This window comes from Aulonocara stuartgranti, assembly GCF_965226115.1.
Source record: "Aulonocara stuartgranti genome assembly, chromosome: 2".
NCBI lineage: Eukaryota > Metazoa > Chordata > Actinopteri > Cichliformes > Cichlidae > Aulonocara > Aulonocara stuartgranti.
The window spans coordinates 27,789,854-27,861,942 of NC_138940.1; the positions used below are offsets into that span (position 1 = coordinate 27,789,854).

At 40.7% G+C, this 72,089-nt stretch overlaps 2 protein-coding genes and 2 long non-coding RNA genes across 7 annotated transcripts in view; 3 read left to right on the top strand and 1 right to left on the bottom strand.

Moving 5' to 3' along the window:
- Positions 1-1,065: 1,065 nt before the first annotated feature.
- Positions 1,066-3,019, top strand: LOC309691487. Its single transcript, XR_014272024.1, has 3 exons — positions 1,066-1,366; positions 2,166-2,245; positions 2,459-3,019. It is a non-coding gene; the product is annotated as an uncharacterized lncRNA (long non-coding RNA).
- Positions 3,020-9,249: 6,230 nt separating this feature from the next.
- On the bottom strand, positions 9,250-58,611 carry frmpd3 (FERM and PDZ domain containing 3). Of its 2 annotated transcripts, none has more exons than XM_082549938.1 (15): positions 58,553-58,611; positions 27,332-27,441; positions 27,067-27,221; positions 26,877-26,979; positions 26,533-26,578; positions 25,798-25,902; positions 20,354-20,461; positions 18,531-18,662; positions 17,409-17,528; positions 17,057-17,193; positions 16,406-16,532; positions 15,964-16,053; positions 15,708-15,887; positions 15,408-15,543; positions 9,250-13,291 (listed from the first exon to the last, which is right to left on the bottom strand). In XM_082549938.1, exons 2-15 carry the CDS (start codon positions 27,367-27,369, stop codon positions 10,491-10,493), a joined length of 4,278 nt encoding a protein of 1,425 aa, XP_082406064.1. In that variant the 5' UTR covers positions 27,370-27,441; positions 58,553-58,611; the 3' UTR covers positions 9,250-10,490. The 2 variants fall into 2 exon arrangements, with proteins under 2 accessions (XP_082406064.1, XP_082406065.1); XM_082549939.1 differs by lacking the exon at positions 58,553-58,611 and adding an exon at positions 13,811-14,704 and having other exon boundaries at positions 27,332-27,435.
- LOC309716272 (uncharacterized protein) lies at positions 23,612-24,570 on the top strand. Its single transcript, XM_082549988.1, has 2 exons — positions 23,612-23,651; positions 23,807-24,570. The coding sequence occupies exon 2, from the start codon at positions 23,879-23,881 to the stop codon at positions 24,527-24,529; it is 651 nt and encodes a 216-aa protein (XP_082406114.1). The 5' UTR covers positions 23,612-23,651; positions 23,807-23,878; the 3' UTR covers positions 24,530-24,570.
- An 8,589-nt stretch (positions 58,612-67,200) lies between the features above and the next one.
- LOC309713705 overlaps positions 67,201-72,089 on the top strand; it is a 6,132-nt gene continuing 1,243 nt past the window's right edge. Inside the window, exons 1-5 of one of the 3 annotated variants that reach the window (XR_014278647.1) lie at positions 67,201-67,348; positions 68,033-68,090; positions 68,449-68,604; positions 69,058-69,150; positions 69,412-69,673. This is a non-coding gene — a long non-coding RNA (uncharacterized lncRNA). Of the gene's footprint in view, positions 67,349-67,657; positions 68,091-68,448; positions 68,605-69,057; positions 69,151-69,411; positions 70,809-72,089 lie in introns of those variants that run through there. The other 2 variants (XR_014278648.1, XR_014278649.1) reach the window with 2 other exon arrangements.

Consider the following 72,089-nt stretch of genomic DNA (forward strand, 5'->3'; position numbering starts at 1 on the left):
CAATTGGTGGTGCCTTCCCCCAGAATAGAAAGGCACCACTTGAAGAAAGCCTATTAAAGGACAATGCTAGAGTGTCTCTCTGATTCCTAAGTGTCAATAGAAATTCTCCAATCTAGTTTAAAGCATACCACAACCTCCTTAAATTTGCATTACTCTCACACTGTTTTCATCTGCTGTAACATGAAAGTCTTGTGATCTTATACAAGAACACGGAGCATTGTGTAACCAGGCCAGGTATTTGAGGCCATTCCAGCCTTACATGGTCCTGAGGGTCTGAAAATGTTACCCGGCAAACCAGCCATCCATACTTGAATATACTTTTAAAAGCCATGACTCTAAACTGTTGGTTGTCTCACCCTTAATCATCAAATCACTCTTTTACATTCAGCCCTGGAAATAGTAAAGTAAGCATCAAATATGTATAAAAATTGATTGCATTTCATTGTGCTTGCTATCCTGGCTGGATTAGATATATATTTGGTAAGGGTTAATATAAGCTTTGATTAGGTAGAGTATGATAGGTAGAGTTAGGTAGGGTTAGATGTGGTGAAGCTTTATTAAGCTGCAGCTGTTTGTTTTTTTATTTAGAAGAGATGCACATTTTGCAGCATTTTCAGATTAGCATCTCTGAGAAATAACTTGGCTGACCAAATGTAGTTTAAGGAGCTGTTTTGCCGACACTACACTGTAATTTTTAATATTTTTCATCCACCTATAGATTTTGACAGTCAACCGTGTCACAGAGTGCTCAAACCCTTTAAGTTAGCTGCGATGAAAAAAAAAATCATTTTCTTTGTATTAATATATTGTTTAAATCCAAGTTTTGTCCTGATTTTTCCTAGCACATTAAAAGCTGTAGTCCAAACAGGACAGCTGCTAAAAACATGTTAATTCATAGAATATGTTGTGTTACTGGAGATTAAACAGAAAATAAAATAAAGTGAACTCAAGCTTGAACATGTGCAGCAGCGCTGATGGGGAACATTTTCTGCTGAATCATTACTTTTAGTTCTGTTACAAACTGTGTACTAGTGTTAGGGCTTTGGGGGTTCAGGCCCACTCAATATAGTAATTATGCCCACTCAGCTGAATTCTGCTTATACACTTGAACTATAAGTTACACTAATTTATACAATTTTGTAATGAAAAACATAAACACCCATATCTCCAAAAAGTGTAATGTAGTGTGAGCTTAGTTTAATTATTTGGTTCACTGTAGTTTAGTGCTTTAGTGGGAAGTACTTCATGTGTCTTTGAAGCTAAAATGAGGTCATTCATCAGCTTGTGCAGCTAGTTTTAAAGCATGGTCCTACTGGAAAAATGCAAAACAAATGGAAATGCGGTGCTCACGGTAAACTGCTCAATGGTGAGTTCACTGATCCACTTTCTACATCCAGTGAGAATGTTTCTGCTGTCTCCTGTTTGTCTCTGCAATCCAAGATAGACATTTGTGCGCATTTCTAACTGTGGCTACATTTCTCTATGTGTGTACTATGTGTGTTTATGATTTTAATTATTCACCGAATGCCCCTCTGTCCAACTGATATGATCTGGTCCCAACCCTGATGTGTAGTGAGGTGTTTTCATTGCGTATTTTTGCTTTTTGTAAATGAACGGTTCTATAATCCTCACTCTAAGCTAATCGTGTGTATGCTGTTAGCATTAGCCATGTTGCTAACCAACGGCAGCTACATGTAGCACAAATCAAACAGCGACAGAAAAACACTGACCAGTAAATCCTGTTTTTGAAGAGGAAAATAAAAAACTTAATTGTTAGCATTGGGCATGCTGACTACTGTGCCATAAGGTTAGCATACAGTAGAACAACTGGGATCCATTTAGGGATTGCTATTATAAATGGATGTCATGGATACTCTTATCCACACTCCTTATTGTAAACTAAACAGCATCAAAACGTAGTATGTAAAAAGGAATAGATAAGACTTAATGGATGTTGAATTTTTAATTATGCTTCCAGGCTGTGAAAATGGCTATTTCTATGTTCCTCATTCCATGTGGAAGATAGTCAAAAGATATCGATTGTATTGTATTGCAGAGTAGTCTGTGACTAATACATGGTTTGTTAATCCTCAAGCTGGATGTGGAACAAAATTGCACAATTTTGCACTGTCATCAAAACTAATAACTTTTTGTTCTGTTGGCAGAGGTCTTAGCACATGACTGGTTGTTCCTTCTTTCTGTTTGACAAAACTGCTGACCTGAAGAAAAATACAAACAGGAAAAGGTATTAATTTTCCACTATATTCATTTTCAAAGATGTGTTGTCATAGAGGAATAAGCAGATATTAATAGTAAAATAATTTGACAGTGAGAGTGATCGCAGAAGTAATTATTTTCTTAGGAATGTTCAAAAGTGTCTTGATAATCAATGGTCAAACTTTAAATGCCAAGCAAAGGCTTCACTGCTTAATTTTGTCTACTACCTTATTTACTTTAGGCTACCCTGGACCAATCCTTTATGAGAGAATATCATCACACAATATGTGGCAGGATATGTAAAAAAAAATTAATAAAAAAATGTTAATTCAGATTCTTGCTGGTTAAAAAAGCAGCCTTGTGAGATTTTTGTGTGACTTTGAATCCAGTTTCGGTACTGTAGTAATATTTTTTCTGACTGATTGAAAGTCTGCACAGGTGGAATTAACAATGGCTCAGTCCATTAAGCGTCCAAGTAAATAGCGTTTGAGAAAATCAGAACCTCACACAAAGGGGACTGTAGTCATGCGCTTTATCTGCTGTGAACAGTTTTATTGTGAGTACAAAACTGTGTTTTTATGTCGGGCTTGACTGGTGTGTGAAGTCATTGTTGTTTCAGAAAGGAGGCTCATCAAACTCTTAGTTTCAGTCTAATTTAGTCTAGCAGGTCGCGGCAGATGGCTGTCCCCTGTGAGCCTGGTTCTGTCGTAGGTTTCTTCCTGTTAAATGGGAGTTTCTCATTCACACTATCACCAAGTGCTTTTATTAGGGTCAACTTATTGTTGGGTTCTTCTCTGTATCATTGTGGGGTGTTTATCTTACAATGTAAAGTGCCTTGAGTTTACTGTTGTTTTACTCACTTTAAACTAGATGAATTTTTGTTTTAAAATCTTAAAGTTATTTCAGCCTCATGTTCACTTAAATAATATTAAAGATAGTTTGACACATATGTCTGTGAAGGTTCTCAGTCATCCAGGTCATCGTAGTCAAAGGAGCTTGCAAAGAAAAGCGTCTGGACTTCTTTAAGTTGCTTGAAGACGTTTCACCTCTCATCCGAGAAGCTTCTTCAGTTCTAAGGTCAAATGGTGGAGAGTCCCAGATATAAACCTAGTGGGAGTGACCCCCCACAGAGGGACAAAAGGACCCCCTGATGATCCTCTAATCGCCTGAGCCAAGGTGTGAAACTGGGTGTGGGTCCCAATCAGCCAGAGTTTCGGGTGTGTTCATTGTGAAACCTGGCCCCACCTTATCATGCGAATTCCTGAGATCAGATGGCCCAGGATGTGAGTGGGCGTTAAGGCGTCTGGGAAGGGATCTCAAAACTGGATTATAGATGGCAGAGAGTTGGTGTCGTAAACCCCCGCCTCTGTTCAAAGATGGTCGCTCACAGTGGACATAGATGGCTTCTTTCACTCCTCTTTCAAACCATCTGTCCTCTCTGTCCAAAATGTGAACATTGGCATCCTCGAAAGAGTGTCCTTTATCCTTAAGATGCAGATGGACTGCTGAGTCTTGTCCTGTGGAGGTGGCTCTTCTGTGTTGTGCCATGCGCTTGTGAAGTGGCTGTTTGGTCTCTCCAATGTAGAGGTCTGAGCATTCCTCGCTGCACTGTACAGCATACACCACATTGTTAAGTTTGTGTTTTGGCGTTTTGTCTTTCGGGTGAACCAGTTTTTGTCTGAGCGTGTTGCTGGGTCTGAAATGCACCGGGATGTCATGCTTGGAGAAAACTCTCCTGAGTTTCTCTGATACACCGGCTACATAGGGGATGACAATGTTGTTGCGTCTGTCCTTCTTATCCTCCCTCGCTGGTGTCTGGTCTTCTTTTCTGTGCCTCTTTGCTGACTTTGCTGACTTGGAGAGACCAAACAGCCACTTCACAAGCGCATGGCACAACACAGAAGAGCCACCTCCACAGGACAAGACTCAGCAGTCCATCTGCATCTTAAGGACAAAGGACACTCTTTCGAGGATGCCAATGTTCACATTTTGGACATAGAGGACAGATGGTTTGAAAGAGGAGTGAAAGAAGCCATCTATGTCCACTGTGAGCGACCATCTTTGAACAGAGGCGGGGGTTTACGACACCAATCCAGTTTTGAGATCCCTTCCCAGACGCCTTAACGCCCACTCACATCCTGGGCCATCTGATCTCAGGAATTCGCATGATAAGGTGGGGCCAGGTTTCACAATGAACACACCCGAAACTCTGGCTGATTGGGACCCACACCCAGTTTCACACCTTGGCTCAGGCGATTAGAGGATCATCAGGGGGTCCCTTTGTCCCTCTGAAGGGGGATACTCCCACTAGGTTTATATCTGGGACTCTCTACCATTTGACCTTAGAACTGAAGAAGCTTCTCGGATGAGAGGTGAAACGTCTTCAAGCAACTTAAAGAAGTCCAGACACTTTTCTTTGCAAAATAGTTTGACACACATTTCTCCATCAGTGTGACCGCTTAGAACAAAACAAATAATTCTATCAACGATCGGTATATTTATGTGTTTAGATTTAACAGCCATATAAATGTAATTGCTATATATGTGGCTTAAGATGACTTAGAAAAAACACATTTTCAACACACTAAATAAATTTTACCCATGGCTTGATTAGATCACTGGAGTCTAATACCATACTGTAATTTTATTTAAACAGAGTAACAGAAGGCAAACCTATCAGAGAAACTGTCTAACAGCTGCCTTATTGTCCACAGAGACACAGTATTAGAAAGATGTAGAATATATATGTTATTCTGAGCTGAAAATAAACCCACGGTGTCCACTGATGACCATCCATGTCCTTTCATCAATGCCTGATTATAAAAGTGCTCATCTCAAACATAATAAGACACAATAACAAACTGCTATTTCATGTTTTCAGACACATGAGTCTGTACATATGTTCTGTTATGTGCTTTACACTGACCGTATAAATAAGGAAATGAAACTCTGGATTTTGTAAAGCTGTGTTTTCATGGAACCAGATGAATAAATGCGTACTCTGTGAATAGCATGCAAAGCAAATCAAGCACTCCCCAAATCAGTGTTCGCCCACGTGCCTGCATGTGTGCTGAAGTTTCCTGGACAAGTCTGGCAGAAAGTAAAAGGCTTGTTCTTCAAAGTGGATCATCATCAACTCTGATTTAATGCAAGTGACGATAACCAAGAAGAGTGCCTCAAAACACACCACAAACTGCAGTATGCTGAATGCATGAAGACCAAGAACAACAAGGCAATGGTCGCTAATGAAAATTGTCCAACATTACCCTGATGTCCATGAAAGTGAAACTGTACACCACGTGAACTTATCGTTCCAGCTTGCAAACATACTACAATCACCCACACAATCACATTTCATCTGGCCAAAGGTATGTGTCCACTAAACATGCTGGGTAACAGAAGCTTCAGGAAAATGGCTGACATTCTGGATAAATGATATGTTATCTACTCATGCATTTATTTTTCCAAAGGGGCAATACTTGTGCTGCACAAAAAATGTTGGAGGGGAAGAGTGGAGCGATCTCAGTAATGGAGAGGATTAAACACCTAATTTGGCTGCAAATATCTTTTAACAGGAACGTAGCACAATGTAAAGGTGGAAGTAGTGTCTCTTGATTTAATATTGCATTAGCTTTTTGGTACAATTCATCTCAGGGGTAACAAACTACACCTCTTTCCTGGAACTCTGCTCTGTTACTTCCACTGAAAGTTATTGTTGCTGTTGTTTTTATCTTTAACTATTGACACTTTTGTAACTTCCACAATCTTACTGCAGTGTTTTGGCTAATCTGGTTGTGGCCTGATGTGATTTGGAATATTTAACATTAAGCACAGCACACGAAAATATATGCAATATCATAGCCATGTCAGTAGTTGGTATTGTGCCAAGTCAGTGCCGTTTGCACTGCTAAGTCAACATCAGTTTTTAGCAAAAGGCAGTAAGACAGCAGCAAGAACCTTTCCTGGTAGTCTTTCACATGACTTACTCGTTCAAAGTCATTTTAATGGACAGCCTGGCATTAGCTCGACTTTAGTGCGTGCAATGTCATTGTCAAATTCTCTGAAGAAGTTTATATAATATGCTTTATTGCTCTTAAAACATGGGTTAACTTGTACACAGACAGAAGACCACACTGACGACAAGATCATTGACAGTAAATAAAGACAGGAATGAATAGGTGCACATAAAGAAACAATGGATCAATCAGGGTGAGCTCTTCGTATGAATGAAGCACAGACTACTCCACACAGTTTCAGCAAAGCAACTGGAACAATGACAACCACAAAGAATGTTTATTATAATGTGGAAATATGCTGATGAGGGAACATTGTCTGCTATTTTTGATTATAAAAATAAACATGTCCCATGCTTTATAATCATAATATAGTCTTTAAAATATATGTTTTGCTATTAGTCACTATGTTACATTACTACTATAAATAATTACCATACAGATATGTATTGCTTTGTCCTATTTACAAAATAGCATAGTGTTGGATAAATCTGAATACAAGTGATGCTTTAAAAGTGTTTCTTTCTTCTTTTTTTAATGAATCATCTTATTATGTACATTTTCACTGTAAAATTATACATCTCCATACTGAATATCATTTTCAAAACATTAATATGTTGCCATCATACCATTTCAGTTTTGCCTCTTTTTTCTACTTTAGAAGTGGAAAATGATCTATACAAATAGTATCTTTACCTTCAATGGTCAAAGTGTCTGCCCCTGAAAGTGTAATACGTAAAGGGAAACATGCAGTACAGTGAAGAAGAAAACACTGCTTATGGTTATGGAAATGACACATCAACAGGAAAAAAACTTTTAGAAGAAAGTGCTCAATAAAACCAAGACACCAGTGCCAATGGCCTTCATACTGAAGGTGAAACTCTCATACAAAATGCATATCACAGTATAGGTGTAATAAGTGCCACATTTGCTGTTACTGATGATTATTTATGTTATGAGGATAATGTAGAACCACTCAGAGGTATATTTCTGTAATCAAAGATTTAATCTATTTTAAAAAAGAATTGAATAAAAGAGATTATGTTTAAAGAAACACTTTGATATAATTTAAGTTTGTTTTTTTTAGGTGTGCTTAAATTAAATGTAAATGCTAAAATATTGAACATTTGCAAGTTAGCTTTATGCAGCATGTTTACCGCTTGACATTCAGCATCCTTACAAGCAGTGTTGTCACAGATGTTTTCATAATTTACATTTATGTAAAAAAAGAGCACACCCTCTTTCAGTTCTAAGATTTACTTATTAGTACATGATAAAAACAATCATCGGGTCCTTACCAGGTGATAAAATTAAGTAAATAAAACTCGGTGGTACTAAACCAAAAAATTTTAAGTTCAGTGTCGAGTTCCTGGGGGAATAAGTTAGCACTAGCACAAAACTTAAGGTAAATAGTTAACAACTCTTAATTTCGCAATGTATTTTGCCTTGCCAACAAACATGTTAATGTTTTGGCCTCGGTATCTTCATAAGGGTACTTGACACATGAAATATTAAAGTTTCTTTATTTATTCAAAAAATTAAAAAAAATTAAGCCAAATGCAGAAGCATCATGTGAAAAATTATGTACACCCTTCCTGCTTCTATAGAAACCACAAATGTAAGCAGCAGCTATGGGCTGCTAATTAGATGTACTTGGTAAACTGATCATCTCTTAAGCAAGTGTGAGCACCTCTGTAAAAGCAGATGTTCTGACAGTGCTCATCTGCAAGATTCAGGTTTGTGATCAAAGGAATCAGCATCAATTTTACAGAAGCAATTAGTGCTACCCATCACTCTGGGAAAGGTTAAACGGCCATTTCCAAAGAATTTGAAGGCTATCATTCAACTATTCAAAAGTGGAAATCATTCAAGAAAGTTGCCAATCTGCCAAGTACTGGACATCCCAACAAATTCCCAGGTCACACTGTGCAATGCTCAGAGAAACTGCAAAAAAACCCAAGAGCTACATCTCAGTTTTTACTGGGCTCAGTTAGCATGTTAAATTTTAAACTTTATGACAGTTCAATTATAAAAAAACTAAACAAGTAAGTCTTGTTTGAAAGGTTACCAGGAGACTCTTCTCCCTAAAAAAACATGACAGCATTTGAACAGACCACAAGACCTCAGAAGTCTGTCTCTCCATAATTCACAGTGGTGAAAGCCCAAAACAACATATCAGCATAAACAGGACAGGTTTTGAAGCCACAGGAACTGGGAGTCATTGAGTCAACCATGAACTCATTTATCAAAATATTCTAGAGTCACATGTAAGGCCATCTGTCTGATGGCTAAATTGAGCTGTGCAACATGACACTGATCTCAAATACAGCAGCAAATCTACAGAATGTTTGAAAATGAAAAGAATCAAGGTGTTGCAATGGCCCAGTCAAAGTCCAAACCTCAATCGGATTCAAATGCAGTGCTGTGCATAAACAAATGTAAACTCCACTTTAAATAAGCAACTTTGCAAAGAAGTGTGGGCCAAAATTTCTCCACAACAATGGGATTGATGAATAAGTCAAAACAGAAAAAAATCACTTCAAGTTATTCCTGTTAAAAGTGGTTCTGCAAGCTACTGATTCACAGGGTGTCACTGGTTTTTTTTTTTCAGACACTGCTTCTACAGTTTGGCTTAGTTTTTGTAAAAAGAAATTTAAAAAAAATAAAATAATGACATGGTGCACCGGATCATGTGTTGTTATTCATCTGAGGTTGTTTGCAGTTTATTTTAAGACCTTTTGTGGACCAGATGATTTCTTAAATCATGCAAACCATTAGATTTAAAACTGACTGATCAATCTTATTTTTATTCAAAACAGTAAGTTGCATTTCCTGTGTATTTTTGTTATTTAGCCCAATTGCCTCTGATAATTGGTAAAAGGTTTCACAGCACTTTCTTTTAATAGCACATCCACTACACACGTTAGGCTGGCATAAATTCTAAAGGTTCTTGCTGTAATTTCCAGGAATAACAAGAGGATGAGACACAAAGAAGATTTCAGACAGGAAATGATGTGTTAGTTTTATTAAAATACATAGAAAACTACTTTATGTGTTCTTAAATATTTGCTAGATTGCACAATGTGTAACAGCACATAGAAAGCAAATTTGTTTATATTGTTTCTGAAAACTTAAATAAAAACAGGGGAATCTTTTAAAATTGATCAGCATTCACTTTTAGGAGATGAATTGTGAAAAAAAAAATAGCGGCATTAACTCTCTTGGAAACAGCGAATCAAACATTAAAAGATACAGTTCAACTTCAGAACTAGTTTCAGAGGTTGTGCAAAGTCCTAAGGATAAGCCTACTCACTTGCAGGTGGGTGTGTATAAACTATTGTTAACAATTGGTGAGGTGCAAGTGAGCTATGGATTAGTGGTGGCATAAAATACAGTCTGTGTTACTAAGTACATTGTGGGTATGCCTTCTCTGCAGCAGAATGAGGTAACAACACTCATTACTGTACCGTGAATAAGATTGTGACTTGAATCTATGCTACATTTTCTGCCCTGAGCAGGTCTGTTTCATACCTGCACCTTTATAGTGAGAGAAAGGGCATGTGTTTATCAGTATAGTTAAATATTTATACTTGTCTTTGAGTGCTTTTCATTTTCCAACACTGTCACTTACATTTTGACTCTTGTATCAGTATTTCACACTGTCAACATAGCTAGCAGAGACCAGTTTGCATTACAACAGAAAATTCAATAAACACAAACACCATCTAACACCATCTAACCAACCAGCCAACCCTTTGGACTACGTACTTTACAGAAGTTGCTATACTTGACGAGACTTCTGAAATATTTTTGTCCAAAGCATACATTTATTTCTGATGTGTTATAATTTTAATAGTTCTCTTGTTTCAATACATTTCAAATATATTCTTCACCTTTTTTCTTCACAAAACTTTATATTATTTGCTAGGTAGACACAACTCAAATATACATTACATATAAAATATTATACTATAATCATTTATGTATATTGTGAATATTGATATGAGGTGATTAGCCCTGTATCATCCAGTCTGTGTAGGGTTCATATCCCATTGTGCATTAGTTTGGTGTATCTTTCTACTTCATAATAAGATCCACGAGGCTACCTCAGGGCCTGTAAACATGTGATGGAACAGTTGCATTGCAATTTTTACTGAAGATGATTCATTGCACATCTCGTAAAAAATGTAAATAATAAATAAATAAACAATGAATTTGGATAGAGTTGCCACCCACATTCGGGACTGTTCTGATTTCATCTTACTGCAAAGGCAAAGTTTTGATGGGTCGAGTGAGGGAGCTCATGTTATTGGCGTTGGAGGAAACTTGGGGGCTCACTGTTTTTGTCGGTAAGCTGCTTGAGTGCCCCATTGACTCTTCTGCTGCACGCAACAGCAAAGTGTAATTGATGGCAACTTCCTCAACTTTTCTCAACAGCTGCAGCCTTTGGGCTTCTGAACGAACCCCTCTGACCAGTTTGATGAAAGTCTGAGTTAGTTCACACAACACTTGAAAGCTAGCCGTGACAACAGCAAGCATGCGTGTTGGACTTTTTTCAACACTCGCCACTCTCCGACAAGATGCTCTGAATTCTTTGAAGCGCACAGCCAGCTCCTGTTTGTACTCTGTAATCCGTGAAGGTTGAAGGCGAGCCTCACCCTCAGCTTGTGGGGTGTTAGCACAGTGACGCAGGATAGCCAACAACTCATTAGCATCCAATTGAGCATTTAGAAAACCATCGGGCAAGCTAAACGTTTTCCCTTGTAAAGCCTGCACCCGAGCTAGGCTCCCCTCCAGTGTACCGCAGGCTCTCAGGTCAATCTCCTGCATCTGAGGTTCCTCCTCTTCCACCTCCTCTTCGTCCCCGCTGCAGTCCTCGGCATTAAGAACCTGGAGGGTTTTGCTTACGACAGGAAAGGTATGTGAGTCCAGCTCCATGCCTGGAAGGACCTGAAGGGGTATTGAGTATGAAAGTTCATCTTTCTCGCTGCTTTCGTCTGCAGCCTCACACTTCCGGTAGCAAAAACAGAATGAGCAGCATTTGTCTTTGTCATCACTGTCTTCGCTAGGTATGGTCAGCAACACCTCTCCAGTCCCTTCTTTGTTTTCACGCAGTAGTTCCTCTCCCTGAATGAAAAACACACCCTTTTTCCCTTTCCCCTCCTGGTGGGACTGAGTGTGGACTGGCTCTACTGGGGTGGGGAGCCTCAGCCCTGTGGCTCTCACTCTCTCCATCTCCTTCTCGAGACTTTTGGCTTTGGGTTTTACCTCAGCATACACAGGTGTGCTAGTGCTGTTGTCCAGTTCTCCAATGCTGTATCGCCTCTGAAGCTTCTTATATTGTGGCGCTCCCATGCAATCTGTTTGAGAAGTACAGGTGGGCAAGCAGGAGCCATGTTCTCCTCTTGGCTCTCTTGACTCAAGACTTGTAGATCGTATTCGTGTGGTTTTGATCTCCAAAGTCTGAGGTCTCCTCGTAGCACCTTGGGTTTGAGGGGCTTTGGAGACTGCAGGAGGGGTCTTCGAGACAGTTCTCTCTCTACCTCTGTTTTGAGTCTCCGTTGTAGAGCCAACCGGTGTGTCAGGTAGTCGCATCCCCCTACACATTCGCTTGCAGTCACAACTGCGTCGCTGCTCCCTGGAGATCCCTGGTGCCTTAAGGACTGGACTGGAACGGAGCTGGCAGGAACAAGGAGTTCCTGAAGGTACGGGTGAGGAACCTTGGGGCATAAATTCTCCCTGCGATGACTTTGGTTTCAGCAGCTCCTCTAAAAACTCTAGCTCATACTGGCGAACTTTCTGCAGCTGAGCCCTGCGCTCATCTGTTTCTCTTCGCATTCTCGCTGGAAATGTGGCTGAAAGAAGATTTCTAAAGCTCAGGAAGGGAGCACTGCGCTGGGACTTCCCCTTACCACTGCTCTGTTTCTTCAAATCTCTGGCAGGGAGAGTGGAGACTTTATCTACAGAGTGACTAGGGGTTGTTGGATCATCTAAAATAGGTAAGGATTTCACTGGGCATTTCTGCGACTCAGGTTGTGATTTGTCCAGGGCACCCTCAGTTTTGCTTTCAGCTGTTTCTTTTCTCTCCGCTTTTGGAGGCAAACGAGGGGAGTACTTGGTTTGTATTTGTGGGCTGGGTTTTGCCAAATTAGGTTCTGGTCCTATTTTCGCCGCATTTTCTTTGTTGTTAGCCAGCTGGAGACCTTTGGCTCGAAGGCGCTCATCATCTGTGGGAGATGAGGATTGAAACACGACTATTTTCTGAACCTGTGGGTCTTTTAGTCTCAGTTGAGATGTAGACTCCTGTTGTACTGGACAAGTACAGAAAAGGTCATCAACTGGCAGAAGTTCTGTAGAGGCTGAAGGCTTCATGGTCTCACTAGAGGCAGTCTCGGCATCTTGGCACATGTTAGAGGGGGAAATCTTGGCAGTGGCAGTTCTATCCACAGACAAGAGACTAGGTAAGGCTTTGTTTGCAGGGTCTGTATTGAGAGGTACTGCTGTCTTCCCCTTTATACCATCAGAGATATTTTCTCTCACTGTCTCCCCAGAAGAATTTACTAACTTTTGATCTTTGCTGACTTGCTCTGTGTGTGAAGCACCAGAAGCCTTAAGTTCCACAGGTGGTTTAGACGGGGGCTCTGGGGTGTTTGCTTTGGTGGGTGCTTTTAATTCCCCTTTCGATTCAATCTGAGTAGTTTCATGATTGCCCGCCTGTTCTGTCACAACACTGAGAACCGCAGAGTCCTGGCTTGGGCTGACTTTAAAGGGAACAGTCTTGCTCAGGATTACTTGCTTGGGTGGACAGCCAGCACGGATCTGACCCACGGAGAAGGCCCCAGTCCCTATGGTCTTTGCAGTGCAGCCAGGGATTGCCAGGGGAAAGTCACGGCGGCAGAGGATCCGATCCTTGTTGATATGGTGAGCCAGCAGGTAGGCCTGGTTCTGGTTCTGTTTCATAGCCGACACCATCTCAGAAACGTCTGTCAATTCAGAAGAGTTGGTCTCATGGCCTGAGTCCAGTGATGACTCAGGTGTAATAGCAGCTAAGACAATCAGGCCTGAAGAGGAGAGCAACACAGTATAATGTTAGAATAACACACGAAATTAAAAAAAGAGAACATTTTCATAGTGTTCTGTGGAAACTGATATTTCCAGCTGACTGATAAAATTGTGATAATGAAACTGAAAATCAGTCGGGATCAAATCTCTTCAGATAATTTTATGCATCAATGGGTTTTCCACACAAGACACAAGAGTACTGTGGGTTGCGTGTGCACAGCTCTATGAGTGTAAGTGCCTCTATTTTAGGCAGATATAAAAATTTGGTTGGCTTGTTTTTTTAAGCACACGACTTAAATAGGCAGCTACTGATTCCTTATTCATGCAAAATCTGCTATTTTTTAGATGACTGACAACATTATTTTAAGCTTAATTAAAATATCTTTCTAGTTGGATATTAATGAACTAAAATGATGTATTGCAAATGTATGGTAATACTGTTTACTGGCAGTACATAATCCATGGCCTGTTTTGTACATGTGTATTTTGAGAACAGTGGCATGACTGAGGTTGTTGACCTGCAGTCTGTGTTGGCTGTTGAGGGTGATGGGGGTAATCCTCAGAGGCAGCCAAAGCTTCAAGTGCCTGTAAGGTGGACACCAGAGCGTCATCAAGCTCCTGGGCATGATCTCGGACCGTTCTTGTGGCCACATTATCAATAAGTGTCACAGGCACATCTTCCTTTGCCTGGGACAGCTTTCCAGAGGCGACCGCGGTGCTGGCACTGGTACGAGCCTTCCTCCCTCTCTTTGGGTCATCCTCATCAGAACTGTTGTCCCTGAAGCCAGGTGGTGGGGCAGCAATGGCAGGTGGTGGTGGTTGCAGCTTCTCTCCACCGCCAACTGCCTCTTCCTCGTCCTCTTCTTCATTCCCAGGTGGTGGTGGTAGAGCTGTCAGGTCAACAGCTCCTCCATCTCGGGAGGCACAAGTACTGGAGCAGTGTTTCCCAGAGCTTCCACTGCTGTTCATTGCAGGTGAGAGACCCTCTGCCCTAAGCCTGGCTTTGCAGGAGTCACAGAAGTATCGTGACGTTTTCTGGGATTGACCCATTGTTTGTGCTCGGATTCTAAATCCAGCATTCTCCACTGCTGGGTTTTCTAAAACTCCGGCTATTTCCTCTGTACTTTGCTGGGTGGGATCTGACTTTGTGCGGGGCCGTCCGGGTGGCTCCTGTGAAATAAAGTTCTCATTGATGTCGAGTTCTGCTTCGGCATGCGTTTGGAGATCCTGAAATTGTTGTTGTTCTCGAAGGTGGACATGACACAGGCCTAGATGCTGAGGTTCTGCGGGAACCACGGCCCTTGAAGACCCTGACTCCCTGTGCGAGCTTTCCCTCTCGTCTCCTCGTCGCCCTCCACTTGGCAAGCTGGCTGCCCCAGAGCGTGGGTGTGCATGGTAGGAACTTCTGTAATCTGAGGATAGAATTGTCAGAGGAGTGGAGAGTTTGAGGAGTTAAAAACTAATGGGGACAGAGAAGATCCAGATGGAAAAGCAGGCGGCAGCTGGTGGTCACATGGGGATTATTTATTTAAAAAATGAAAATTGAACGTTGAAGTTTGTTTGAAGTTAGAAGGTTAGATTCAGTGGGATGTGATGATAGAATGGTACTGTTCTTCTTTGATGTAGACTAAAGGTTGATACAGCAGATGGAAGCAGATCTGTTCATGTCTGGACAGCAAATGTTTATGATTACAGCAAAAATACATTTCAGTTAATCAGTTTCAGTTGATATTTTGTGTAAAAGTGAAATATGGACTACTTTTTTTCCAAATGAGTCAAGATGGAGATGGGAAGAGAGACAGCAGAGGGCGCCATGGGATGGGATTTCCAGGATACTCTGGATAATCAGGTAATGATTTCAAGCAGTGTCCATCAATGTCCATGAAGACTGAACATAATGAAGACTGCCAATTTCCCGACATGCAGTGTCTAATACGAAACCGGAAGAAAGACACTTATACGACTCTGAATGTGTGATGTTGTTCAACTTAAACTATTAAGGAAACAATGTTGTATTCTGTAGTTTTAAATTAAATCTTTACTTGGGCGTGGGCATGTAGTTCAGCATCAACATGGCATTTTGCAAATGAACAACAGAGGTTAAAAGTGACATACCTGCCTTGGTCAGCTGCGACTGACCCGGGGTTCTAAAGTAGATTGTACGTTTAGGATCTACAAAAAGCTTGAAGTAACCAGAGATGAGGCACGCAAAGTTACTGGCATCAGGCCATTCCATGAGGAGAACCAGTGGCTGTAAGGGAATGTCACGAAAGAGAATTAGGAGACTTAATAGGGGACAAGCATAGACCTTATCAAATTTAACTGTTGACCAGTGTATACTAAACAATTGTAGTATTTCCAAAGTTAAGTTTTAAACTATTGTAATATGAAACTTTTGGCACTTTGTAATGATACCTTGGCCTCATGGATTGTCACCTCCACACGAGCCACTCCCTGGCTCTCACGGTAGAGCTGGATCTTAGACACCCGACTGAACTCGGCCAAAACCGTTGTGAGGTTATTTTTCAGATCAATAACGTGACTGATGCCATGTCGAGGACCCACCAACAGGGTTGTAGCTGATTGTTTCTCCTCCTACAGAAGAACACAGCAACTTTACCATGATGGATGGATGGACATTTTACAGACGAATGATCCAAAAATATATTACCAGTCCAACAGTATGGAACAGTATTCCACCAAAAGGTGGAAGGTCATTGAGCACACGCATGTACTGCAGCTTTCCTTGCAGTGGAGGGACCTGTCAACAGAATGATAAAGAAGAATCTTTTAATAAAGACCAGTCCACCTTTAGTGCTCCATACAGCCTCTTAGGGGCACTCTTGAGCCACAGTTCTTTCTAATAAACTCTTATGCAACAGTTACATCTGTAAGGATGAAGAGCTTGTCGAAAGGAATGATTATCAAGCAGACATAAAGATTCTATACAATAAACTAAGATCCAGCAGAGGTTTTGGGTTTGCATTAATAGTAATCAAGAATATGGAGCATTTGCATGCATATACATATAAAATCATCCAGCAAGATACAAGCTATTGCAGTCATTAAAATGGTTTAGATTTTTACTGATAAAATGTTTTATATGAAGAAACCTTGTTCCCCGATGGTGGTGGATGCTGGTATGTCTTCAGCAACTGAGACAGGGATTTGCACACGTTTTTCTCCTTTACTGTTGGAAGTAGAGTAAGTGGAAGGAAAGGCTCTAGACCCCACTCTTTTCTGTGAAAACACAGAGAAGGATAGCAGAAGTGTACGCAAAAGACAAACAGAGTGGCGTGCAAGAGTACAAGGAGGATGTCATAACTGCAGGACCAAAGAAGTTTTCTTTCATCCTATCGGAAGATGTAGTGAGCCTGGCTGACATCTTCTACCAGCGCTGGTTTGACATGGCTATCCTAAGTCTATTACAAGCACATTGAACCTGTTCTGCTTCTGTGGTTGTGATAGTCGAAGCTAATTACTTGCTAGGTCGAGGTTTCGAAGAGTAAGTGGGCAAGTTGAGGGAGAGATGTAATTTCACAAAGCAATGGCTTTCTTTTTTTCATAATGACCTGCAGAAAATGATCCTTAAGTATTTGAGTTTTTAATACTGCTGGGATTAATTATTAATCATTTAGATATTGTTGAATGAACAAACGTCACTAAGGGACTCAGAATGGTTAATGAGGTTAAGAATGCAATAGATCAGGGGTTTTTTTTCCCCCTCTATAATTTCTGAAAACGTCACTTTTTTGTGGACTTACTCGACATGCTTGAGGGAGATCTTCTGATTGGGCCTTGCAGAGGACACAGTGATGTAAATATGAAGTGCGGCCAATCGTAACGTGACGTCTGATTTCCAGTCCATGCCAAAACGCTCCTTGATGACATCGTTGCGACTCTGTGAGGACATGATGACACATTCTCTGTATAGTGCTCTTTCCAAATTGTTTTTAAAATGTATTATTGATTTGTTTCGATTTCCTCATATTCCCAAAGAACAACTGCAAGAAAACTGTTTGCTCTGGCTCAAACAGCACTTTGAGGAGATGGCAACTTCAAAAGTATCATGACTGTTGACATCTGTTTTAATCTTCCTTTAATCCAATGCTTTACCTGTATATAAAGGTACTCAAATGCAGCGGGGTCCCTTCTTAGCAGATCTGCAGGGTCCTTGGGAAAGAAGCAAATGCGGAACAGACACTTCATCCCTTGGAAATAGGTTCTATGCACCACCTGTGGGAATACAATTATATCAACCACATACCAAATAACTTTGATTTTATTCACATATTGCAGTATCATTTTCATTTATTTCATATTTCATTTAGTCATTTCAGTATCATTTAAGTGAAGAGAGAAGACTGATGCATCATGAATCAATCTGCACTATCTTGGCATTTCACGGTGAGTTCTGTTTATGTGTCATTTTAGTCAAGGTGTAGTACGGCAAAAATGTTTAATGATCAAAATCACCTGCTGAAGTTCAATACGGGGATCAAAATGGAAAAATAGTTATTTAAGTGACCTTAAATGTGGAATGGTTGTTGGTGCCAGATGGGTGATTTGAGTATTTCAGAAACTGATGATCTACTGCAGGGGTCTCAAACTCCAGTCCTTGAGGGCCGGTTCCCTGAAACTTTTTTATGTGTCCCTTTTGCAACACAGAGAATAATCCAAAAAAAGAGAAAATATTCAGGAGGTCTGTGAGAAAAAGTGGTTTTTGATTGTTGGTTGTTGATGCCAGTGGTCAGGAGAGAATGGCCAGACTGCTTCCAGCTAATAGGAAGGCAACATCACTTAACCAAGGTGTGCAGAAGAGCATCTCTGAATGAACAACATGTCAAACTTGTGTGGTCAAGAACAGGGAACTGCAACCAGAATTGATGAGAAGACAACTGGAAAAAGGCTACCAGGTCTGATGAATTTCAATTTTTGCTCAAACAATCGTGGGAACCTCTGGTATAGCAGTAGGCAATACTGCTTCTCAATAACAAGGGCTGTGTTTTAATCTGCTGGTTATCTGAAGATACTGGATTTATTGGTAGGGGAACATGTCCTATCAGTTTCATGTAAATGTAGTTATAAAAAAACTTTTCAGTGACAACAACTTTTGGTGGGTAGGCTTTTGTTCTGTTATTATTTTTTAACACAGAAAATCACTTTTAACATAGCATGTATAAAATTTGAAGTGTTTTTAGACAAGTCTTCTTCTTTTTTTCATTCTAGGTTTCTTACATGTGTCAGTGGCTGGTTCTCCTGCAACAGATGCAACTTCTGATTCTGGTCCAGACCACCTGCCTCCAACACCAACGCAAAGTGCTCGATGTAGCGCAGTGAAAGGCGGTCCTGCAGGGAAGAGATCACATCCTGGAGGAAATGAGATGGAAGCAGATGAGTGACTGGGATACACTGCCTCAGTAAGAATACATTAAGCTACAAGAAATATGAACATTCATTCTACTGAAGCTACTTTTCACCTTGAACCCTTGAACCCCCCTCCCTCCATGTTTATGTGGTGCATTTTATCATTGATATCATTGTAGTGAGTATTTTCACTCAAATCTCTGTGCTTTGATATTATGTTTTGCCATTTTGTGCAGTAGAGAGCTTTTATAGATATTCTATATTGTGCACAGTGACTGCAACCGATTTAGGAAAATAATTCCAGCACGTTGGAGTGTGCAGGGAAAACATTTTACCTCAGTGCAGATCAGTATCTATGAATGATGTAGAGCTTCTTGTATCATCTTTCTAAAATGCAGAGAGTACCATCTAAGGGGACATTTATGACTTATCATTCCTCACTGCTGGCAATGCCTCAGGATAAGGTTTCATAATTTCTTCGGACTCTAAGTTGCACGGACATGAAAAAAGGAGTCTAATGTAGTGATGTTACTGCATTTTGGTAATGAATTTTTATATGGACTCTTATTAACAACTGCAAAAGAAAGCAAGTACACTAAATGCTTTGCTGCCCATCAAGAAGTTAGTTGACTTGTGCTGATGTATTCCAATAGCTGTCCCTAAAAGATAAGCAGTTTTAATGCTATTGATCTGTGTGCTTTGCATTAAATGACGCTTGGGGGAAGCCACACTATCAAGTGAAGGAGCCACAGAATGCAGCCGAAAACACCGCAGGGAAGCTTCTTTAGTTGACAGATACTCTAATAGCCATACAAGTAGGCATCCTCTTGTACCATTGATTAAATCTGCGGTATTGTATTATTGATCTGAGCTTTCTTATTATGCTGAAATTCCATTTAATTAGGCTGACAGGAGAGAGCTTCTGCTATCTCTCCTTTAAAGTGCTTCTGAGTTTTCTTTTTTCTTTTCTCCCTCACCCTCCATGAGCAGAAGAGAGATTTGTAAAATCTAATAGAGTCCATTTAATGAGTCTGCTCGGAGATGTCACACTCATCTTAGAGGCTGACATAGAGACAGAAATGACCTCTGTCTGACTGAATTCATTTGTTGCTTTATGACCTTAATCACTTTAATGAGATTTTACATTCCAGAAACTGCCAGGAAAAAAGTTTCATAGAATTAAAGCTATTTTTTTTTCTCTGTGTTTTCTGAAACCTGTGATTAATTAGATAAACTTTGAGGGCTCTTAGCTTGACAGATTTGTGGTTAAACTGTTTATTTACTTATGGCAATTTGATTGTGTTGATAGTCTTTCTGTATTCTGATCCAAAATGTACTTTAACGATTTATTTGCTACAAAATGGATTTATGTCGACACCAAAAAAAAAGAAAAGATGCAAAAACCAAAACACAAGATGGGTATGTATGATGAATGTACATCCATCATACATTTCCCTTTTAGTCTGACTTCAACTATATTCTCCAGCTTTTTTATAGCAAAACAATAAAGAGGGATGAGGGAACTGCAGTTTATCACCACGAATTATCACTTCACATCTTCATCTACTTCACGAGGAGCCATTTCAACCATAGTCAAATAAAATTAATGATTATAGGGGCACTAAGTCATTGCTGTAATCATGTGGTGATTCCTGTTGCCCTTTCCCCTGTGCTCAGCTGTAGGCTGTACGTACCCGAACAGTGGTACGGCTATCGAACGTAAATGACTTGATCTGTCCATTCTCCAAGAACACCTTCAACACATTTGGTATGAGTAGCAAAGAGTCGTCCTTGAGCATTGTCTGAAAGAGAAAAAAGTCCTGTGTTTAGCCCAGGAAAGGCATGTGTGAGCTAGTTTTGCTGTAAAAAAAATCAACACAATCAGCTTTACTCGTTGGCGAAAGGCAATAATAAAAAGCACTGCAAAGGGAGGATCTAAGAAACAAAGGGGCCTTACGAGAACAATAGAGTGATTCTTAACTGAACTCCGGACAGCCTCAAAAGGAACCTCCAGAGCCTGCCTTACGATGCCGAACCCATGCGTTGTATCATGATCAAAGAAAGGCCTATTCACTTTTTCTGATCTACCCATTCAATATGTATGCCATGCAAAGAAAATTGGATGGTGGGAGTGGAAGCACTCACTGCAGAGTAGGGTGAGGGAAAGCATAAGAGGACAAGCACTATTCAAGGTTACTGCTTTGGACTTAAAGCACACATTAATAGAAAAGTTGCGATATGTAGTTCGCGTCTTCTCCCGTTTCCCCCCTTTTTTTGCTAAAATGTGATGTGATACCACTCTTCCCTCAATATCATCTTTTTCAAAAAAAAGTCTTGCTCAGAAAAAAATGTTCAAGTTGTCATTGTGTAATTTCAAAGAGCTGCACTTGTGATCAAGAAAAAAAAGGTAGTGTAATGAGATGAAGTTTGAGTTGGTTTTACTGTGATAAGCCATAATGATTCTGCAGGAAATGGCCTCACAGCCCAAATAAAATCCTCCATAAACCTCCCTCCCAAAATCCAGCTCTGTTTTTCTTGTCTTGTTTCTCTCTCTCTCTCTCTCTCTCTCTCTCTGCCTGGGGCGTCTGTATCCAGTAAGGGTCCTAAGGCTAGACCCCCTATGCTAAGCAAGCCTACCGCAGACATGAGCGAGACAGATAAATATGAAGGCATGCCGGCTCGGACGTCGCCCGGATCAACAAGGTCCGCGTCAGGTGTTGAGGAACCAGGGCACCCTGACGAAAAGTGGGCTACTGGAACAAGAAGGCATCGGTGGGCAAGAGACGAAAACAGGGCGTTGTTGGAATGCTACTATGCAAGTAACCCCGGCGGAAGGGGCTACATGAATGGATTCTTCGATACCCAACATCCACAATGACGGCGAAACAACTAGTAGCTCAGTGTTCCAACATTCGAAAGAAGGGACTGCTCTCACAGCTAGAGATTGATGAGGTACAACACAAATGCTACGGCAAGGAGGAGTCAGGACGCCAGGTCAGGGGGGAGATATCATCACCCCCACCCGAGATTGGGTACATAGCCCCAAGTGCGATAGGAGAAGGATCGTTGAGTGCGAGAGGAACTGACCTGAAAAATAGGATCATGGCCAAGCTTGAAACCTGGATCCCGCGTAGCCGGTTACCAAGATTACGTGAAGTTCCCTCAGAAGGTCTGCTAGATGATGTTAATGCAGCACTACGGGCAATACCTACAACCACGATTACTGACACTAACAAGCTGATCTACAATACGGCAACAGTGATCAGTGAGATGCTTGGCTACAAGTTGAACAGCGACAAGGGGCAGTACCCTCCATGGAGAAGGAGGCTAGAGGGCAAGATCAAAGTAGCACGGAGGGAGGTTAGCCAACTAACGGAGTTGCAGAAAGGTGCGACAAATAAGGTGCCTAAGAAATACAGCAAGCTGTCCATACCTGAGGCCTTGGAAACTGCCAAGCAAAGACTCACAGCCTTGGCCAGCCGCTTGAGGAGGTACACCAGAGAGATAGAAGGCAGGAGAATAAACCAGCTGTTCTCCACAGAACCAGCAAAGGTGTACTCTCAGTGGCAAGGGAACAATAAGAGAACAGCACCACCAAGGCTGGAGACGGAGCAATACTGGAAGAGCATATGGGAGAAGGATGCAACCCATAACGGCAATGCTCAGTGGCTAGAGGATCTGAGGGCTGACCACAGCGACCTCCCTGAACAGGGTCCAGTAACCATCACAGTGGCAGATATCCAAGAAAGGGTCTCCAGTATGAAGAGTTGGACAGCACCAGGGCCCGACATGGTTCACGCCTACTGGCTGAAGAAGCTGACTGCACTCCACGAGCGTCTGGCAGCACAAATGAACCAGCTGCTAGTTAACGAGAGACACCCGGAATGGCTAACTGAAGGCCGGACGGTCCTGATCCCCAAGGACCCCAAGAAGGGACCGGTCCCCTCCAACTACCGACCAATAACCTGCCTCAGTACTACATGGAAGCTCCTGTCAGGCATCATATCGGCTAAGATGAACAGGCACATGGGTCAATACATGAGCGGGACACAGAAAGGAATTGGCAAGAATACCAGAGGCGCAAAACACCAGCTACTGGTAGACAGAACAATCAGCCGAGACTGCAAGACCAGACTGACCAACCTGTGCACTGCCTGGATTGATTACAAGAAGGCCTATGACTCAATGCCCCACAGCTGGATACTGGAATGCCTAGAATTGTACAAGATCAATGGGACCCTAAGAGCCTTCATCAGGAACTCAATGGGGATGTGGCGTACAACACTAGAGGCCAACTCCAAGCCCATAGCACAAGTCACCATCAAGTGCGGGATCTACCAAGGAGATGCTCTGTCCCCACTGCTGTTCTGCATAGGCCTGAACCCCCTCAGTGAGATCATTAACAAGACTGGCTACGGATACCGACTACAGAACGGAGCAGTTGTCAGCCACCTCCTGTACATGGATGACATCAAGCTGTATGCCAAGAGTGAACGAGACATCGATTCACTGATCCACACTACCAGGCTATACAGCAATGACATTGGAATGTCGTTCGGACTGGAGAAGTGTAGTCGGATGGTAACAAAGAGAGGGAAGGTAGTCAGAACTGAGGGGATTGAACTACCAGAAGGCAACATTGCAGACATAGAGGACAGTTACAAGTACTTGGGGATCCCACAGGCGAATGGGAACCATGAAGAGGCCGCTAGAAAAGCTGCAACCACCAAGTACCTGCAGAGGGTCAGGCAAGTCCTGAGGAGTCAGCTGAATGGTAAGAACAAGATCCGGGCCATCAACATGTACGCCCTGCCCGTGATCAGGTACCCTGCTGGGGTAATAGGCTGGCCAAAGGAGGAGATAGAAGCCACTGACATAAAGACAAGAAAGCTCCTTACCATGCATGGAGGGTTTCACCCCAAATCCAGCACCCTGAGGCTGTACGATAAGCGGAAGGAAGGGGGCCGGGGACTGGTGAGTGTCAGCACCACAGTCCAGGATGAGACAACGAACATCCAAGAATACATTAGGAAGATGGCCCCAACTGACCGAGTGCTCAGCAGAAACCCAAGAAAGAGGAGGGAGACGAGGAACCATCATGGAAGGACAGGCCCCTGCACGATATGTACCACCGGCAGATAGAGGAGGTGGCTGATATCCAGAAATCCTACCAGTGGCTGGACAAAGTTGGACTGAAAGACAGCACAGAGGCACTAATCATGGCAGCACAAGAACAAGCTCTGAGCACAAGATCCATAGAGGCTGGGGTCTATCACACCAGGCAAGACCCCAGGTGCAGGCTGTGTAAAGATGCCCCAGAGAAAATCCAGCACATAACAGCAGGGTGCAAGATGCTAGCAGGCAAGGCATACATGGAACGCCATAACCAAGTGGCCGGCATAGTGTACAGGAACATCTGTGCCGAGTATAACCTGGAAGTCCCGAGGTCAAAATGGGAGATGCCCCCAAGGGTGGTGGAGAATGACCGAGCTAAGATCCTGTGGGACTTCCAGATACAGACGGACAAAATGGTGGTGGCTAACCAACCGGACATAGTGGTGGTAGACAAACAGAAGAAGATGGCCGTAGTGATCGATGTAGCGGTTCCGAATGACAGCAATATCAGGAAGAAGGAACACGAGAAGCTGGAGAAATACCAAGGGCTCAGAGAAGAGCTCGAGAGGATGTGGAGGGTGAAGGTAACGGTGGTCCCCGTGGTAATCGGAGCACTAGGTGCGGTGACTCCCAAGCTAGGCGAGTGGCTCCAGCAGATCCCAGGAACAACATCGGAGATCTCTGTCCAGAAGAGCGCAGTCCTGGGAACAGCTAAGATACTGCGCAGGACCCTCAAGCTCCCAGGCCTCTGGTAGAGGACCCGAGCTTGAAGGATAAACCGCCCGCAGGGGCGTGCTGGGTGTTTTTATATATATATATATATATATATAATATATATATATATATATATTATATATATATATATATATATATATATATATATATATATATATATATATATATATATATATATATATATATATATATGACAAGGTTGGTAAGAAAATTAGTCAGGCATTGCTAGTCGCGGCAGAGAAATGTGGATTTTACTGCAACAGTATCTGTCTCACAAAAAGCATTTAGTTTAAGCGGAGAGCTGTGTCCGCAGCAGATGCCCAAGCAGTCTGTTTTCGGAGAACTTAAGTATTCAAAAGACTCAACAAGCTGTTCCTCCGTGCAGATTGGAAGAAACTGAAGTCTGAGTTACGAGTGAACAGATCTTCCTCCATACTGCAGCACTAAAGCCAGGGTGCACTGGTTAAGCGACTCAGATAAACAGGTCTATCGCTTCCCATTACAAGCCAACCACCTTTGTCCTTGCTGGTTTACAGTGATTTGGAACCAGTTTGACATATGCAAAGTCTGCCCAGAGAGGCAAATTACAACTCAACACTATTATGTCACTGTCCCTCTTTTTTGCTGACACTGTAAGTCTATAGCAGATAGTAAAATCGATACTGAAAAAAGCCTTTATTCAAAGATCAGTGATTTGGTGGTCCGTGCACCAAACAATTGTATTCTCTGTCTTCTTTGATTAACTTAACACAAAAGGAAAATAAAATTTTGTCCGATTTTTTTAATTTATTGATTATCTGTTTCCCGCTATGTTTTTGCTTTCACCTTATTTATTGCGTGGGCTAATGTTCCCTAAATGTGTTCTTGATTGACATGTTGCTGGGGACTGTACAGAAATGCTTTTATTACTGGAGCATTTTGTTGGAAATGGAGGTGTTATCTGTAGCGTGTGGATGTTGATTAGTAGAGTGAGATTTTGGGAGGTTTACCATATGCAGCTGAGTTGAAAGGTTGGACTATAATGGTCAAAAAAACAAATGAAGTCATATTGTGATTGTTTACATGGCTTTGAAAAGAGGGAGGCTACAGGTTGTTTTTTTTTCAATGCCTCAGCCTCTTTCTCACTACACACACAAACAGGATGATTGAACATCCTAAAAGGATGGTGAGAGGATGCTTAAGGATTTCTGAAAGCATTTGTGGCTGCTGATCAAACCAAGAGAAATGCACAGGAGGTCTGTGTTTGCGCGCGTGTGCATGACGTAGAGACGCGACAAGTTGAACTTACTGAGTCCGGGTCGCTGATGGACACTTGCTCTGAGAAGCGCACTTTGGGCGGGTTTGTTCGCAGGCGGGCCTTTTTGGCTGCACTTATGAAGGCAGATTTAGGTGACTGAGGATGAGAAGAGAGTGGGAGAGGAACTCAGCTTAGAGGATGAGACATAAATGAAAGAAAAGCCCCCCCGACTGCTGGTGCTAAAGAGACATATTGGAGAGCAGGCTAATGCTACTGCAATGCGACAACTGGATAAGTGCAAACTTTTAACATTAGCCTTACCCCATTTTCAGTATTTAAAACTGGTTGTTTTTTTAACTAAATAAAATTTTTTAACACTTAGTATTATCAGTACATGGATAATGAGCTTTCATGCGCTTTCATAATGTCAGGGTTTCACCATCTAACAATGTCCAGTTTAGTCAGATGGTTAGTGGTGCTTTTCCTTTTTCTCTGTATTTATCTGTGCATACACAGAAGAGTCTTTATTTAATAAGGTCTCATGTAGGTGCTAATATGCTCACTTAGAGTTCTTCTGAGGGGTGACCAGAAAAAGAAATCACTCTAGCGTGTAAAGCATGGCAGCGAATACTAATGTGTGCCTGCACTGCATTGGTGTGTACTATTATGAGGGAGAACTGTATAGATTCAGGCTGAAAGTGGAAGTGTTTATTATTGACTGATGAGAAGTAAGAGAAATCCTGAAGGACAGGAACAGGAAAGAAAGCGATTTTCCCAGCTTACTACCTGATGGGGCTGCAGCACAGTGAGAACTATCGTGTCTTTGCAGCGTCTATGGAACAACAGAGAATGGAGTGGGTTAGAAAATGCCAAGGACTGCACGGTATTTGGAGGCCCCCAGTTTATAGCTGCCGTCTCCTTTGCCGTTCTTCAGCTGCAAAAGTGACTGACTCATCCGCAGGTTTGGGTTGATGTAACGCATCGCCAGCAATAAGAAACACTTTGTTCCTTTTCACACTCACCACTTTTACTCCCCTTCACCTGCGCTGCTGATCACCTGCCCCCGATGCCACCCCCTCCTCCCTCCTCCCTCCACCCCCCCTCCCTCCTGGGACAGTAAAGGATGTTACCTTACAAGGTCTATGACTCTCTCTCGGGGCGCGTCGCTCACCGTCTCCTCGTTAATAGCCAAGATCTGGTCTCCGGGAAGAAGCTTGCCAAAGGAGGGGCCGTCTGCAAATGAAACGGGATACCATATGCATGCAGCATAGAGAAACCTGAAATCTGAATGCTGGCTTTCTCACATACATGAACACTAACCAGCAGAGACGGAGCGTACAATGACAGGTCTCTGGCTGCCTGCAATGAAGCCGAAGCCTTGAGTCGGGTGGCGCTGGATGGTGACCTGTCGAGCGGAGGCAGGACTTAGGGTACCACTGTCCATACCATCCTGGCTCTCCTCTAACATTGCAGTGCTATATAGAACACAGATATTCAGATATAAAAAGGGGCAAGTGCACACAGAGACAGTGATGAATGTGCATTTTGTTTTGAGAAAAACTAGTGCGAAAAAAGCACCATGTACCTGCGTGCGTTCGTGTGTCCATCCTGGACCTTGGCCATCCCCTGAGAGGACGGGGCAGCATGGGACAGGTTTGCACTGCAAAGGCTGCTTTCTGTTTGGCAATCATTCACCTGCTCAAAAGAAGGGGAACAAGGGGGGTGGGGGGGGGGGGGATGTGAGAAACTGAAATAAAAATTTTCCTGGTTTGACAGCAGCAAAAATACTATTTTGTTGTTGTTGTTGTTTTAATGTGCTGAGTTTATCTAAGCACATCTTGGAACACTGCTACAGGGAAAAATAAAATCATAAATGTGAAGCTGAAAAATGTAACACTCAAGATTACAATCCCAGACATCTTCAACAGCTGACAAGTTGCATTTGGCTTTGGTTAAGGTTGTTTGTTGTACCGAGTGAGTGTGCGGGATGCAGGTAAAAATGTAGGCGGTAAAATATATTTGTTAAAAGTACCTGCCCTTTGAAGCACACCTTCAGGAAAGCTGCACTTATCAAGGAACAGTAACATAATGCACACACAGGATGAAACACATTAAGGTCTCTGATTCTGCCAGTTTCTGCAAGTGTGGACCAAACTACTCCCGTGAACCACACATGCTCTTTTGCAGATGCCTGTGTGGGAGGCAGCGAAAGCAAGATTACTGAAAGACTGAGTGTGAATGTAGCATGTGGGTTTCTGTGTTTGTAGCAGAAAAAATGGAAATTATTGTGCGAGGGATAGAGAGCCAGATATTTATGCTCATATCTGTGATCTAGGACTCTGATGACTGCTGGCTAAAGAGAGAGAGAGAGAGAGAGAGAGACGCTGATTGTAATGTTAATGCTGCAGATGGCCCAAAACAGAAAGAGCATGACAGCACTGCTCAGGATTATTATGCAGGGGTACTGTTGAGAGCAAATACCTTTCTGAGTGCCACAGGCAGAGAACAAACTGTCAGTAGTCACATTAGTCAATAGTCCAGATTCATATTCCTGTCACTTGTTGTTTCTGATAACAGTGGCTTATGAGGGAGCACGGCTCATTTGCAGTTCCATTGATGCATTGCTGATCTCTACCTTGTGTCATGGTATCAGATGAGAGTAGATGTATCATAGATAGGCTTCATATTGTGCTCGGTCCATGACTAACAATCCATTACGCTGCATGTGCTTTGAATTTCAATTATGCTAATAATTTAAAAAGATTAGATTCATATAAAAAAATTTCTGTCTTCGACATTCAGCTGACTTATGAGGGATCATCCGTCTGTATCAAAGGTGCACGGCGGTGACAAATGACGCTGCACCAGCTGGTTCTGCTTCCAACAGAAGATTACCCATTTTTGATTGAGATCGGTTATTTTCTCATTTGACTTTGGCAGTGGATTCTGATGGTGCACTTCTTCCCCCAGTTATTCTTCTTTTCTCTGTCCCTCTAACATTTCACAGCTTCTTTCTTCACTTACCAGAAGGATACCCATTCTTATGAATCCTGACAGGCTGTTTCTCAGGTATGTGTGTCACTGCAAACACCTCCAGTGCAGTGAAAGGCAAGATCTGTGAACTAAGCAGGGAAACAATGGCCTGCACTTGTACATTTGTTGTAGAAGAGTCTATGCTGTAGCTAAAATTGCTCATTTCCAGCGATAACTTTATTATACAACTGCAGGTAACCGCTATGAACTCAGGGACAAAGGAATACATTCTCTTCTATCTGGTTTTCAGCCGATGGCTTTGAGAATACCACACAGATTTTACAGCTTTAGATTCCTCATTTAATTCAGAGATTAGTTTTGGTATTCAAAAGTATTGAGGAAAAAAACAGGACAGAGCAGAAGCGGAGAGATGAAGGTAGCCAGCGGACACTGAAGCTTGCACATCTGCAAAGATAAACAGCTATTCAGCAGAGGGGCCAACCTTTTAGAGAAGACACCGAGGAATTCTGTCAAGAAATGATCCCCAAGGGCATCGCCAAGCCTGTACGTTGCTATGACTACAGCTCTCAGTAGCTTGTTGAAGCTCGACCGGATGGAGGGATAGTGGGTGGATAAGAATAGCGATCTGGCCACTACAAGATATAGAAAGGGCTAGCTAGACGCTCTCTCATCACCCTGCAGTCACTGTGGCTAGATGCCAACACTTCCTCAGGCCCCTTGAGGTCAAGGCATCATATACCTGACCCTCCTCAGTGCCGCAGTCTGCAGCTGTCTCCTAGGCCTCAGGGTGTAGGAAAAAGGATCTTTTTACTTATCATCTTTCCAGGTCTGCACCCTAACAGACCTATCAGTAGTTTAGAGAGATGCTGTATTTCATAATGCTTAGTAGTTCCGAAGTAATGTCAAAACTGGCAACACTACACCAACCAGTCAGGCAGTCTCTCAACATTCAGTGCAGTCCATCTACATTAGGATAAAATCTAAATTAAGTTTGTTGTGCCGTGTTCCTCTTTCTCTTTCTTTCAATTCAATATTTCAATTTGTATTTGTTGTTGTTTTATCCATAATGTGTCTGTCCAGCTACCAGGTCTTGCCTGGCTTATATCAAACTTTTGCCCTTTTAGTATGAACCAATAAAAAGGTCTTAAAATCGATTTCAATAGAACACTCTACATGCACACTCTTTTTGGTCCTCATTAAAACAAAGCAGCAGAGTTTTATGCACTGTAGTTGACCTGTGGCTGTTTCTTAGTAAGATGAGAGAGGGGAACATTACAGTAGTCTGGGAAGATTGCAAGTTTGAGACTGGGAATTATAGCTGAGATACATGACACACACACACACACATATATATATATATATATATATATATATATATATATATATATATATATATATATATATATATATATATATATATATATATGTATAGAGGGAAGGTAGTCAGAACTGAGGGGATTGAACTACCAGAAGGCAACATTGCAGACATAGAGGACAGTTACAAGTACCTGGGGATCCCGCAGGCAAATGGGAACCATGAAGAGGCCGCTAGAAAGGCTGCAACCACCAAGTACCTGCAGAGGGTCAGGCAAGTCCTGAGGAGTCAGCTGAATGGTAAGAACAAGATCCGGGCCATCAACACGTACGCCCTGCCCGTGATCAGGTACCCTGCTGGGGTAATAGGCTGGCCAAAGGAGGAGATAGAAGCCACTGACATAAAGACAAGAAAGCTCCTTACCATGCATGGAGGGTTTCACCCCAAGTCCAGCACCCTGAGGCTGTACGATAAGCGGAAGGAAGGGGGCCGGGGACTGGTGAGTGTCAGCACCACAGTCCAGGATGAGACAAGGAACATCCAAGAATACATTGGGAAGATGGCCCCAACTGACCGAGTGCTCAGTGAATACCTCAGGCAGCAGAAACCCAAGAAAGAGGAGGGAGACGAGGAACCATCATGGAAGGACAGGCCCCTGCACGGTATGTACCACCGGCAGATAGAGGAGGTGGCTGATATCCAGAAATCCTACCAGTGGCTGATATCCAGAAATCCTACCAGTGGCTGGACAAAGTTGGACTGAAAGACAGCACAGAGGCACTAATCATGGCAGCACAAGAACAAGCTCTGAGTACAAGATCCATAGAGGCTGGGGTCTATCACACCAGGCAAGACCCCAGGTGCAGGCTGTGTAAAGATGCCCCAGAGACAATCCAGCACATAACAGCAGGGTGCAAGATGCTAGCAGGCAAGGCATACATGGAACGCCATAACCAAGTGGCCGGCATAGTGTACAGGAACATCTGTGCCGAGTATAACCTAGAAGTCCCGAGGTCAAAATGGGAGATGCCCCCAAGGGTGGTGGAGAATGACCGAGCTAAGATCCTGTGGGACTTCCAGATACAGACGGACAAAATGGTGGTGGTAGACAAACAGAAGAAGACGGCCGTAGTGATCGATGTAGCGGTTCCGAATGACAGCAATATCAGGAAGAAGGAACACGAGAAGCTGGAGAAATACCAAGGGCTCAGAGAAGAGCTCGAGAGGATGTGGAGGGTGAAGGTAACGGTGGTCCCCGTGGTAATCGGAGCACTAGGTGCGGTGACTCCCAAGCTAGGCGAGTGGCTCCAGCAGATCCCGGGAACAACATCGGAGATCTCTGTCCAGAAGAGCGCAGTCCTGGGAACAGCTAAGATACTGCGCAGGACCCTCAAGCTCCCAGGCCTCTGGTAGAGGACCCGAGCTTGAAGGATAAACCGCCCGCAGGGGCGCGCTGGGTGTTTTTTATATATATATATATATATATATATATATATATATATATATATATTTGCCACATATAATTACATAAATGAAGCACGTTCAAAAGCACTTTAAATGTTATGGGTTTTGAATAGCATTTTTACAATGGGAATGATGCAGCAATAGCTACCACGGGAACATTTACATTATGATAACCCAAATTACCATCAAAGAATATATGAAGGGCATTGTAGACATCATAAAGAGAAATGCTCCTGTTCAGCGAAATTAGACATACCACTGAGAACTATCGAGGAGAGTTTAAATATGTTGTCTCTCCTGTAGCTGTCCACTTTCCTGTCCACTTAAAGTCCCTGCTGCCAACTTGCATTTGCTTAGTTTGCTCAGATGTTTCTGGTTTTTAACTTTCAGCTCAATTTATTGTCTGGATTGCTCCCAAACCGTCCAGCGGACGTTGTCTGTCCTTGTTAAACGCACTCAGCATTATCTAGGGCTAGGAAAGGATAATGCAGATACTCAATAACTAAATTCATTGTGCCTGTATGTCTGTCTAAGGACATATCCAGATCGGCCAATAGCATATTCTGGGAGCCTGAAAGATAAGTGGTGGAAAAGAGCAAATTTAGCTGAAATATCATTTTACATCACATGTCAGAACACGCAGACACAAAGGACATATATAAACTATACAACTTTGATAATGAAAGAAATGTCTTGCATGGCAACGTTATCAATTTGACTGTTTGTTGTGAATATTGCAGAACAATAGTCAAATAGCAAAACAGGCCATGGAGCTTTTTTCATGCATGAATCAATGAATGCAACGTTTTTTCTGCTTGTGCAACGTTATTTAAACTGAGTGTTAGTTTAGGCTATTCCCACATGCGGTAGTTGCGGCTTATCCTTTTGGATGCGGCATCTCAAATGTTGATTCTTAATTACAATTTAATTATTATATTAATTACAGAATCAAAGAGTCAATTTCAGCAACAATTGGCATGACACTTACCCATGGCACTTTGATTTATCTGGCTACTTACCATTAATGCTTGAGGAATTTTCACTTATTTTACTGTTACACTAATTGTTAATCACTCTGATTAACTGAGTCTGCTAAACACTTGGAATATAACTTATAATATGAATCAGAGATGGAATCACAATCAGAAACTTGGGAGTTGTGCAGCACTAATTGGAAAGTGAGGACTGTTGTAAGGAGCTGAGTGTTATTGGATCACTGCCTTGAGAAGTCAGACAATACGTGTGTAGTATCACAGTGATTATTTGTGACTGATGGACAGGCCAAGCTTATGTTTTGTAGCTAAAGAATACATATTAGACTGTAAGGCATCAGCAATGGCATTTAGAGAAATTAGAGTTGGTTACACTGGTTTGGTTTATTAATAGGGTCCTTGCTAGCAAGCAGTAGTACATTAACAGAATGTTAATAAAGCACTGTAGGGCTGTAGAGTGGGATCATGTTAATAATCCATTACAATTTGCCTCACATCCACCAAGGCCTTCAAGGTCAACTTAAAGATTATTATTATCTAATACTGGTCAAAAATGGACAAACGGTGTAGAAACTGACTCTTACCAGCATCGTGTGTACTGTCAACATATAAAAAATACTATATAAAAATGTAAATGATCATGTCAGGGCCACTGGATTGGTCTCAAGGTCATATAATAATCATATACAGAGCTATTTAAAATTATGTTTCTTACTTCCATTGTTTTGTATTGTTTATGGGGATTGTAAATATCATATTATATTATTATGACTTTGCTATGTAACTATTTGAATACATGTCAGTTTTAATGCATGTTCACAAGTATAATTTGGTTTAGAAAACAAAATAAATATGCCATCAAAGCATTTTTTCAATTGATATATCTATTATTAAATATTTAAATGAATTGAGTAAACAATGAAATGAATGTTACAAATGCACTATAACCACAAAAATAAAAATAGAATAAAAAAAGAAAAAACACAATGTACAATACTGTTCTCTTAAAAGTAAATATGCTCAGAGAGAGTGAGCTGCCATAGTGGAGGTTTGCTCTCGCTGAGTGCTTCTTGTTATATGTTTGCTTTGGTCAAAGAAATTGAGATGTGATTCCAGTATAACACAAAGTCAGGTCTGCCGATGGAGCCCTTTTCTATTCACAGTTGAGAGGAGGTTAACAGTGTGCACCTGTCACAGGTGTGAAAGAGTCTGGAGTCAGTGTGGTGAATGTTATGATGACTGCAACATCATCTGTGAAGAGAAGGGGGCACTAGGGGTGGACCTGCCTCTTCTGGTGTTCTTGGTTGAATGCCAGTCAAGCACAAGTCCCACTTAAAGACAGTGGTCCCTGATGCCATCATAAAGTCTGTCTGTGTCAGTTTAGACAGAAACATGCCCTCTGGAGGTCGTTTCTTTAGGCCTCCGGCAGTGCTCTTCCTGTTCCTCCTCACAGAAACGAGCAGCTACTTCTGTCCAGCTCTCCTTGTGTAAGAGCCCCTCTTCTGTTATCTCCTCCACACTCTTGAGAATGTGCTGGGAGACAAGGCAAACCTTCTCATGACACCAAGTATGGCTGTGCCCTTCTGGATGAGCAGCCCGAATAGGCAGCAGATATAGTGACATGGCACTAGCAAAAAGTGAAACTAGAGAGAAATCATTCAGGAGAGATGAGGAGACAGCTATGGTCTGCAGCCACCACCTGCAAAACCATTTCCTTTTTGAAGGATTGTTATGCTGTTGCCTCTCCGGTGGACCAAAACTGCTAAAATGGTTTATGTCTCCTAACTGGACAGGATGATATCCCTCTATTTTAACTTAAGTGCCCACATTTTTTTTTTTTTTTTTTTGAGCAGTGGATTTAAAGTGCATAGTGATACTACTAGTTCAATCGCAGACATCCTCTGTCAACCAAAGTTCAGCCAACAGTCTTGCCAACATTTTGTATCATATGTAGCAAATCCTTGATTCTGGAGAAATCCTGTTAGGATTATGAAAGAGGCGACACAATAATCTCCTCAGTGTACTGTGAAATGAGCCTTCCCAGACAAAGATACTTTTTCTGTCACATGTTTGGCCTCTAGGAAATGTCAAACAGGAAAGTCATTTTGACATATCAGCAGCCATTGTCTTTAATCTGTTTTCAGTTGCAGGCTGCGATAAAACGTTCACTAAATATTTATGTTGTTTTGTTTTTTGTTTTTACAAAAGATTTTAGAATTTCTCATTTGCGATACACAGACAGACCTTTGCACCAAGAGAGCCAATCAAATGAAGCCATCGGCACTGGGCCTAATCCCTTCTGTCAATGCAGTCCGCCTGAGCCAGACGTGCAGAAATCCAACTGGGGAATACGACCCAATCCATTCTGCAGGGAAAGTGAAGGCTGATATGAAATTCTGTCCTGGACATTCTTTGCGATAAACTTTTCATTGTGTATTTTATCTGTAGGATTGAATCATTTAAAACCTTTTTTAGTCCCCTGGCTAAAATTGGAAGTAGATTGCACACTGCTTTTCTTCCTTAATCTTGCAAGTTCCTTCCTTCCTGTCCTTCAGTAAAACTGTGCAGTTTCATCCAGTCTGTCAAAAGAAACATATCCAAACACTTCTGTGACACACACACACGTGTGTGTGTGTGTGTGTGTGTGTGTGTGTGTGTGTATATATATGTATATATATATATATATATATATATATATATATATATATATATATATATATATATATATATATATATATTCATTCATTTTAAATAGCAATAACTACAGTGGCCCTGAGAGGCCAAACGGACTGCAACTTAAGAAAACACCAGCAATAAGAAAAACGCCGCAAAAGCACACAAAAAACGACGGAAATAGGAAGAAACAAAACACAAATAGGAAAAGCGACACCGGAAATAGGAAAAAAGAAAACAGAAATAGGGAAAAAAAGATTTCCAAAAGCACAAGGGAAGTGTTTCTGGGGAGGCAATAACCCGTCGGACCAGTTGCAGGAACCAAAATATGCTAAGAATTGCGCTGGGAGACACTTAAAAGAAGTGGAGGATCTATCGGTTTTGTGAGGAAAGAAAAGATGAGAGGTAAGTGTGTTAGCCTAACTATTAGCCTAAAAATCCGTCATCAGTATTATATGAACCACTATAAAACACACCTAGCATGTTTTGGGTTCCTGCAACTAGTCCGTCGGGTTATTGTCTCCCCAGAAACACTTCCTTTGTGCTTTTGGAAATCTGTTTTTTCCTATTTCTGTTGTCGTTTTTTCTATTTCCGTTGTGTTTTGTGTGCTTTTGCAGCGTTTTTCTTATTGTTGATGTTTTCTTAAGTTGCAGACCGTTTGGCCTCTCAGGGCCACCGTAAATAACAGTGACTTACCGTAAGTCCTTCCTCAGTGTAAGTTAGCTCTACCATATCTGACCTGCTTACCTATGCTTTCACACTCGTGTCTGTGTGCCTACTTGACTAATACCAATGAACACTGTCCTCTCTTTACATACATGGCCTCTACCCACTGCAATCATGTGGAAATGGAAGTTTTCACAGGACTCTACACAGTCATATGAAAAACGAAGTACACCCCACGATTCAGTAGGTTGTGGCAGGAATACCTTAACATAATAGTTTTCTGAATTACTTACTCATCTCTCTCAACATTGTGATTGCACTCTTCATTAAAATGTGAAGAGTGCTTACGTTTATTGGGGTTTTCGGGCATTCTTTTGCGCATGGCTTATCCTTTCTTAAGGTCCCATTGTGGGATTTTTGTCAGGTTGAGATCTGAACATTAACTGGTCATAGCAATGCTTTGAGGCTTTTCATTTTCAGCGCTCGTGTTGTAGATTTGCTGCTGCAATTGGGATCATTCCCCTTTTTCATTACATATTTTTGGTCAAGTTTTAGCTGTAGCTTGACAGATATCCTTACATTTGACTGGAGAATACTTTGGTATACAGAGAAGTTGATGGTTGACTCACTAACTGTGATGGTGCCTGGGTCCAAACCATCACCCCTCCACTGCCATTTTTGACAGCTTATATGAGGTGTTTGTAATGTGAGGTGTTCTGCGTTTGTGTCAGGACTTTATGGGCAAACATCTCCACTTTGGTATCATCTGTCTAAAAGATGTTGTTCCAGAAGTCTTGAGGTTTGTTCAGACCTAAGCTGTGCTGCCATGTTCTTTATAGAAAGAAGAGGCTTTGTTCTTGAAACCCTTCCAAAAAAGTCCTCCTTTTCCCACTCCAACTGTTATGAGCTTTAATCTTTGACAAACTAACCGAGGCCTGTAGAGTCTGTGATTAAAACTTCCTTTTTCATATGAATGTAAAATGTAGTAAAAGACCAAATACTCATTTTACAAGATGTGCCAGTTTATTACTTTTACTTCCTGAATTGCTGGTCCCTTCTTTGCTCTTTGGGGTGAAATTATTTGAGTGGAAACACATCAGTGTGATGCGCCCTACTGACTGGAGTAGTCATAAATGAAAACTAGTTATTAAGCCTTGAAGTTGAAACAGCTGGATGCAATGCACGTGTTACAAATGTCCTCTTTTCCAAATTGTTTCACCACTATAAATGACTGTTCCAAAAATAATGAAAATTTCTGCTTTCATGCAATTCATAGTTTAAAAAAGGAGGAAAAAGGATCAGTTCATAGGGAACCCGTATCAATGGCACACTGAGTGCAAGCAATCCAAAAAGTGTGAAACAGTTTGTGAAAATAGAGTGGTGCATGCTTTGCCTAAATGTGTTTTTGCTTGCCGTGTCTCAACGAGGAGTTGTCTTTGAGATGGAGATGGGAACTATTGAAAAGGATCTGAAAATTCGAGTCTGGTTTGGAGAGGATGTGACTTCTTCACGACGGAGTTCACAACCTTGAGAAAGATATGACACAAAACTTTGCTTTCTTCTCCAAATCCCATTAAGCAAGAAGACGCTGAAACCTATTTTTCGGTTTCAGCAGAAGCTGCAGCCTTGTTAAATCACTGACATCTTGTCATTCTTGCACAGATTGCACTCACGCTACAGCTCGGGACGTCTTCAAGAAATCACTCTGTTTTTGTTAGCACCTCAAACATGACAAATGAAAATAAATAATAGTGGACAGGTATTATCATATTACGTCCTATAGGGTTATCTGGGCGATATAAACAGGTGTATTTGCATGTACTATAACTCTAATATTTAATATATAACTCCAATCTTAAGCAAATGAGTCATGGCACACATATATTAAATATATTTTTGTGTCAGTTTGACCTGCAGACACTAAAAAAAGACAAAAACAGGAGTGACGCATTAAGTTCACTTAATGTAATTCTCAGTAATAATCCCCGAGGGGTTGAATCGCCATTTCGTACATCCTGATGCACAAGTATAATAAAAAAAAAGCCACATCTGCCATATGTTTGAAGCTCTCTTTGTTCCACTTGAGTGTAGTGTGCTGACCTGTTAGTCTTGGGCTAAGCTGCTCCTCTGACTCACTCCTACATCATTAATGTGATCATATAACCACATAGCCTTCACCACAATATGGAAATCATAATGTCCCACCTTCCAAAGGACGCAGTCTACAAGACAGCTTAACCAAAACTGGTGGATTTATGTTCTCATAAAGTGTTATGATAACAAAAAAGAATCCATAGACCTGAAACAAGTACAAATAAAGCTTTAATATTTGCCATTTTAAAAGAAACAGTTTGATTTTATTTAATGTGAGGGTTTGATGATCTCCCTCTTATTTTGTTTCTTTTCAAGAAAATATCAGATTGAATTTTTTCTTATTTGTGCGTTAAGTTTGAGCTCTACTCAGGGAAAAGTCAGTTTTTCTAACATGAGTGCTTTTGCTTCCTTAAATGCAGGCAGACGTCTGAACCTGAGAGTTGAGTGTACACCAAAGTCAACTAAAAGGGAGTCTATAAATGCGGTCCCTCATTCATTTATTCAGAATAAAGAAAAAAAAAAAATTCCGAAGGCACATGCAATAATTGCACCTAAACGCAACTGGGAATAGTTTAGTTGAATAGAAAGGCAATTCCTATATGACAGTTAATTGCAAACAGTTCTGCATAGGGCTGGGCTATATCCTACCGTTCACGGTAATACCGGTGTAATGTTGGGCAACGATAGGAAAATGAAATATCGCGATAGAATATGGGTAATATGGGTAAAATGCGCATGCGCAGTGCCTTTGTTTACATACGCACATGGCAGCGACGCAGAATGAGAAGAGCGAAAGTGGATCATTAAATGAAACGGATGAACCGGAACTGGTTTGTAAAAATGCTGCAACTTCAGTGGTGTGGAACTGGTTTAGCTTTCATCCGTCAGATACACAACAAAGCACTATTTTTGGTAGAGCGTGCTAGCGGGCCATCGTTATTATCGTGTTTTTTGGGAAATACGGCACACTTAAAATCAATCCTTTAATTTTTCTGAAAATCGACAGTGCCCCTTATAATCCCGTGTGTCTTATGTATGAATTCTGGTTGTGTTTACTGACCTCGAAACGATTTTATGTGGTACATGGCGCTCGAAAATCTGTCAAATGTTTCAGTACGACTTTGCTGAGCTACGAAGCCGCACCGCTTGATGGATTGTTGGAGCATTACGGCTATCGTAGGCAGGAGCCTGGCGGAGTGATGCGAACTGTGCTTCACCATAATATTACCGTATTGTGTGTGTAGAACCTCTTTTAAGTTTTGTGGATATTATACATGGTTATGCTGAGGATATGTCAGCCAATTTCCACTGGAAATGCCTTTTGGTTAAACTGTCAGCAAGGAATTGCATTTGCACTGTTAATTTTTTATATAACTTTAATGCACTTAAAAAAGCTGCTTGTTTAAGTGGAAATACATTGATGTTTTTTTTTTTTGCACTAATAAAGTTGAGGAGTTGTAAAGTATTTTGTCTCGTGTCAATTATATCGTTATCGCAAATTTTCAAATGTTTTTTGGTCATATCGCCCTGCTGTAGTTCTGCAAATAATTTGCTAATAAGGTTAATGGCAGCCATAATTTCTAATGATATGTCACCAATGTGGAGTCTTCTCATTAATCTATATTCATATTTTTTTTGTAAAATGCTTACTTTCAGCTTAAACCTTTACTGTAACTAGGGATGTCACCAGAAACTATGCTGACGATTCTGAAAGTGTGATGAAAATTATGACTTTTTTTTTTTTACAGTATTGTATATATAATAGGCAACATATGTACAGAATAGGGTTGTTAAGAAAAAAAACACACACAATGGCCCAGCCCCTCCCATCACTAGCAGCAGAACACGTGAACAGCAGCACACAAACCTGGTGAAGCATCTTAAAGACTGACACCCTGGTTTTTATTTGGTCATTTGATAGATCCACTTCTTTATCTTGAGAAAATATCTCTCCTGTTTTGTCAGTAATCGAAGACAGATGTTTCTGCTCTTTTATAGGTATATGGTTGTAATTATGCACAGTGCGTTTGAGTCCAACTGCGTTTTATTTTCCATTTTTTTTATGGAATAGCATAGTGACTTGAGCCGGTTGCTCGTCCAGTTCACATAGTCTGCTGCCAATCCCGAACCATTATTTGAAGCCCTGGTAACACACACCTTAGATCAGCTGCTGTCATTCACAGGCTCAGTCCCAGCATGTGGACTTTTTTGACAGTTGGGTCACACTCAACAGTACACGCCATGTCTCACGATGGCAAAACCGTGTCTGACAGCCGGTTTCTCCCATAGCGACAGTCCATTAAAACGTGCCATAAAACAGAAGCTCAGACTGTTCCTGAGCGTGATCCTCTCTGATAAAAGGTGCAGGAGGTGAAGAGAGCCAGCTCATCCATGTAATAGGTTGTGAAGAATTTCCCCTCACTTTCTTGGTCATAAAGCAAATGTTTATAGAAGGAAAGCGGTAGGTTTAAACGTCCACACACTGCGGCACACCTGTAGAGGTCATAAATAAATGTAATATTTCTGTCCTTTTTTTTTTGTTTTTATTCATCTGCATTGACGTTATACTATGTGAGACCGAGAGTCACCATCCCAGCCTTAAAATACGAAGTTTTATATACCTGTGATACAGTATATGCTGCTTCTAATTCATAACAGCGTGGATAAGCTCTTTAAAACCGAGGAAGATGGAAGCGGCCACCTCTCTCAGTTTCATTTGAGGTTGAGTGAATGCAGAGAATTTCTTTTTTTAAGTTCATTTTAATATTCATGCAAAAGTACACTCACTTGTTTGATGGCAGTCTCAAAAAATTTACCCTATTTACCCTGAGTCATACAGTACGCTTGCTTGATAGTCCAATAACCATAAATTAAAATGAAATAAATGGGGGGGGGGGAAACACCAGTAAAAAATTAACCTCCAGTCTGTTATATATCGCCATGGCAGCGCTACTGTTTACGCATATGATTGAATGTGTTTGCCTTCTTTTAAATTATAGTGTGGTGGTGCAAAAGAGCAGCTATGGGGAATTAGTTTAAAAACTAAATGAAGCCACACGGCAGCGAAACTGAGGAGAGGAAAAAAATATCAGATGAAATATAGAGGCAGGGATGTAAGCAATGAAGAATATTTCCTAAGTGGAAAAAGCAATTCAGGAAAAGAGACCAGCCGTCATATTCCAATAAGCTTCCTACCAATAAGATAGGGAGGCGATGCAGTTTCCCTGGCTGGTTATTGTGAATCTATGCTCTCAGGCTGCGGAGGTTCCACTTGACAACATTTGATTCATCAGTCAGGAGCTGAAAGGAGAAAGCCAGGTCTGCATTGCATTATTCTCTCCCCGAAGTTTACTCAGCAGCCTCTGCTTTGACAAGACTCTGAATCTTTCCTGTGTAACTGCTTCAGTTTTCATTCCTGATCTAGTTTTTTTTATTTACCCAACCTAACCTTTCAGGATGTATAAATACTGTAAATAATAAGACACGAGTGTAGGAGGTGAGACTCCCAACCTTCACAAAATCAATTCCAGACTCCTTCGTGTTTTAGTTTTTATTTTTTCAAAGTTGCTATAAATGACACCATTAGCTAACATCTGGCTTTGGCTACAGCTTTTACATTCATGGGGGAAATGATATGATTAGCCCTTTAGGTCCAGCAACTAGTTACAACATCCAGTTGTCCACAGTTGAAAACTGCGAGGCAGAGTGGCAGTGACAGCAGCAGAGCAGCTCTGTCTCTTCGCTGTCACCCTTCAGTGAAGCACGCAGTTCTCAGCAGCTCGCCTGACAGCGGAACGACACAGAGTCACACTCATTCTCTAAGAAATACAGCATGGCTGTTTCCCCCTCCTCCTCCTCCTCCCTCTCCTATCGCTGCCACCCATGAGATATCACCCACACGCCCCTCCCAGCTCCACCCTTCCGTGACTGCCATTAAAGTGGCCTTCTGCAGTCTGCAACATGCAGTTGATTTCATGTACACTCTCAACACTTTCTATATTTGGGCAGCATCTTAATAGTCAAAGCACATTTTCTCACTCAGGCACACTTCAGCAAACCCTATATTAATGCATGCATTTGCTTAACTGTGCAAAAACCGATGCTACAAATGCTTTTTGTTCATTTCGAGATAACACGAGAAGCCCAACAGAGAATATTAATGAGCTTGTGTCGGTTGGTGTACAGCAGTTCTGTGCATGTTTTGCATTTACATGTATTAATGACAAGGGGGCGTAACAGTGCAGCGCACCAGTAATCACAATACCTGGTTTGACCTCTGTGCTATACTGCACATAACTCACTGAGCTTCTACTGTGTCTGGCTTCTTTGCTTCTTTAACACCGCTGTTTTTTACTGGGAAAGTGTTTTTACTCGTGCTTATTGGCACGATGAGATGATTCCACGTATGCCAAAGATTATGCAAGATCTGTTAAAATGTAAGATTTGCTCCATTAGCATAGTGCATTGGCTTTGTCTGTCAGAAAACTCCACACCTTAGGTTCAGAACGCAGCAAGCGGTTGATTTGCAAGCGAGCTTCCCTGCTGTCTGGGTCTGGCTGATCTGGGAGCTTCTGTAACAGTTCTCCCTCCCTTTCTTTCCCTCCGTGTCTGTCTCTCACCAGTGACTTATCTAGTGCTGGTATGTTTTGGCAGTGTGCAGAGAATTCAAAGTGGCTCTACCATCAGGGTGTGTAATTATCAGGCCTGCTGAGTTGCTGTGCTCCCGCTGCGTGCACACTTGGGTCCAGCTAGGCCTGACTCTTCTTTTGCCTCATCGCTGACCAACATCCACTGCTGTGCATTCAATCTGTTTGAGGTTTTGTAATGTGTCAGCATAGCTTTTTGGTGTTGTATCTAACTAAATGCGCAACTTAAACAAGTCAGTCAAACACTTAAAGTGTTTCTCATTTTAAGGTATTTCTGAATTCTTCTGAGTGAAATGAGCTGTGTTGATTCTTGAGCCTGAAATTTTTAAGTGTTAGATATAAAACATTTTTGTATTACCAGTTAGCTTCTCACCAGTTATGCCATCTTTTTTTTCCTGAAACCTCCCAGTTAAATGATGTCAAAGCTTTTTTTATTTTAGCTAACAGTTTGTTGTTTCTGTGGATCTTGTGTTATTTATTTGTAATGTACAGAACTTTGTGTCAGCTGTGGTTGTTTTAAAAATGCTTTATAAATAAAGATGATGATGATGATCTAATACCTACTCAAAATGCTGACATGTACACATTAAAACAGCTGAGAATTACATGAATTGTATTTCCTGTCCTTTCACAGAGCCAAAGGTATCATTACTTTTTACTCAAATAGACACTCAGCGAAATATTTTACACTCACCTCCCATTTTATTAGGTACATCAGTTTGCTTATTAACACAAATAAATAATAACCCAAAAATTTAATGCATTTAGGCAAGACAACCAACTGAAGTTCAAACCAAGCATCAGAATGAGGATAAGATGGTCTGAGTATTTTAGAATCTGCTCATCTACTGGGATTTTCTCAGTCAACCATCTCTAGTGTTTGCAGAGGATGGTCTGAAAAAGAAAATATCCATTGAGTGGCGGTTCACTGGCAGAAAATGCCTTGGTAATGCCAGAGGTCAAAGAAGAATGGCTAGACTGCTTTGACGTGACAGGAAGACAAAAGTAACTCAAATAACCACTGGTTACTACCAGAGTATGCAGACGAGCAGCACTGAATGCACAACACAGTGATCCTTAAAGCAGATGCACTACAGCATTAGGAGACCATCCTTTGATGGCAGCTTCCAGCATTCAGTGAAACGCCGTGTCACAAAGCAGAAATCATCTCACATCGGCTCCTTGAACAGTTAAAGACAGTTCATTATGCTAAAATCCTCCACAGTCACCAGATCTCAGTCCAATAGATCACCTATGGGATGTGATGGAACGGAAGACTTTTAGACCTGAAGGTAACAACCTTAATAAAGTGACCAGTGAGTATAGTTCCCTAACATTTTGCAATTATTTATTTACCATAAAGCAAAATATTTACCTGTTTTAATCATTTTATTTAAGGATGTGCAATTTGGAAAACTGTAAAAATTGGTTGATTCAGTGTTTCTGTGTTAATTTTATCAAATTAAACTGTGATGGACTCTTAGAGTTAACTATAAAAAGTCTGTGGAAGCCAAAGCAGTGAAGGGTATTTTTTTAGAAAGTCCACACTGACTTGAAGCATGCAGTCTTTTTTTTTCTTGTAGTGTTTATGACCTCAGCATAACCTGATAAAAGGACCTGATATGAATTTCATTCTGTGTACAGCATTACAATGTAAAGCACACAGAGTGACACCATTATGTGAAGAATGTAGCTGATGACGGTTACAGTGGGGTTCTGCCATTAATGGGAGGCAGAGGTTATGAAGTGTACAATTTTACTTTAGATGAGAAAAATCCATCCACCCTTGAGTTATGTAACGCTGCTTTACGATCATGCTAGGACTCTGGTAAAAGGTTGCGAGCAGAGTATATTAAAGGTGATAAGGTTACCAAATATACTCCATCAGTTTTTCATGCATTCATATTTGAGCTATTTTAACTTATGCACAAACATTGGACTTTTTTATGACCAAGTAACTAAAACAGCCACGATAAAGCACACTTTATTTTTGACACATTATTAGAGAGAAAAATCCAGACAAAACTCCATCCACATCATTTTTACTGATGTAAATTAGCTGTAAATGAATGCAGTTTAGAGGACGGGGATGAAGTGAAGTCTGTCAGCAGCTAGGAAGCTAAATTAGTTTTTGTTAATATTTGCATTTGGACTTTAGACATTTAGACAAATGAAAATATATTACTGTCACTAAAACACACACACAACAAAAAGATTAGAGAGTGACAAGCAACGAGCTATTTGCCAGACTTTGAGCTATTCCGCTAACATTGTAGCCTCTGTATACACAGGTCAGATCAGATATCAGAACTGCTTTTGTGTCATTGTAATATGTGTTGGTGCACCCTTGAAAACAAGGTAATTCATCTGAAAGAGTTTATCCTGCTTAGGGTGAGTATTATTACCAAAAAATAGCCACGAGGATGAAACCCCTTGACTCTCGATACATAGCATTTTTTTTTTTTAATCTCTTTTACCTCTCAAGTATTCTTCATCCAAACTGATGACACAGAACCAATATCATAACCTGTCTGGAGAAATATCAGAAGCTCTTCTGACTTCAGCTCTGTTTCTTAGTAATTATGTTGTGATTAATTTTTACTTGTGTAGCTTTCACATCCGAGCAGGATAACTCCCACTCATCTTGCGTAAAAAGCAAACAAACACTTTGGAATCAGCACTGTTAAATGAAGAAGATTGCATCTGCTCTCAAAGATTTTAATCTTCTGCTTTTTTTGATTTGGAGAGATGATCCCGGGACTTTGTGACACTCTATAATATGCTGTCTGCTGCTCTCATCCTCAGTGTGGAGGAAATGAATATATGCTTGGCTGCTCTTAGTGCTTTAATCCATTTAATGCACCCTGGGCAAAGGAGAGGAGAGAGGAATACGCAGCCTGCTGTGGTGCGTGCGTCTAAAAGAGCTTGACTATTGCATTGAAGCAGAACCGCTGACTGCATGCAGTTCTTGTTGCGGCTGTCATTGTCGTGTGTAATTCGCTCGCTCGCATCAGTCAGGGTGTTCAATATTTGAAGAAAAAAAAATGGTTCCTTGATATCTTTCAAGAATAAATAAGTGTGCTCAAACTATTTTTCTCACTGCCCAAATGCTGCTTTCAATCTTTATGACGTTATTCTGACAGACTCATGATATATTGACCATTTTGCCAACTTTTGTCCATTTATTGTCTGCAAAGATGACAAAGTAGCAAGTCCAGTTTCACATTGATATCGATTCTGGAGGCATTCAGCCAGAACAATTAAATGGAGAGAGTGTATCAGATAGTTTTGGGGGGATAGCGTCTCCCATTGTTGCCTTTTGACTCATATAAATTGTGTATAGCCACACACGCACTTCAGCTCTTCTGGTCTTTTATGAGGTGGACTTGGTGGAATCGTTTTATAGAAGGTAGCACGTTGGAAGGCTACCTGCGGAGGGATGTTTATTTCAGTTGTGAGTGTAGGTGGCCCACTGAGTGATGGCTGCACCGTGATTTGTGATGAATCAGACTGCAACTGTGCACTTTCATCCTTGTTAATGGGGTGCGATCAATACCGTAGCTCTGTATCAGGAACCACAGAGTGATAAGTGCAGCATGAGTATTGGGTTGGGGGGAGGAGACACATGCCAGTCGATGGGAATGTGGAGATAATCAACAAGATCGCAGGTAATACTCCGGGTGGTCTTTTGCAGGAGCGTTTGAAAGGATCAATCTCTATTGCATAATGACTGCTCCTACAGTACATTTGGGAACATTTGTGTCTTTGTGGTAAAGGCAAGAATAGGAGAAAGATGAGAGGATTTATACCATAGATAAACAGAAGAAGTCATTTTTTTGTGAAAGCTTGTCACATTGTAATAATTCTAGCTGTTCTTTGGAAGTGTCCTTAATTTTTCATGCCTTTGTCACTAAAGCACATAACTTTATTTCTAATCCAGCGCCAAGAATGGGAAGAGATAGCACTAAAGACTCCTCCAACATTTTATGGTAAATTTCACACCTCCCGTCAGTGGTGGACTTTCCCTGAAGTGTCTAAGAGGTGCACGCTGCCTCTCTCCTTGAGGCCCCGGCACTGTCTCAGCTAACTGTCACAGCTCGTTTCCTCCTCTCTCCTCCACGCCAGTGTGATAGCCTGTGCTCAGCCATGTGTGTGAAGTTTGAGAAAGCAAAGTTGATTGCAAAGTGGTGGTGTTATGACAGGGGCGCTGAGAGGTTTGTGCAATGCAGTGTTTGTTTACGAGCGCGCGAGGGGTTGGGGAGGACAGAAACGTAGGAAGTAATGAATAGAACGCAGTCAGACGTTAATTAGATACGATGGTTGATGCACTGGAGACAGGCATATTTTTGTGCGTGTGTATGCTTAGGTTTACTATAAGCCCCCGACAAATGAACGTCTGATGGCATTAAAATAATTAACGGTTGTGCTTTATGACTCTTTCCGCTGCCCTGTTGCAGTCATAAGCCGAGCCAAGCACAAACCAGAGCTGGAAAGACAAAAGATATACAGAGTGTATCATTTTTTTCTCTTTTACAGTGCGTAAAGTAAACTGTTTGTATTGGGGATATATGATCAGAGCCGGAACGCCTATTAAAACAAGTAAAACAAGCTGAAATGTGCGTAGCTGCACTGGCAGTAGCTAATCTGTCAGAAGCATTAGTGCAGCTTTTTGTTACACAGTGACAAATGCACTGAGGCTTTTTTACGGGTGAGACAAAATAGTCTGTGTTTGAGCCTCGAAGCTGCTTCGTCTTCAAAGCTGTGACTTTTCTGATCATACTGAAAGTTGAAATCGGATTGACACAATAATGAAAATTCTGTTTCATCTTAAGGTTTGTTTGGTTAGATTTTTATGTGACGACACAAGAAAACATTCTAAGAGTCAAAACCGAGCCTGCACAACATTTTTTTTCCCTCATTACTTTTGTTAGTGACAGAGAGAGAGAGACTTCACGTGCAATTGGCTTGTGTAGTCAGTCAGTCAGTCAGTCAGTCGGTAGGCAGGCAGACAGGTGCCGAGCACCGATATGTTTCTTATCGTCAAACTACCTCCTCTTGGCTCATCACAGTCCAGAGCACATCACGCACATGCACACACACACGCACACACACATCCTTGAGTGTGATATGAAGACAGGAGAAGGAGAGGGAAGGGAGGGGAGATTTGAGAGTCTATTTACCTATCTTGGAAAATAAACTCTTCTGTGTTTTGACGCTTGATTCAGTGCAGAGGATTCTTTTTGCCTTGCAGCACGCTTGCCTTTTGAAAAACAAAACACGTTTGTTTTTAATTGAAATAACATTTAATTGGTCAGGAATGTTGCAGATGACGATTTCTGCTTAATGGAATCATTAATCAGAAATCCTTCATGGTTCCAGAGGAATCGACATAACCATACCAAAGTGCAAGTTTATTATATTAAAAGGCAGACTGATCATTAGAAAAGTCTTTTTTCCAATTATGTTAGCGCAGCTGAAAGCTGTATTGCTGATCAAAGATGCAAGAAATATGACTAGTTGAGTGTCTGGAGCACGAGCCTCTGTGGGTTCGCTTGTAGTCTCAAAATGGTATTCTTGTTTCAAGAAATGAAAGCTATTCCATGTGGGAAACAACAGTGTGTACTACTCCGTTCACAGAGCGGCGCTGCCCAGAATAGAAAGAGAAGACAGAGGCCAAGAAAATGAGTCCAACAGAGCCTATAGTGTGAGAAACAGACACCGCACAGGTTCTAAGCTGGCAGCTTCATTAAACAGTATCTACAAAACCCCAGTCTCAACATCGACAGTAAAGTGGAAACTCAACTATCCTGGCTTCACGGCAGAAGTGGAAAGAAAAAGCCACATCTGGCACTAAAGGGAAAAGATTAAGATGGGCAAAAGAACACAGACACAGGACAGGAGAAGGTATGAAACACCTGTTATGAACAGATGGAGCCAAGTTCAAGGGGTTTGCGTTAGAAAGTAGGAAACTTCTGCGATGCTGGAGAAGAAGAAAAAGTGAACGCGAGGAGGGCTGGACATCATCTGTCAAACACAGTGAAGGGGAATGAGATGACTTCCTCAAACAGAATAGAAAGGATCTTCACTGTGTTTGCCACATCATGCCGCACCCTGTGGATGCTGCTTGATTGGAGGCAATTTTCTCCCTTAACAAATAAATGACCCAAAACGAAGCTCCAAACTATGCAGAAATTTTTAGAGAAGAAACCATCAGCAGGTATTTTGTCTGAATGGAGTGACCAGCACAGTAATAGGATTTCAACCCTTGTGAGCTTTTGTGAGAACACCTTGATTGTACAGGACATAATGAGTGCACACAATGCAATCTAACTTGTAGGAGGCACTTCAGGAAGCATGGGATGAATTTTTCTGTGAACATCAACAAAATGAGCGCTCAGATGCCACCGAGCCTGATTGCTGGATGAGGTTTGAATGACAAAATTATTATATCCGGTAAAGGTCCTTATTTTGAACCTCGCAAATGCATTCATTGTGTTTTGCGTTCACTTTACAACTTATTTGCTGATGAGAGGATTATGCTTCATTAAAATTTGCAGTGGTAATGTTTATCTTTGGGATTTCAAAATAATGAATGACCCGCTGCTGTGGCAACACAACCCTTTATTCGCTGTACTCCTTTTTATTAGGAGCATGGCCACCCGCTTCATTACACTGACTACATTTGAGCATTTTTACTAAAAAGCCGTGAGAAAAAGAGAGGACCAGAGAGGTAGCCAGGAGCCCGAAGGTGACATTTACGATTTTAAGATAAGAGCTGTGCGTACTTAATTAAGAAATAGCAAGGGACACAAACCACTCTCTTCTTCATTGTTCCCGTAGGAAAGCTTATTTCATGCTTCAGAAAGCCTTCACAGTGCACATGTGCACCATTTGTGTGTGTCTTTGTGTCTGTAAGGAGGAGGTGCGCAGGGTAGTCAAATAATGAGTCCCCGACAAAAAGTCTTTAAGCATGGAGATACGATATATGCAAGCACAAACTCACATTCTCTGCCTTGCATGAAAAGTAGTGTGTACAGCTTTAAACACCTTTATGCTGTTGGGTATTTGCGGATATTGCGCTGCTATTCTCAGGATATTGCACTCAAACTGGAAATTGCTTCATTTCTTTTACTCTCATTTCTGTTATTAGATAGACACACATTTGTACTTCTGTCTGTGTGAGGATACTCCGTGGCATATTGCAGTCCCCAGCCTCCATCACTGACCTGAAACCGGGCCTTAGCTGACAAATAGCCCTTTGAAGGTGTGTCAGAAAGTGAGAATTTCCTCCCTGCAAGGGCCCTAAAAAGCTCACGGAGATAGCACACTACTGCTATTTCAGTAGTAAATCTGACCAGTATATGGTAGTATATAACAAGCCAACATACGGTAGTTTTAGCACTTTTAAAAAAAAGTTAGTTCAAATAATTGTCCAAAAACAGTAACCCTGAAGTGCAAAAATGAATGCGTGTATTCAGCAGTCTGACTGTAACTCAGTAGGTTGTAATTAAATACTCCATAGGACAGGGATCACTGTGGAAGCTGAGGATCAGGGACCCATAGTATCATCCTCACAGTGCAGCAGCTGTAAGCCTCAAGGATGAGGTATAAAGAGATGTTATAAGTAAGATGATACACTGTACAACCCGCTGAGACTACCTCATCATCCTCTTACAAATGCTGGTCTTTAACAGCGCCTCTCTCTCTCTCTCTCTCTCTCTCACACACACACACACACACACACACACACACACACACACACTGTTCGCACGCAGGACATCAACAAAAGCAGAATACCATTTATTGCACTGATTTAGGATTTGTACAAAGCTGAAAAAAAAATCAGATTTATTTACTGTTTTCACTGCATCCATTAACAAGCCGATGGTACAATGTGAAGGCTGTTACTCATCTCTTTAGAATTACCTTTCACATTTTGTCACTCGCTGTTTTTGATTGGCCGGGTGCACGCGTGTCTGTGTAAATGCATCTCTGTTGCTCATGTTTCGCTTCTTTGTTTTCAGATTCAGATCTTGCTGGGATTCTTTTTTAACAATCATTTTTCTCCCTCACTGTTCATATACATATAATATTTATTTATATTTCAATTTAGTCAGGGGCATGCCATTGAAGTGTCACATTTTATGGTGATTTGAAATGCACGGCTGCATTCAGGACCTGTTGAGAATGAGTTTGCTGATCGCTGCCATTTACGGATGATCTCATAAAGAAGATTTTCATGTGGCTTCTGTTGAGGACGCCGCATTTTTACAAATAGGTCTCTTGAAGCGTTCCATTGCTGGTGCAAGCAGACTAGTTTCAGCTACACCCTGGGCAGTCTGAATTTTGTTGATTGTAACTGTACTGATGAATAGATTTTTACGATGACTGTGATGTCTCTTTCTGAGATCTAAGGGGCATCGGGTCTTTGTTCCTGGACTCATTAAAATATTTATAAGGCATTAGAAAAATCTGGAGACAAGAAAACACAAAATAACAGCAGCGCTTTCAGAGATTAACTAAATCACATCCTGTTTTGTTCTTTTTTAGAGTTACATTTCACTTCCACATCCTTTTATCATATAAACTAGTTGTACATTAATGTAATTTAAAAGACACATTGAGGAACTGAACTCTCCTTTTTTTTTTTGATAATTGCTTTCAGACTTTAGACATTTACACAAATGAAAATATATTACTGTCACTAAAAAACACACACATCTGCACACAAAGAAAAAAACGATCACAGAGCGACAAGCAACTATGAGCTGTTCGCCAGACTTTGCTGACACTGGAGCCTTTGTCATGCTAGTACACAGGTCAGGTCTTGTATCAAAACTGCTTGAGTGTCATTGTGATGTGTGTTGGGACACCACTGTAAAAAAAGTGATTCATCTGATAGAGATTATTCTGCTTAGTGTCAAAAAATATTGAGCAATGGGGATAGATTCCTGGACATTTTGATGACAATCGGGTCAAACTCACAGCAAATGGGAAAATCAGTACAACCTTTATATCACCCACAATTTTTTGCGGATCCTCTTCAATTTCACAACAATATAGTAGGCCTTGAGTGACAAGAGTACCTTGGTTGACTAAGCATTTGACCTTGACCTTTATTGTTAGCACCCAAAGTCAAAGCTGACCTTGAAACCCTTTTGGCTCTCAGCGAAGGCGGTCGCACTTTTCTCCTCTCCTGCCCTTATCTTCCCTGCTTAGCTTCTTATGTCCTTGTCTTGTGTTTTTACTTACTTTTTACTTCTGTTCAAACCCCCACAAGGCTGCCCGCTGGGATTGAAATGATGGGACGAGGCGTGAGTTTCTCAAAATGGGCTCATTGAGTGCAGCACGGAGAAGATCTTGGAGAACGCACGACTGCCGTGAATACTCAGAACAAGACCTCTGAGTGAAAAACTGGATTACATCTGGAGGGGCTAGCTCGAATAACACCTTTGAGTGCAAATTCGATCACATCTTGGGGAAGTGCACTGCGGTCGTGAGTTCTCAGAACCTGCTCTTTGAGCAAAAAGAACGACAACATCACGGAACGTAAGTTTGGATAACATCATAGAAAGCTCAGGGCTCTCCAACGGGAGATTGAGAGACCAGTGTTGGACTGTTAGAACAGCTTTGAAATTCATATGAGTTGTTCGCACTAAAGTAAAAACCATCATCACTTCATGCGGAGTCCCCTTCGGCGTCAGCTGCAGCCTCAAGGCTGGAGCTGAACAAAACACCCTGATAACGACTGTGTTTAGACTGTTCCCCCCATTCCATGCAAGGCCACCTGGGTTGGCTGGAAGACTGTTTACTTAGCCTGGCAGGGCAAAGGATACTGTCTCAGCTGAACTCTGGACACACACATACACACTGATATGCACACACTGATCCCCCCTCCCTTTCGAAACGCCTTCAACGCTTGTGCAGTCGACTGGACCAGCGCAGACATGCTGCAGGCCCGGATGCGCTGTCAACACCGGCTCTCTCTTACCCTTTACCCGCCCCTGTTGCTTGTCTTGTGTTTCTATGGTGTATTGATAGTCATGTGCTTTTTGTGCTGAGGTGGTTTTTTTTCTGTTATCAAACTGTTCTCCCACTAGGAGCTCAGTCTGAGTGGAGTTTTTTTTTCTCCTCCTCTTACCTCATGCTATGTATTTTCGTTGATTTTTTTTCCTATCAGCCTACCTTTCTGACATGTCTCCCCAATGTGATGTTTGTGTAAAGTTGGTCAGAAGGTTCCTTTGTAAGTGCGCATGCGCCATTAGCGTGCTGCCCGCTGTAACCCTAATTTCCTTCGGGATTAATAAAGTATTCTGATTCTGGAAAAAAAAATCAAGAAACCATCTCAAGTAATATGTCATGTGAAAGGCCACAGAGAGAGCTTTATACAGCACTGTTTTTCTTTTTTTGATACAAAGCCCTGCAATGTCAAAGGCTACGTTCACACTGCAGGCGAAAGCGCATCAAATCCGATTTTTTTGACCCTATGCGACCCATATCCGATCATGGTGTGACAGTGTGAACGGCACAAATCCGATATTTTCAAATCCGATCTGGGTCACTTTCGTATGTGGTACTGAATCCGATACATATCCGATGTTTCAGAAAGCGACTGCTGTGTGAACGGTCAGGTCGCATTAAATCCGTCTTTTACGTCACCGACACAAGACAGACGCCAATTATCAGCGCCAGAGAAGACATCGCGAACGCTTCTCTGGCCATCCCGTGTAGATATCAGTGAAACTGTTGGGAAGACAATGTTGGAGAAACGTGAACATTTTATTTGTACGATTTTGTTTTATTTCATTATATATTTTTTGTTTATCTGAACACATACGTGTGTGTGTGTGTATATCTACATATATATTCGTATCTGTAAATGAAAATATATGTAGTGTGTATATATTGTTTTTTGTTTTATATGTCTGAAACAAATAAAGATACAATACAATAATCTGCAGATTCTGACAGAAATCTGCAACTATCCTTTGAAGCACCGCTCCTCTCTAAAACAGCAATAAGGATCATTATTAGGTTATTTACATTATTATGTAAATAACAAAATAACTTAAAGAAAAAATTGGGAAATGTAAAGTCCGAAGTCTTTATATTAAGGGTCATCAGTCAAACAATACTGTTTGCTCTGGGTCTAAACAGAGCGCGTTGTGTGTGAAGTCTTCTTTTGCGCATGCGGGCCGCTTTGAGCGTTCACACTAGAGCGCGTTTGCTGTTGCATTTTATTTGTAGTGTGAACAGGCAGACAAAAAAATCTGATTTGATCAAAAAAATCGGAATTGAGCATCAAGACCTGCAGTGTGAACGTAGCCATAGTGATGTCATCAAGTTTTCTCACTCAATGAATATTTCTTAAGATTTCAAGTGTTTACAGCTTATAAAATCCTCATACTGCTCCAATCATACATTTAAGATAATAAAAAACATCAGTGTATAATGTAATTCTTCAAGGTCAAAGGTCAAAGATCAGGGTCACACGAATTCGAAAAATTAGTTTCCATTGGATCATCTCTAAACGTTATAGCAATATATTAGTTATTGGGGGACATTTTTATTGTTTGAGCTACACATACATCAAGATGTAATTTAACAATGACACAAAAAGAACAATATACCACACTAGATTTCCTTATTAACAATGCTAACATCAGCATAAATGATCTATGATAACAATGTAGACGTCACTATTGGGGAGTTCCAAAAAAACAGTCTGACGTCAGCATGTTGTAATAAAAATGTCATAAAACATCAAAGTTTCAATTTAGTCCTCGCCCTTCAGGGGGAGTTGCGCTCTCTGAATGCTCTTGTTATTCTCTGTTTTTAAGGATGTTATTATTTTACAACACATACAGCGCTAAAACAAGTCTTACTCACACCCTGGGCAGACTGTATTCTTTGATTGTAACTGTACTGATGAATAGATTTTTTACGATGAATGTGATGTCCCTTTCTGAGATCAGAGGGGCATCGGGTCTGTGTTCCTGGACTCATTAAAATATTTATAAAGGCATTAGAAAAATCTGGAGACAAGAAAACAAAATAACAGCACCGGTAGAAAAAAAGGAGATAGCCCACATAAACACTTTCAGAGACGGACTAAATCATACCCTGTTTTGTTCTGTTCAGTTACATTTCACTTGTCAAACTCCATTTTTCCTAATCCATTATCGCCGTGCCTTTAAGCTTTTTAATGTGTAATTCTGCAGCAGTCGTTTCTTCACTGGGAAAAGTAGATGTCAAGATGAAACTCTCAGAATACATAATGACTTCATTAGTGGTCCTTCTCCGTGATTAATTGGAGCGCTGTGTCACACAGTGTGACAGAGCTGCTCATTGTCAGATAGTGTTGTGACAGAACATGAGGACCATGTAGACGAGCATAGAGATGATCACGCCTAGCCGTGTACACGTGTAGGACACACACACACACACACACACACACACACACACACACACACACACACACACACACACACACACACACACAGACTAAGAAGTACACCCTGCTTCTAAAAGTTCCGCTATTATTTAGAAGAGATAAAACTTGGTTTAAATAGTGAACTTTGCAAAAAGAAAAGACAGTCTGCCTGTGATTGGCCGATTACAATAGTTTAGCTTCAATTAGAAGCAGCAGTCTCTGCTTTACCGCAGTTCTTTTCTTTTTCTATCAACATGTTAGCACAAGCCTAGCCTTGTTAGCTTCCCAAAAATGTTGGCATCTGTTTGTCTAAACAGAAGGAGAAGAGACATCAGAGGACTCTCAGAGCCTCCCAGCTCGAGGGACCAGACATAAGGAAATTTGCAGTGTTTGATGGCTGCTCTGAGCTCAACATCTTAGAGCATTCAACTGCGAAAACAAGTTGAATCCAGAGTATACACAAACGAAAGAAGAAAGAGAGAGTTGTAGCCAGAAATGATGGAGAAGTCGAGTGTGGGAGATGCAGGAGAGAGGGCAGAGATGGAGTGACTTTAGGGTCACAGCATCAAAAACAGAATAGGCTGAAGATCTGTGTGCTGGTTTTCAACTGGTAAGTGCTGCACCCCTAGGAAATCCAGTCTGGCCTTTGATGAGTTTACCTGCTAATGTTGCCCCCTGATGACATGTGAACAAAGACACTGGAGAGAAATTTGAGCGGGGTCCTTGAGCAGTGCATGGGTTGTCAGATAGAGAGAACCCTGCAGTAAGCTCACATGGCAGACTGTCATTTAATCAATTTTATCAATACAGCCATTGAATTGGGCCAGCTCCCGTGTCAGTAGCAATGTACCAAAAGAGTAAAAGAGACCTCTTAACCGAAGCGGACTGGTGTTTGAAACTAGGATTCAAACGGCAGCTTCACTGTATTAAAGTACATCTGTCTTTGATGAAAACCTTTGGAAAAGATTTGATACAGGCTACAAGCACAGGTCTCTAACCTGCCTCTGGATGGTTCAAATGGTTTGATGTCTCTGTGGTGTCCTATTTAGTGCCTATTACCTTCTACTGTCACTATATTTCAGGAGGGTTTGGAGATAAATCCTTCATTTATCCCACAATCAGTATCGGCCTAAAAATCATGTAAGGAGAAATTTGATGCAGAAAGTGTGAGGAGAGAGTCCAATAAAATCCAGCTAAGCTACACTGCTATATTAAGTGTCTATGAAGCATTTCTGGTGATGTGACTGTGGCTTAACTGCATCTCAGACTTAATCGCTATCTGATCTGTCAGTCTGAGCTAGTTTTTTTTCCACTATATGGTTTCGAATGGCCTTGCCCTATCTTAAAAGCTTACACTGGAGTCTCCTAGGGAAAAACATCACCATGTATATAATGCACGGATGCAGAAAAACAGACTCCTTTCCCTCCTGCCTTTGATAGTTATACCTTCCATATGGTTGAGTTGTAGTTTGTATCCACCCTCACAGAGGATGATTTTATGTTTTCTGTCCCCGGCAAGTCAGGTCCACTGTGGCCTTCTCCACTCATCACAGTTTGTTCAAATCTCTGTGAAGTGGAAAAGGACACTGGCCTCTCTTTGCTGGGAGTAACACCATTCAGGAGCACCACTTTATTTGTGGGGTACAACTACATGCAGCTGTCAAACTGAACAAAAGTGTCAAATGTGTTTACAGATTTGATGAAATGAAACTTTTTGGTCACGCTAGCAGCATGTCGATTGGTCAGTCTGTGTGCTGTTCAGTCTAGTAGTTTGGTGCAGACTAATACCTGACCACAACCATGAGATAGGTTTAATTTTTGTGCTTCCCATTTAATAGATGTCATTACAGTACATTGGATGATCAGCTAACGGCATCACTAGCTTAAATTTTAAATTTGTCTAATACGTTTTATAAACCAAATTGCCATGGCCCTTATGTTAAGTGCTTTTGCTTGCAACGTTAGCTGGCTGACATGCTAAATGGGCTGCTGAACACCATGATTTATACCCGCCATTTCAGCATCATCATTATGAGCAAGTTAGCATGGTGACATTAGCATTGTGAAAGCACCACTGTGCGTAAGTGCAGCCTCACTGAGCTGCAAACATGGCTGCAGACTCGCAGTTATTGGCTTAGCAAAGCTCTGCATTGTACACCGAGACTGGATGAAAACTGGCAGGACACACAGGAACAAAGATGAAATTCTGTAGCGGGGTCGAAACGACATTTTACACATAAATCCGTCACGTTGCATTTGGAATGAAAATGCTCGATTTGGAGGGGGGTTGCAAGTTTACATCCCTAACATCTCTCACAGACTCACGCGGACCACTATCAGCTGATTCGTGAGACACTCTGCAAACTTTTTTCGTTTAAGTTGTCTCTGACCACCAACCCGTAACAAAAAGAGGTGATAAAATACACGGCAGGGTTTCGGCACAGAGGAGGTCTGACAAGCATAAAAGGCCACCTTTCGAAGACAATAAGTGGCCTATGAGTTGTTGTTTTTTTATATCCTAAAGCGCTCTGAGGATAAACAACATGTTTTGAATATTTCATATGCTAATTAGGGAAAATGTCCAACTGGGGGCGAGTGTTTCCTTTATGAAAAATAATCATGTTTGTTACACTATTCTGTAATGCCTAAAAATCCTAGTCTGAGATATTTCAGTCTCAAAGTGATAAACGATGAAAAATAAATAAATTTTGTGACATGTGTATGTAACATATACAGTACATTTCAACACAATGTCTTATGACTGCAGCAAATTTCATTACTGTATTGCCTGCAGACTTTTCACACTGCAGCATTATTAAACTCCCTCAAGCACATTCGACCATGGCAATAGCCGCTAGCTGATGTACCTGGCTATAACACAGACACCCCCCCTTCCCACTCTGCATCAGCTCTCTGCTCACTGGCATGGAATCAATGCAGAATTGCAGATGTGAGCAAAAGCTGCAGAGGACACACAGACACACACACAAAACGCCTCTGTACGTGCGAGCACAGCATTACTGCAATATCATAGCAACACAGGAGTCCCGCCAAGACAGGGTTCGCAACCTCCTGACAGAATATATATAGGTTATGTTTCTGAAGAAAGACACAGAGACTGAGAAGGTTAGAGGCTAAAGAATTGAGAACGATTATGCACGACTCGTTTTAAATGGCTTGTTACAGCGCAATCATTCAGTGAGGAAGACGCAGATGTATTTAAGCAAAATTTAACTCAATAGCTTTTGCCTGTGGCTCATTGATAAAGGATTTAGAGATTCATTTTTGTAAGACTAGGATTTATACGCTTTTGTTGGGTCAAACTCAAAGGGAAGGAGTTAGAAATCTTCTTTTTTTCCACAAGATTCATGCTCTGTCTAATAGGCCTTTTAGTTTGAATTACTTTTATCTTTTTGTACTATATCAACAGTCGCACAGTGTGATATTAACTTGGGAGCCGTATATACATATACAGCTTTGGCACATTAAGTCAGAGAAAATTGAAGGTAGGGTAGAAGGTGTACTTACGATCTCTGAATGCTTACTGATGGGTAGGAGTTTCTTTTTTTAAGCAGGGATCTGCCACAAACACACACACGCACACACGAGTGCTGGGGCTGTTTTGTGTGTGTACTGTACCTGTTGAGAGACACAAAAGCAAAGAAAGCCTTAATGCTTGTCATATTGTGCAGACGCTTAAATAAGCAGAGTTTTGAGACAAGCTCTAACATAAAAAAACAAAAAGTATTACATGGTAAGTAATACAATCAAACATGTTTACGTATGTGGGTGAGTAAAATACTACACATTTTCTTGCTTACATAATGTCTACACTGGTTTTTAAGAGGCATAATTGCAGATTTCTGCATGTCCCTGCAGCAATAATGCACGGCAGGCTGATGCAGCCAGTAAATGACAGTGGAAAGAACACATTTATGGAAGTCGGTTAACGGCAGAAGCATAATGATATACCTCAGAGCAGGAAAGTGTGCTGGATTTTTTATAAGGCAGTGATAATGGCTGGTGTGATGTTCTGGTTCTTCAGATTTTAAATAAAAATGAAAATAGACTTGGTGCCATATGGAATGAAAGCGATGGTCTGCACAGGCTAGACTAGGCTAGTCTTTAGACCATCTCCTTCTGGTAGACTATCTGTCAAACTGAAAGCAAAAACAGATGAATGATAAAAATTTATGAGCATACAGCCTTCAGCATGTGTAGCAGTCATTCAGGACTTCACATACAGCCCTGAGCCTGTGCTCTACTTGACCCCATGATTTTTACACTATAGGCACAGTTTAGGGACAGGACATCAATGAAATACCACTATTTGTTTCTACCTGTGGTAGTTCTAATTACAAACTCACTAATTTTATCCAGTTTAACACTGAGTAGAAGTTATGCACATAAAGTGGGGCAAAAAAGTATTTAGTCAGCCACCGATTGTGCAAGTTCCCCCACCTAAAATGATGACAGAGGTCAGTAATTTGCACCAGAGGTACACTTCAACTGTGAGAGACAGAATGTGAAAAAAAAATTCCATGAATCCACATGGTAGGATTTGTAAAGAATTTATTCGTAAATCAGGGTGGAAAATAAGTATTTGGTCAATAACAAAAATACAACTCAATACTTTGTAACATAACCTTTGTTGGCAATAACAGAGGTCAAACGTTTACTATAGGTCTTTACCAGGTTTGCACACACAGTAGCTGGTATTTTGGCCCATTCCTCCATGCAGATCTTCTCGAGAGCAGTGATGTTTTGGGGCTGTCGCCGAGCAACACGGACTTTCTATGGGGTTGAGGTCTGGAGACTGGCTAGGCCACTCCAGGACTTTCAAATGCTTCTGACAGAGCCACTCCTTTGTTGCCCGGGCGGTGTGTTTTGGATCATTGTCATGTTGGAAGACCCAGCCTCGTTTCATCTTCAAAGTTCTCACTGATGGAAGGAGGTTTTGGCTCAAAATCTCACGATACATGGCCCCATTCATTCTGTGCTTAACACGGATCAGTCGTCCTGTCCCCTTGGCAGAAAAACAGCCCCATGATGTTTCCACCCCCATGCTTCACAGTAGGTATGGTGCTCTTGGGATGCAACTCAGTATTCTTCTTCCTCCAAACACGACGAGTTGAGTTTATACCAAAAAGTTCTACTTTGGTTTCATCTGACCACATCACATTCTCCCAATCCTCTGCTGTATCATCCATGTGCTCTCTGGCAAACTTCAGACGGGCCTGGACATGCACTGGCTTCAGCAGCAGAACACGTCTGGCACTGCGGGATTTGATTCCCTGCCGTTGTAGTTCAAGGTTCAAGGTTCAAGGTTCTTTATTTGTCACATGCATAGTTATACAAGTATAACACACAGTGAAATGTAGCCTGACATGCTCCTCGACATGTGCAAAAATTGGGGGGGGGGGGTGTAGAGGAAGAACATTATATATATACACATATAGTATATACACTGGGTGAATGTGCAGTAGTAGCAGCAAGCAGGTGAATTCTGTACATTAATATGAATAGACATCTGACTATTTTACAGGATAGACAATATAAACATATTTAAAATTAAAGGAATTTGAAATGTACATTGTGCCTTGGTTTAGAGTGTTTGGAAGAGAGTCCTGTCTCAGTCAATTATAGATGATGTGAGCGGGCGGGTGTGTGTGTTTAGGGCACGGATGGCTTGGGGATAGAAGCTCCTCTTGAGTCTCTCTGTCCTTGCCCGGAAGATGCGGAACCTTCTACCAGATTGCAGAACACACCATCAGTACCAGTGTGTTACTGATGGTGACCTTTGTTACTTTGGTCCCAGCTCTCTGCAGGTCATTCACCAGGTCCCCCCGTGTGGTTCTGGGATCTTTGCTCACCGTTCTCATGATCATTTTGACCCCACGGGATGAGATCTTGCGTGGAGCCCCAGATCGTGGGAGATTATCAGCGGTCTTGTATGTCTTCCATTTTCTGATGATTGCTCCCACAGTTGATTTTTTCACACCAAGCTGCTTGCCTATTATAGATTCACTCTTCCCAGTCTGGTGCAGGTCTACAATACTTTTCCTGGTGTCCTTCGAAAGCTCTTTGGTCTTGGCCATGGCGGAGTTTGGAGTCTGACTGTTTGAGGCTGTGGACAGGTGTCTTTTATACAGATGATGAGTTCAAACAGGTGCCATTCATACAGGTAACGAGTGGGGGACAGAAAAGCTTCTTACAGAAGACGTTACAGGTCTGTGAGAGCCAGAGATTTTCCTTGTTTGAGGTGACCAAATACTTATTTTCCACCCTAATTTACGAATAAATTCTTTACAAATCCTACCATGTGAATTCATGGATTTTTTTTTCACATTCTGTCTCTCACAGTTGAAGTGTACCTCTGGTGCAAATTACTGACCTCTGTCATCATTTTAAGTGGGGGAACTTGCACAATCGGTGGCTGACTAAATACTTTTTTTGCCCCACTGTATGTCTATAGTACCATGCAAAAATCTTGAGGCCAAGGAGCCAGACTTTCTTTTTCTTTTTTTGGTGCAATATTTTATCTTTCAGAAATCGTCACAGAAGAGCCTTAAAAAGAGATGTCACAGGCAATATTATTGAAAAATTGTCTTTCATGAGTTTGATTTGTTAAAATAATAAAAAAGGGTTGTCATATTATTAGTTAATTCACATTTTTTCATTGTGATCATTGATCATTTTCCGCTGTTTTCATTAACACCTTTCAGCAAGGTTAGGTGGGTTGGTGGTTTCTCTTGTTTCCAGATCAACAACACAAGTCTTTGTGCTAGTAATAACACAGACCAATGTGTACAGATCAGTTCCAGGGGGACTTCTTTCACTCCAAATAGTGCCAGAACTGAATTCAGAGTTTCTTTAGAACAGTTTCCTTTTTAGAGTATTGCACTCTTGCGTGTCTTCTTTGATTTAGGAATATGTTGAACAGTATAAGGGCCCTCTTCCTATTTCCTTTCAGGCTGTGGCTGCTGTTGATCCTTAACAGGTTGAAGCATTATGTTTCCTAATGCCTCAGGTGATAGCTGGACTCCATGGCGACTGAAACATAATGCTCTAGCATTGGTGCTAAATCCTGCTGACAAATTGATTTAGACTAATGGATGACTGGCATTATAACACATCCAGGTATTTTAAGCATTCGCCTCGTGTTTTTAGTTTACTGATTTCCCTGTATTTTCTCACCCACACTCTGCACTAATTTCATGATTCAGAAAGCCCTCTTTAGATTAGATTGGTTTATAGGTTTCAGAACATGCCATTGAACTGACATCATAATCACTCAAACATGCTCTGATTCAATATTTCATCACACTTTTCTAAAGACACGGACTGAGACGCTTTTCTCTTGTTGAGCACAGCGTTCTGGTTTTTAATGGACTCGAGAACATCTGCATGTATTTCATAATTCACTTCATAAATTATATGTTTCAAAGACAAGCTGCATGTCGCTTTGATTGCAGGATGCAAAGAAGAAATGAAGACTCGCCGGAGCCGTAGAGACCGCTACAAACTCTCTCGCAATACTTCTTACAACCGACCGAGGAGGATTCTTTACATGCCCAGTGCAGAATGCAAAAATAAGAATCAGATCTGACATAAAAGTAGGAAGATTTTAATTAGCACCAGCAAGCCCCCACTGGTGGTTCGTGTGTTAGTAAGGGTAAACGTTTCACACGGCTGGCTCCAACCGTGGCACTATATTAGAGCTTCAAACCTCCACGGATGCTAAAGTAGTTGTGATTTTCTTAATACTGGAGACCAGAGGGGTCTTTTTGATTAAAAACAATCATCATATTAAGTGTTTTCACTATAATAGATTAAGTAATCTACAGATACTGATTATGGTGGAGCGGAGCAAACAGAGTGAGGCTTAGGGATATGCAAATCCAGTTACAGCTGCCATTATCACCTTTTAGGTGAATGTGATAAACAGTAGCTTATTTTCACATTCAGCAGATACTGTACTTCTGGGCACAATAATAGATTTAATTCTAATACTAATACTCTTTTTGCTCCGGCTTTGGAGTCTATCCAGTCTCAGGGGAAATGTCCTGCACTTTGGCTGCTACATGGCCCAGAGTGTTCACCAGTGTTCGCCTCTCACACAGTCACACTGCTATGTCGAAGATTTTGATTATTGCCTTTTAACGGCTTTAATTTAGTTTGATTTTTTTCACTACATACCGAGCCTTGAATCAGGATCACCGTTTAAAAAAAATGGGATGCACATTTTTAAAGGTCTTTGTTTTAGTTCATCATTCTTCATTATGAAATCATAGTTATGAGTTTGCCTCCTCCCTCACACTAATGTGTCACGTCTTGGCATCGGCATCACGGATGGTGTTGAGCTGTGAAAAGACATGGATTTGAATTTGCCAGAGGAAACAGTGGCACAAATGTCCATTATGAAAGAACTGGCTGTTCCATTAATTATGGTTTTAAACCCATAACCACAAAAATCTATTTGTTTCTTCATTTGGTTTCATATTTAATGCAGATTGAAGATTACACTGCATAGATGGTCTTGTCAGCATTGCCGTATGTATTTGTCTGCTTACTCCACATGCTCAAAGATTTAAAGACTTTTTGCTGTTAGGCCTCAGCATGGTGAAGTAAATGACCTCTACAGAGGGTCCACTTTAATTGAGTGATTTGATGTAACTGTTTTCATACTCCCCACTGTCTCCAAAGCCACCGATATTTCTGCTTCGTTATTCCACTGCCTGACAGATTTCTTGGATTGTGTGTGGATTTTGCCTTCGAAGCTGACATTTGGTTAAATCAAGTGAAATGTAATTTATTTCAGGTTCAGTCAGCTGATTGTTGAACGCACTGCCAGGTGAGTTGGTGTTTTGCTTTGATGAATGCTGAAGGAGCGGTCAGACATTTTCACCACCTGCTATTCATGGATTAGTCAATACCATAATGTTTAGAAAGACCTTCCTGCTCCTTCATTTAATCCTCCCATCACCATAATTACTCCCACTGCTTTTCTCCCCCCTCGTCTCCTCCTCATTTTAACCTTCTCTCCTTCCGTCGTACATCCATCATCTGATTCGTATATTCCATAAACAGAGCCCAGCCCTTTTTTCAGCGCACATCTTCACCCTTTCTGCTCCTCTCTTCTCCCAGGGCACACACTATAACGCTTCTTATTTGTCATGTACAAACAGTGTCTTTCTACACCTTCTTTTCTTATCCTTTTCCTTCACAACTCCCCGCTGGGGTTATTTCTGCAGCCAGGGCAAACTCATCCTTGACTCAGTGCTCTTTTCAAAGCTTGACCACATCATCCTGACCTGATCTAAGGCTAAAAAAATACTATTGCTGTCTATTTTAGGCTTAGGTTCGTTAAGGTTTGATTAGTTGGTAAAGATGTGGAAAAAATAAATAAACTCTGTGCAGTTATCATTGAAAATTTGAGATGCTTTCACATTTTAATTAATGGGTAACATATTGTACACAGCATCCTTTTATAAACAATACACCCACTAAGATGGTTCCTGCTGTGTTACTATGGTAACATCACGAGCTATCTCATGGCAGGTACAATTAGTCATCATCAGCAATTAGAGCTGATTAGTCCATGGGTCTAAATGTTCATTTTTCACTGAAAAAAAGGAAAAATAAAGACAAACATCACTGATCTGAATGAGCGAACAATCAAAGTTTTCTGGTCCTGAGTGATACTGGCCACATATGCTCATGAGAGCATCCTAAACCAGCAACTATTTGGCTTTTTTATTTTAGTTTTATGAATTCTGGTTTGTGGCTCAACACTTGTAGCCATAACTTTAAAAATAACTCAGCCAAGAACTGCTGTTCATTCACTGCTTCTCAGTTCGATCTGAATGAAGCGAACCCGTGTGTAATTTGCTGCAATGCACTTTAAATACGCAAAACTTCTGCCAACACAAAAGAACGAGCACACAAATCTATCGATGATCAGAAATGCAATCTCCTTCGACGATTTCTCCACACAATTAGCCTTGAGAAAAAAAAGAGAATCTCCTTTATTTCTAGTAATTGCCAAATACTGTACTTAAAAGAACTTCTGTGGACCGTGCTTTCCTTCAGAAGTTAGTGCATTACTTATTCCTCCTCCTCTGCATCCCTCAGTGCTCTTTCTTCAATTGCCATTCGCTGCATCCACTCACTAATGGAATCTTTAAAAGGACCATTAAAGAAGAAAATTATAGTTAAACAATTCAGATACTGTATATTTAACAAACCTCTTAGGCATTTCGTTTTCTGCATTAGCAGCGATGGCTCAGTGGGAAAGGCTGAGGTAAGGTGTCAGCTAAAAGCCCATAATGAAGCGGACTGTTTGTCAGGCAGGAAGATAAGACCTGTAATTGCTCAAGGTCCTGTAATGTCAATATGCATCCTAATACCTTCAAAGGCCCTCTCCTTATAAGAGGAAGTGCTTTGGGGGTTTTTCCCTTTTTTTTTTTGTGAGATAACACATGGCTGTGGCCAATGTAGCCACTGGATGCATGTGGGTAGGAATTTTTGGAATATCCATAATAAACCTGCTGAAGTGTCAAGACTTGCTGATATCGCAGTGGTTCAGCTGTTTTTCAAGCATAAATGGTTTCAATTTAATGCAAGGCTGCGAGTTTGTGCTGTGTGTGTGTGTGTGCGACCGTGTAGATCAGCGCACGCATTTGGTCAGTATGTGTGCTCACGGTCTTTAGAACATCTGCTCTGCTGGTAGATGTTCTTGCTAGCTCCTAACCAGTTAAGCTTGTAATAGAAAACTGTGGGTTGCCCTTTACTCACTGTGTCCTCTGCCGTTGCACGCTTTATTTTTAAAAAAAAAAGAAAAAAGAAAGAATACTTGCTAATTAAGATGCTTAGTCCAGGGGTTGTTCTCTTTGGCCAACTTCTTTGCACTGTGGGAGTGGGAAGCGCTGGCAGGTCTGCAAACACAACAAGTGTTCATTGTAATTACAGCCTGTGAGAGTGAACTGTGTTTGTGCATATGCATGCAGTTAAGGCAGCCAGTGTAAACAGTGTACCTATGAAAAATAATAGAATAAAAATCAGCTTGTATCACTTAAAGTGATGTGACAATGTAGCATATATACAAATTTTAGGTCGCAACGAGCAAAACAATGTCTAGATTCCCCTTTTAATCTGGTCGTTTGTGCTCCTGCTTATGTATTGCCAGCTCCAGCCTTTCAGACATTTATTTTCTTCTTGTTTCTGCCTGCAAAGCTTTTATGTGTCTCCGAGACGTGGATTTGAATTCTTACTGTGTTACTGAGCTGTGACACTGGCTTATAACCCAAGCCGTGTTGCAATTTCAGACGTATCACGTTGCTATAGTGATATTTGTCAGGAGAATGCTGCTGAACTGAGTTTAAAATTGAAAGAAATGTAAAGCCTGTAGGCAAAGGATAAGATTTTTGTTTCACTGACCACTCACTATGAAGCCAGGAGTGATCTGTAAGGCTAGAGAAGCAGCATCAAGACACTATTGCCTGCCTTTCTAATTATATTTGAGGAGGCTTTGGTTGCATGCATGCAAACAGTTCTTTTAAATAAGAAAAAAAGGACTGCATTTTCCTCATGCATTCTTTTTTTTTTTTTAACAGCAAAAATCTGCATTTGTAAACAATCAACAGCACAGAAATATTAGATATCTGATGGCTACACCAAAAGAAATCTCTCAGAGGCTAAACTAGCAGAATAACAGAAGTTCCTTCACCCCCTGACCCCCCTGATTCCTCTAATGTAATTTTAGTTAAGATTCAGGCACAAGCTGGTGTACTGCTGTGGGGTAGAAGTAGACCTAATGCTATATTCTGTATTTTATTCATTTGGTTTTATAGTATAGTTTTTTACACGGTTATATATATATATTGCATGCTATTATTTTGAAGTATTTTTTTACTTCCTACCCACACCATAATCAAAGAAATTCTCCAAACCTGCTCATGCTGCATAAAAGATACACTCAAAAAAATGAATGAGGTGGATTGTTCAGTGTATATTAATTATTTATTTTCATTTTACTTAAAATATATGTTTTTGTTAAGTTAACATATGTTTTTCTAATCAAGTCTACGTAATTGTGTCTTTTATTCAACGTACATAATACTAATGCTTGATGGCATAACATTTAAGTTAAGTCAATTAGGATCGATATACCTTGTATATCCACAAGGTGGCAGTAATGCAAAAACAGTTGTAATGAAACCGCGAAGAACAAGAAGGTTTCACGGCTTGGGCCTGCTCATGCGCAAGACTTCAAATTTAATTTAAAAACGTTGTTTTGGCGCCAAACTGCTGTTTCTTTGAGAGGTAAGACCATTTTTTTTCTTTGACTATGTTGTGTAGTATCTACATGTCGAGCATGGTTATATTTTGCGTTTGTCTTACAAGACATGTTATATTGTTTGCGTGCGCTTGTTCTACATTAGTTTTACTGGGTCCTGGACATGCTTATTTTGTGGACTGTGTAAGAAACATTTTTATTGTTTTTTGTTTTATTGAGGGATAAGCTACAGGGGTTCATGGGGTTATTTTTCCATTTGCTTTCTTGGGATTCCTTTACTGTAATCCGAGAGTCGGAAATATCGAATAGGATAGCAAGGATAGCATAAAGTGACATTTAAAATCCATAAAGTCAAGGGCGAAAGCCACTGTGACACCATTGTTATGCTCTATCAGTAATCGGTATTATGTAAAAATCGTCTGTAAATACAGCATGTTTCCTAGCGGAGTTATACATATCAACATAGTTATAAATTACAGTTTGTTAAATCACACACTTAATTTTTTAAATAAAATTATTCACGACATATTAGTGGACAGACAATGGAGGTCGACAGACCTGGTGATAATTGCTTCTATAGAAAGTTTGCACATGGCAGTGTCAATCTCTTGCTTTTCTTCTGAGTAGTATTTTATTTAGTTGTAATTCAAACAATAATTTGCTTCTTGAAATTAAGTAATGAATTTCTTGTTTTACTTTATAAATTTCAGATCCAGGCCTCCCTCCTATACTGATGTGGTGTATGTGGTACTGCTGAGCTTGTATGTGGTATGTGAACTGTTATACTTTTAAAAACAAAACTGTTTTATAAGTTAAGTTTTCTTTAGTGACCCATCCCATGCCCCTGTTATTTCTACTCCAGATCTGAACCATTGTAAAGGTTGCAGTTCAAGGGCCTGAGGCATGAAATTCTTTTCAGATCAGCTGTGATCAATATTTTTTGGAACTTGATAAATAACAATAAAAACTGTAATGGCTCCATTAGCATTTTGTGTAAATGTTTGTGTTAAAATTATAGCTTTAATGAGGTCTTTCTACATTAGTTTTAGTTATAAAGTATGTATATGTGTACATATAGTATATATATTTACAGTACAGTATGTTGTGTTTGTTGACATGTTTTCAGGTGGAAGCAGAATATGTGAGGATTACTACTGCTCCACTTGTTCCAAGGCTTTTTACACAACTTGACCAATACACTGACCAGCTCATAAAAGTCTTCAAGAAAAAAGGAGGCGTTGCAGGGAAGAAAATTAGACAAACTTTGGCCCCTGCCACACAGGTGCGTTATTCTGTTGGTAGCAAAATATTATGGCTAATAAGATCATTTTCAAATTTAAACAGCTAGTGTATGGTAGCTGCACAGTGCACTTACATTTATATTAAGCAAGACAAAGTTTGGTACTCAAAACGTTGGAAAATTTAAATTACCTAAACATATGTAAAATCTGATCCCTCGATTTAGGTTAAACCATAAGGGAATGTTTTTATGTTATGTTTTGAATGCAAAAAAAGATGATGTATTAGTTTGTCTTTACCTCCATTATGGACCTATATAATGTGGTGGGAACCCTGCCCAACAGGTTAGCTATTCATGTCCATGTGATGATTAGTTGGTCTTGTGTTCATGTCTATCTGTGCAGTGGATATGTCATTCATTTTGCGTATAATGTGAGTTTGTGTCATCCTAAAGTACTTCTGTTTTCTCTTCCTGTATCTCTGCCACTCTCTACAGAAGGAAACTATTGAAAAGGGGAGGGAGTGTGTCCTCAGGGCACTACCTTTTTACCTGAATGAAGACCCAAGCATCCTCTTCAAAGAATAATTGGTTGGTAATTTTAGTTTAGTTTTTTATCTGTATTAAACCAAATTTTGAATAACTAATGTTGTTGCATGTTGTAATGTTGTTGTTGTTGTAATTTGCATGGAACCTGTTTAAATGTTTTGGGGAATCTTCTTGTATACCCAAACTATTTATATTTATTGTTGAATCTGTAGTCTGAAATAGTGGCACACTGGGGTGCATGTTCCTAATATTGTGTTTACTTCATTAAACTGGACGCCATTTTTCTATGTTTTTGTGTCTAAGCTACAGCTGTTCAGAGGGAGCTGGAACAAATTACCCTTGCTATCTTTACCATCGAAAGAGCTGATGCCAGCACTCCTCCAGCCGAGGTGGGTATAACCACAGTGTGTGTCCTGCATGACCTGGAAGACCTGGCCTCTGCATGTGCACTCTTAATGGGTGGGATATATGCACTGAATCTCAGTTAACCTCGAGACTGAAAGCTTTCTTTGAAGTACTTCAGAAGCTCTTCCTTCATCTGTATGTCAGCAGACTCTTGACCAAGGTACAGTTGCTCAAGAATAAACTGAATGAATAAGCCAACCCTTAATTTGGATGATGAATGTTCTGTCAGATGGACAGAAGTTTTTCGGAGGCTGAATGGGAATAAAATGGTAATTTGTAAATGACAGATAAAGGGAAAATTACATTTAAGAGAAATTTAGAACATTTTGAAAAGTTTGTAAACTACTACAATTTGAGAGATTTTACTGTTGTGGGGGGCTAGTAAGAGACCATCAAAAGTATTGAGATTTAAAGGATTTAATTGAGAGATGATACTGCACCAGAAATGTTGAAGGTTGGTATGTATATTAGACATAGACATATTGTTATGAGGTGGAAATATGTTCATATTCAGTTTGTGTTACATTGTGTGCATTGTAAAGGTAATTGCAATACATACTAAGAATAAGGGTAAGTTAGGAATGCAGGATGAATGTATATTTTGCAGACTTTTAAAGACGAACAATTGTTTCCATGTTAAAATGTTTACAACTGAAGTTTTTTTGCCCAAACACTGGTAAAATAAACGTTGACAGTGGCAAGTGTTAAATGGTTACTGCTGTGCTGTTGCAAAAAACTGAACGCTGACAAGCTGTTTTATTGTTAGACCATAATGTTGGCATGTTTTGTTAAAGTTTTATTTGGGATGGTGATGTAATTTTCTTTGGTTGCTAATATCAGTGGACTTTTTATTATTATTATTATTATTATTATTATTATTATTATTATTACATTAATTTTTTTTTAATTGTGGCTGTTGAGGTGGACACTTCACTTTGCATTGTTAAAGGAAAGCACTTCATTGGCGTTGTGTTACTGGACTGACCCTAAGCAATCATTGCAAATAGCAACTTTGCTATTCATTTTAGACACTAAAAGAAAAAACACTCCACAGACCTTACTAGCATTACATGTGCATAACTTGTGTCATCTTATCAATGTGTTATGTGGTCTTCAATGTTTTTTTTTTTCTTCTATTTCTGGCAGATACAGACATTTAATTTAAAGTCTTGATGTTGCATCTGTCTACATACTGTTAATTACTAACCCTAATGAGCTGTTGTGTTTTATTTTGGACTGGGTTTACACAAATGCTCACTGAATGTGTTGGCAATAAAAGAAATTTTAAAAAATAAGTTTGATGTACTTAATTCATTTGTGTGGAACCTGTTGACAAAATAGATTTATGTAAAACTAATTAGTAAAGCACAAGGTGGCTGAAAATATAATATTTGAATTAATCTAACTTAAATTTAACATTTTACTGCCACAAATAAGAAATGTGTTGAAGTAACTAATCTAAACTATCTAACCTAAAAAATATCTATGTTCATACAACATAACTTGATTTAGTTAGTCTTAAATATGTCTTGTTAATCTTAAGTAGTTTTTTTAAATTAGATGAACTAAAGATTTTTGCTTTAAACTAAAATAATGCAATTTCGTGGAACTTGTTGACAAAATAATTTTAATTAAAGTCAACGTTTCATTTTTTTGAGTGTAGGGGGTGAGGGCGGTCAGGGGAGAGGCGTCACAGAGCATGTGCAAAAGTGGCACAAGCATCAACAAAAATCTATCTGCAACGTTTTCTCCGATATATGTCAATTTAAAAAATGTACGGGTCTCAGTGGAAGGGTGGCTTTCAAGAATCCATTTTTAAGGAAGGGAAACGGGGAGAAAAGTCTGAGCTATTCCAAATTACACAAGGACTGGACTGAAAATCTATGACAACAGCATTTATGCAGTGCTGTTTTTGGTTCAAATTGTCATTAAAATATGTACGTAGGAGGTCACGAGATGGAGCAACAGTTAGTTTCTACAGCTATCTATAGAACACACAGGGGCTCTGTCAGTGTTTGCAGTTGCAGTTCAGCCAGTGGTGTCAGAGATCTTGTCAAACTGATGGAATTATAAATACTTAACAGTTACCATCAGCTTTTGATCCACCATGCAATATCCCGAACACACTGCCAATACACTCAAAGCATGCCTGAATAGAAAAAACACACAGCTGAACACCATCAGTCATGGATTGGCCTCCCCAGAGCCCGGACATCAGCATTACTGAAGCAGGATCATCTTTACAGAGTGCAGAACAAAAGGCAGAAACATCCAAAGAAGAGTTTTGAACGTCCTTCAAGAAGCCCGAAGAACCTTTCCTGAAGATGACTCAAAGAAATAACAAGAAAACTGCCTAAGAGAGTTCAGACTGTGTGGAAGAATAAAAGTGGTCATACCAAATATTGTGCTTTAGAACTGCACAAACTCTGCCGTATGTACTGTATATCCATTACATATGTTTTTATGAACAACGATAACTATTTCCCATTTTCCTAACAAAAAGAAAGAAATGAGGGGTAGCTTAAGACTTTTGCACTGTTTAACATTAACCAGTGCATGATTCCAGACATTACCAT

What these genes read in the sequence shown, in the direction of transcription:
- LOC309716272 (XM_082549988.1), top strand. Translation starts at nt 23,879, where the DNA reads ATGGCAGCACAAGAACAAGCTCTGAGCACAAGATCCATAGAGGCTGGG.
- frmpd3 (XM_082549939.1), bottom strand. Translation starts at nt 27,369, where the DNA reads ATGGCCAAGGTCCAGGATGGACACACGAACGCACGCAG. An exon ending in AGAGTCATAGACCTTGTAAG is followed by an intron (nt 26,579 to 26,876) that starts GTAACATCCTTT and finishes GTTGTTCCATAG; the next exon opens with ACGCTGCAAAGACACGATAG. An exon ending in ACAGCCAACACAGACTGCAG is followed by an intron (nt 13,292 to 13,810) that starts GTCAACAACCTC and finishes TCTCCTCTTCAG; the next exon opens with GCCTGATTGTCTTAGCTGCT.